This window comes from Copadichromis virginalis, linkage group LG12 (genome assembly GCF_057382275.1).
Source record: "Copadichromis virginalis isolate Kocher_CV1m ecotype Utaka linkage group LG12, C_Virginalis_male_GT1.1, whole genome shotgun sequence".
NCBI classification, from domain to species: domain Eukaryota; kingdom Metazoa; phylum Chordata; class Actinopteri; order Cichliformes; family Cichlidae; genus Copadichromis; species Copadichromis virginalis.
The window spans coordinates 6,932,467-7,004,555 of NC_140629.1; the positions used below are offsets into that span (position 1 = coordinate 6,932,467).

The following is a 72,089-nucleotide window of genomic DNA, read 5'->3' on the forward strand; positions in this document are numbered from 1 at the left end:
CCTATTATATGCCACAGCCTAAAGGCAGCTGGGTTGCAGAGGCTTGAGTGACCACTGACTATATGCTTGCAGGGTGGTGGGTCTCCAAGGACAACTTCTAACCCTGTTAAAGGCAACATGTGGAGTGCAACTTGGCTGTGTGGCATAGCTGGCTCTGGCCTTGGGACTGTGTGTTTTTATACAATTCATAAGTGGGACACTGGACTGTTTTATCTTTTATCTCTTGATATATTTTTCGTCGTCAAATTATCTTTTAGAATTTTATTGACTGACATCTTTTTGCCCATGACTGAGACGGTTGGTCAGACCTAGAGTCTTTCTTTGGGTGTGTTACAGCAGCTTCTGCTCTAAAAGAAACAAATAAATAGAAAAGAAAACGTGTAACATGCTCATCAGCTTAGCAGTGTCTACATATTTAATTCAGCTTCTCAATCCTGTAGTTTTAGCTGTTGTCTACAGGGTTTTGCTTATTGGTTGTTATTATAGGTGTGCTCTCAGCAATGTGTCATTCTAGAATGATAAGTTTCAAGCTGGTCAAGTGCCTCTATGCACTTCATTAGTTTAGTTATTCTCTGTATTGTCTTCATCTCACATGTCATTACACTGAGTTTCAGCAAACCTTAAGCTTGATGCAGACTACTGCTTAACAATTATCCACCTCACATCATAACCGATTAAGGTGCCTCTTCATATTAATATTATGTCATTGTTAATATTATCCTCTTTGTCTTATATAACAGCAATAGCATATTATAATATTTTATTAGTGTGTACCACTATACTACTACTGAGCCAATTTGTTAGTTAGGATCATCTTATTCAGCAAACAGATAATTTAGAATTCATCCAATCTGCGGTCACATTTGTTCTCTCTGTTGCATGGCGGACCAGGCAGGTCTATTATAATGTATTATTTATATTTTATTTTGTATCCATCAAGGGCTTCAGATGACCTGCAGAATCATCCTTTTCCCAAGGTGGAGACAGTTACCTTTTCACACACTGTCCTTGGCTGAACAATGACACAGCCTTAATATACCTTATTTATTTTATTAAAATATTTTCGTGTGAATTATTTGCTTTATATTCATTTTATACATGCTGGGCATGGTCATCATGCCAACTGTGTTTCATTGTTAATATCACTTTACAGGTTGTTATCCTTGCTATTATTAATTTCAAATACTCTAAAGATAATTTCTACTGTAATTTTCCCTTTGTTCATCTTTATTTCGTACTTTTTATATTTATATCTACTCAGTGGGGTCTGTTTTCAACCCTTTTAAACTACTTCAAACTACTGTGATCTCTAGTTTTCACTTAATAAGGGATTATTAAGTTCTTCCTGATATGGGTGGTGCTGCAGATGCGGCTGCAGGAGTGAGTGATGGTTTACTAAAAGGATTGTGGGAACTGCACAGTGTCTCGTCTTCTGGTTTTACTAAACTGGCAGTTGAGTTCTGTTCTTCTGACTGTTTATATTTTGTTTTCTTAAATCTCTCAGTTTACAGACACTGTTTTTGTCCGGCGTCTGGACTTTTCTTTTCTCACCACTGCTCGTCAGCAGGAGTGAGTTTTAATTTCACTTGCTTGATTACCCATCTTATTTATGTATTTACTTATTTTTGTTTAAGTAATATATACACAATACAGCTGCTATCACCTTCGCTGGTATTAGAGACGAGAGTGGTTGCTCACACGCCCTTCTACTTTCGGACTATTTCCAAAAGCGGTGTGAACTTTACGAGACGGAACTCGACCGTTCTCTCAACTCACCAGCACGTCAGTGAATAGCAGTAAAAGAAAAACACAGTAGGAGCAGCTCAGTCTCTTATTGGACCGTGAAAATTCAGCTTGCTCCGTTAGTTACAACAATACACACGCATACATTCACATTCACACTTATTCGCGCGATCGGAACCCTTATAATAAAGGGGAGCTGCCAGTCTTTCTGTAGACGAGCTACTTATTCCCTTGACCCAGCTGGGGGAGCTACCCAGAGCTCCAAACCTAACCCACAAGAGTGGGGAGCTTCCAGTCGACGAGCTCCAAGCTACCAGCCGACGAGCTACTTTAAACCCACAGAAGTGGGGAGCTTCCAGTCGCGACGAGCTACTTTCGCTATTTTAAATTCCCTGAATTTAAAATACGATTTTACGCAAGATTGTGTCAGTGTGTCTGTATCTACCTGGTCAGTGTCGCCGGGTCTGGTCCACCTCGATCGGGCCCCACCACCGTGGGTCGCTTTCTAAGAACGTTGGCCAAGACTCGAATTTAACGCCCTTGGTCTTTGACCACACACCTAGTGTGTGGGCTGTCGACAGACGAACAACGTGGACTGGTCACGGAGATGGGACACGATGGAGGCGCTCCGGCTCCGAAGGACCAAGAAATGTTGGGGGAAAACTCTGTAAAAGACCCAGGAGAAATAAAGACACAATGAGACAAAGTTACTTTCTTTATCAAACGTGTACACGGGTGAGCTGCTAAGAACAACTCACACCATGCACAGTGGCTTGGTAATTTTTATAGGCACAGAGCACAGAGACAGTGAGAACAGGATAACAAATAATAAACAGATAAAATAAAACAACTCCATATATGGTGCTAGTCTCGTCAGCAGAGAGCTAGGGAAGATAAAACAATCTAAAACAATATGTCCCAGAAACAAGATGTGTTTGCTGGGAAAGTCTAAAAAGATAATTCTAAACTAATCTAACCATAGGCAGAGGGCAGACAAAAGGCATCTTTGTACATTTAAAAGAAGGTAAAGAAACATAGAATCATTTTTCCTGTAACAGTATCAGACGCCACCTCTCTGGGGACACCTCAGGCCCTCCAAGGTTTGGAGGCCTATCTCCACCTACCACCACTTCCCCTGCCGGTGGCGGACTCCCTCAGGTGTCGGTGCGTTGGTGGTTCCTTGTGTCTGGGGGTGGGCGTCCAGGTACACACCGGCTCACTCCTTGGCGGCCGCTTATCGGGGCCTGGAGCCTGGGGCTCGCTCGGGCCCCTTCGGGGGTGGGGTGCCCCCGGCCTCTCGGCCTGGGGCTCGGTCACTCAGGCACAGCTGGCGGCCGGCGGAGCTCACAGGCGCGTCACTGCAACTCCCCCTGACTTCTGCTCCGCGGCTGCTGAATGAGCCCTCATCTGGGACTCTCCTCAGCTCTTACTGGAACAGTGGCGCGGCTGCCCCTCTGTTGGTCTTCCATGGTTTCTTGTGTTCTGGGGGCCTCTGGATGTCTGGAGTTTTGATCTCCTCCATACCTGCTTCACACCCTGGAGGACGGGGCTGTGGCCCCCCCACACTCCCTAGCAGATCGTTACATGGAGAAACCTTTGGAATGCAAGCGCGCTGATCCACACAGGTATGCACACAGGTGTTCACTGCTCGTAGATCCAAATTACACCTTTCTTGGCTGCTACTTCGAAGCACATCTGTCCTGCGTGCTGCACAACAACATTGAATATTTAGTATTTACTGCTGTTTACACTTAGCTAGATTAATGCGATGGTGTTGTGTTTAGTATGTTGCTTTGTTGTTGTTGTTTTTTTGTCTTTTTTTGCTTGTTTTCTATTCTTCTCTCAACAGGTGATCCAGGAGATTTTTTTTTTCTCCCCCCCTTTCTCACTGTCCCTCTCCCCTTCTGTTTTTCCTTTCCTTCCTCTTTCTTTCTCCCTTTCCTATCTCTCACTCATGTCTGTCCCGTCTGTAACATCTGAAAATAAAATATAATAAATAATAAAAACAAAGATCGACCAAATGGACCAATACGGCAATGCCACGATGATCCATTTGGCAAAGTAAATCCATTGGGTATCCTTGTTGGTCTTCAGACAACAATTCTGATGGCTAAAGAACCAAATGGGACAGGCGGAAAAAAAAAAAAGCACCAAATCTGCCCCTTACTCTGTAAAGCACTTGTTGACTCATATGAAAAGTGTTACATGAGTAAATATTGCTTGATTAAGGAAATCGATGCAATTAATGTAACTGTTGCATCTACTTGATTAGGCAATAAACACTTTATTTAATAAAAAGGTTCCCAGAATTATGAAAGAAAAAAAATTCTTTCATTGATTTCATGATTAGGCCTACTGTGATAAAACATAATATTAATAAATTATTGCATGTTTCATTTCATGTAGGGACCGCAGTCCTCCATGAATGCACCTGAACTACTGTACATTAAGATGGTAAGTCTTTCTCTGTGTGCATGTAGTGTGCACATATTGTGAAATATTCATCATGGCATGTTGCTGCAATCGCAACAGGACTATACCAGCCTACCCACAGGCAGTAGCGGTTGCCCGGGGCGGCATCGTGGTGGGGGGCGGCATCACGGGCATCGGCAAAATAAAAAATAAAAATAAAAAATTGCTCGTACTCATGCTGCCTCGACATCAGCCAGCGCATATTGGGAATGGCATTGTCACCGATCGGTTTTCTATCGCCCATTTGCTGGGAGTAAGGGCGCCCTCCGTTTGCGAGGTGCGCCTGCTGCTTGCGGCACAGGGAGGAGAGGGCGGGGCGGCGGGGGGATTCTCTGGCTGGCTGGAGCAGCATCTAATAACCAGCTCGCAAAATAAAACAAAATAAAGACAAACTAACAAACACGAAAACACCAGACATTATGATACAGATTTATAATTTGCGCCGATGTTTTTTCGAAATTCTATACGTGAAAAGTGAGCGCGAGAGCCCTCGGTGCGTCTGCTTGCTGCTGAAGTCAAAGTAAAACTTTATTGTCATCTCCGCTACAGTCCAGAATATAGAGAGACGAGACGGCGAGGCTCCAGTTACAGCAGTGCAAGTAAACAAACAATATATATATATATAAGAAGAGTAAGAAAATAAATATACACTTTAGGACTCGGGGTAAAGGGATCAATAACAATTGAAAATTTATAATTTACAGTTTGATTATTTAAAGTCTCACACACAACCCGTCGAAAGGGGAGGAGAGCCCTGCTGCTTCCAAATAGAGCGCATTTCATTCATAATGATGTAAATCCAAATCCATTATGTATTCATGATTTGAATCCTGGGTTGTGTGAAATCTCAGAAATGCACCCTAGACAAAGTGAATCTGTGAACTAAGGTAAGTTTATTAGGTTATGTTGTGGCGATCCTCGAATTGGGGGATTTGTATTCATACTGGAGTGCAAAATTAAAACCAATGTAAGATGGACAATTAAAGTTCAAAGCCATCAGGTCCTCAGTTTAGAAAAAATAGAAAAGAAGAGGAGGAGAAACGAGCAAAAGATGCAGGTAAGCAGATGTGTGTTTGGACAATGGCAGGTCATCCTGAAACAATCAGAATCAGAATACTTTATTAATCCCTAAGGAAATAATGTGGGTTACAGTTGCTCCAAAAAGAAATGGTAAAAATAGTAACAGTAACAGACTGAACTCCAAACAATACATTATGTTACAGATTTTAATGTTAATTAGTCATTGTCAATTGTTGATTCTTCCTGTTCTCATTGTATGACAAATTATGATGGCTGTTTGGTAGCTGTTTGCATTCTATGCATACTCTCTCTCTTCATATGTGTGTGTGTGTGTGTGTGTGTGGGGGGGGGGGGGGGGGGGAGTGTTCGCCCGGGGCACCAAACAGGCTAGGACCGCCTTATTTTTATCATACATTTATTGCTACAGGGATAGATACTCATATTAAAGTGACCAAAGTTTTAAATAATCGGGTCAGCATATGTAAAAGTAATCCATGTGAGCTTAAAGCTCAGGCTTCAAACTGTTCTGAACACTCAGTGCTAAGCTTACATCTTTATGATGTCACACGAAGGGTATCTCCCAGAAAAGCCATACACCTTGAAGAGACCATTTTAAAAGCATTTTGAGATCCTTTTTCTTTTTAAATACAGACACAGGACTGCAGCATTAGGTGAACCTGGAGTTATATTAATAACAGCAGACTGTATATAGCCAACATTTATACAAGCGTATGACTAACATATGTGATGTCCAGTTCATTAGCCGTCCAACCCTGGCATGTGCCATTCAAAGGACTGAAGGCTGATTATAAAGGTCTGCTTATAGTGATTAAGGTGTTCGGTTAAACTGAATGCAGTAACACTAATTAGACTGCATATTAGGCAAATGCACATCTGCTGTGGGCTGAAGGAGCATACTCACCTCTGAGGTTATCAGATGAAGCCTGCTCACATCTCCATGGATATAAGCAAATGTATTTGGTGACAGACACATTCTTTAAGGTTTAGAGGGATCTTGTGATCTCCTCTTTCACGAACACTAAACTGTGTATATGTATATCCTATTGTTGACCTTTGAGTTTGAAAAGGACGCAACATGGAGGCTGCGTAACAAGAATAATGGAATAAAGGACAATGGAGGAAGAAATGAGAGTGTAAATGCACAATTGTGTACTGATTGTTTCCTGAACTCATCCACAGGCACATTACACGTGCACGTGGCTAAGCTTAAAACTATGAAGCCTGCATGAGCCATGCTGTGATTCACCTGCACCCTCACTGCGACTACAGTATCTGTTTGCTTGAAAGTTGCTCCCAAATGGATCTATTTTAGTACCCATCTGAATAAAAGAAAGAGCAAACGAATACATCAATTGTAATGTGACGGTCTTTAATGGAAGTAAAACCGCAGGATGAATTATGATCTGCCAGACAATCTTAGCAGACAGATTATGAATGAAAAAGCAAAGTGCTGTGGTTCTAAAAATTCACTAAAGCTTGATTTTAGTGATGTTGCTGCTGAATGTTGGGAATTCTGATTTTTTTTTAAAAAAAGATTCTTTTTTGCTGAGTTTCGGCTTGACGGGCATTTTCAGAAACATGACTTTTTAACCTTTTTGGTAGCAAAATGAAATATTTAAACATGCAAATAAAGTTAATACAAATAAAAAAGAAAAATAAATTAAAAACATTTTCCCACCAGTGCTGGATTTCAACTTTTTGTCTTTTCTCCTTTATTTTCTGACCTCTATTGTTTGGTAAGAGTCCCTGGGGATGGGTGCAGTGAGAATATTTAATGTTGGTACTTTTCCTACAGCATCAGAATAACCTAATGGTAATCATTAGCCCTCTGCTAGCACTACAAATACAAACACAGTATGAATAAAAATACAGAATGAATAAGATTTGGTTTTCAGCATGTCCAGCAGAACAGAACAGTTCACTTATATAAACGCTGTGTTTAAATATTGGTAAATTCAGTACAACAACCGGCATTTCATTTTTGGTTTCATAACACAGGAGTTACAGTTTAATCTCCCACGTGTTCAGCAATTTTCCAAATAAAGGCAATGGAAATGTTTTTGTGACGGAGGCACTTTGTGACACGTGCTGCCTAAACAAGTTTTTCCAACATTTCTTTTTTCAATCAGTGTATAAACTTATACACACGAGCTGGAAGGCAGCCTGGGATATTCAATATTAAAGACAAAGATGGAGTGTATACAAAACAAGCCCATCAGCTTGTAACAGTCACATTTCACAGGAGGTGCAATTCTTGTAACGCGCTGTCTGAACTTCATTTAAAGACTCCCCCCTTCTCAATATCAGCTACAAAGATTACAAACACAAATCTTAAAACACATTCTTACACACCTTTACACTGGGGGTGGAAAAAAAACATTAAAAATATATATATATATAACTATTCATGACATCACAGCAGCCTTTGGGATTTACTGCTGTCCTTCATTTTTGACCCTGCAGGCCACTGCGGTGATCAGTGCTGCTCCCTTTCCACTTCCATCCTCCGACTTCAGGAACGTCACCTCACACTGTGGCGCCAAATCCCGCAGTGTTTCTTGCATAATGGCAGAGAAACTTAATAAGCAAAGGAAAGAGAGAGAGAGAGGAGAAATAAGTGTCAAAAAGCTGCAAGAAACTCTCTTCCTCTACTATGCAAATAAGAGTATTTTTGCAGCTGATGACTACGTTGTCTTAAATGTAATACACCCAGATGGTCTTTTCTTTCAAGTCCTCAAAGGACTAAAAAGATACATTTCTGCAGCTCTTTGTACAAATCATGAATAGTTTATCCAAAAATCTACAATTCAGAAAAAAATATAATAAATTTGTGAATATAAAAGTGTGCAGTGTAGCTCTGTATCCCAACCACTCAGGGCTTAATAGTGCAGGCTTGTCTGATTCTTACGAACTGAATAAAATGCTGTTTTAGGAGATAACTGCTTCTTACTGAGGATGCGTTTTATAAAGCGTGCCATCCACTCCCACGGTGATGGAGAGTTGATTCAAGTTGCGATTCTGCCGTATCTTGTCGACAACAGCGGCTAAACCAGCGCCAGAGAGCTGAGCGGCACGGCGGGCGACCACGCTGCACACCTCCTTCACCAGCACGCTGTCATCGCACGTGGAGCCGGTGAGGCCCAGGTGCTGCAGGATAGAGCGAACCTGACGCATGGCGAGGCGGTCGCTGCGGGTCGGAGAGAAGAAAGTGTTATGCACGCGCAAAGAGAGTCCACTTATTAGACACACAATCATACAGAGCATTTATAATCAGAAAGAAACGCGGAACTTTAAAGCAGACAAAGTCTTACACGTGCAAATTTAAACCCTATAAAGACTCAGAGAGATTCATGGTTGGATTTTAGAAAGATTGCAGACTCCACATGTTGGTGGATGCAGCAAACATGGACCTGCAACATTGTGACCTACAGAGAAGCACTATTTTTTTGTTTCATCCATTTTTCTATTTCCACATCCTTTCCTCTAAATGAGATTTGCCACATGATGTTTTCTATCTCGCTTCATAAAAAGCCTTATGGATGATGAGCCGCTGCGAGCTCTCACTCCTCTGCAGAGGACATCTGCAGCTATGGGAAAGTGACAGATGGAGCCCTTTCTGACCAAAGACCTTCTTCCTTCTCAGTCCGTTGCAACGTGCAGCTAAAAGGATCTTAATCACTTCACAATTATTTCAGTTTGTGAACTTTAGTTGATAAGTATCAACATATTTTAATGTTCTCATTCTAAATGACTTTGTGTAGAATCATTAGAATAAATGTCATTTTACCCATTTAAAATATTGTAATTCCACATCAAATGTGCTGAAAGTAAAGAGCACAATTTATGAACACAAAGTAACAGCCTTTCTCTGAAACATCTCTGATCTCACCCATTTCTTTGTACTTTTGCATTGATCTGCTTCTATCAATCTCTTTAAAATCACCCAGCGCGATTGATGTTTCTTTAGATTAATCTGTAATAACACATCTTGGCTCTTTCATGTGCACTGTAGCAGGGGAGGTAAATCCAGGATGATTCAATCAGAATGCTAAACTAAGCTTTCGATAAGACAGAGCCCTCAGGCCCTTAACTGATGCTACTAGCATACAGAACATTTAGAAATCCTGCCATCATCACACAGGTTGCAAAGCCTACTCTCATTCCCAGAGTTTCAAATACGGTCAAAGGTCTGCTTGTCATTGGTCTGTCACGTCCTCCTTATCACATGCAAACGACACCTTGGTATTATTTGTTCACACTGGATGAGCTGAACTTCTTAGCATGCAGTGTTAATGATGCATACAGTAGATGGACTGGTTCTTAGTAGAGCAGGGCGATATGACCAAAAGTATTTATCACGATATACATTTGAAAATTTGCGATAACGATATAACTGACGATATAATTGACACTAGACAAAACACTTTACAACTCCACAACTTTATTAGTGCAAAAAACCCCATCAATGTATTTTCACTTAAACAAGCAGCTGTTTTTTATGTGCATTAAAGTTATATAAAAATTTAACAGTGCAAATTTCTTGCTGACAGTTTAACCAAAAGGCATTTCCAGTGGAAACTGGCCGACATATATTCAGCATAACCATGTATAATATCCACAAAACTTAAAAAGAGGTTATACACACACAATACGGTAACATTATGTTGAAGCACAGTACGTATCACTCCGTGAGGCTCCTGCCTACGATAGTCGTAATGATCCGACAATCCATCAAGCGGTGCGGCTTCGTAGCTTAGCAAAGTCACACTAAAACATTTGACAGATTTTCGAGCGCCGTGTACATAAAATCGTTTCGAGGTCAGTAAACACAACTAGAATTCATACATAAGGCACACGGGATTATAAGGCGCACTGTCGATTTTCAGAAAAATCGAAGGATTGATTTTATGTGTGCCGTATTTTCCACAAACACGGTAATAACGACGGCCCGCTAGCATGCGCTACCGAAAATAGTGCTTTGTTGTGTATCTGACAGACGAAAGCTAAACCAGTTCCACACCACTGAAGTTGCAGCATTTTTACAAACCAATTCTGGTTCATCGTTTCATTCAACGGTCCGCTTTTGCCTTCTCATTCTCTGCTATGCTTTTTCCGCCATGTGCGTATGAAAACAAAGGCACTGCGCATGCGCGTTTTACCCATATTCTATCGCGAGATTTCATTTTCTTATCGTTGCCCAACATTACCGTGAACGGTATGATATGGCCCAGCCCTAGTTCTTAGGCAGCACTTTTCTGCTCTACTACTCAAGTAGAGTTCTTTGAGTGATACTTGAGCACTCAGCTTTATCCAACATGTTTCATTCACTTTTTCTTTCTTCTAAGTAGAACATCCAAACTCTGATGAATGCACTGGGAGCAACTCCGGGCTCTGGAGCGACTAGGGATCGAACCCCCAAGCCTCTCCGTCCTAAGCCTGATCCTTCCTGATCCTGAGCCACAGCTGCCGCATTCAGGAATATTAAACCCAAGCTAGGATTTTCTTTGAAAACACAAAGCTCCCTAACAAAAAACAAACTGCAGTTTACCAACTGACAAACGTTCGACCCACTGCCTCCCCTCAAACCTCCAAATATCGGCTTAACTGTTTTTGCTCTGTTTCTTTTCTGTCTTACCTTCTGCACTCGGCTTGACCAGGACACTGGCAGTGCATCTCTATGATACCAGCAGGATCTTACACAATGGCAGCATTTAACACCCTGGGATAACAAGTGGCTTTACTATAGTCTGAGCAGCACATGTATTGGAGAAGCATCGCAGCAGAACAGACTGTGGTGTAAAGTCGAGCTTCCTTTTTGGGCTGCTAACTATCATTGAAAAGGAAAAATGGTTAACTCTGTTAACTTTGTATTATATTTCACTAACATACTTAAATAAATATAAAAATATAAAAGGATAACTGGAAAGTATAAAGGATGGCAACATATTCAGACACTGTGATTTTATGTTATCACATCTAAATAGTCTGTGTTGGTTTCAAAGAACAAAAATGAGTCAGTGATACAAAAAGTATTGACATGCTGCTCATCATTTTATACATAATCATTACACACCTCAGGCTTTAGTATAACAAATGCCAAACATGTGACCAAGATGGTGTGAGCTCAACAGACATGTTGAGACTAGAGCAGTTTGTAATACTCACCTTTCAATCTGCGACAGGAACTTTGTCTCAAAGATGCCTCGCGTCTTCAGTCGTTCTGACACTTTGCCCCTGAACAGCAGGCCCTTAGCGGTAAAATCCAGTAACACGTTCCGCACGATCTCCCCCAGGTACATCCCACTGATCATCTTTTCATACCTTCGAGAGAACACACAAACTTCAAACTTTCCAGATCCATGCACACAGACAACACAGTAGCCACAGTATTTACATTATCACCATTTACAATTTCAGTCCCAAATGTTACTAAAAAGCAATTTAGTGAGCAAGCACCAATTTACTTTGAGAAAGAGGAGACAGAAACATTAATTAAGAGAAGTCAGATAAGTTATTTGTTCCATTAACAAAAACAAATGTCATTACTAAAGCAGATTTTAATGGAATAGTTACCAGAATGTGTAACAGGGACTGAAATGAATTCTGTCTAATGTTATATGCTCGGCATGTACAGGACACACACTGCATGAACTCCCTGACGTGACACTGAGACTTCTTTTTACAGATATTCCAAAAGGCTTCTTTAAAAGAAGAAAAAATAACTTAATAAAGCACTTCTTCTTTTGAAATAATCAATGTATAGTATGCCTGTATAGGTATAGCTCTGCTGTCTTACTCACAGCTACATCTTAATGTTCTCTCATGAATAAGTCAAGAGGAAACCAATGATGTTGCCCGACTTGTCTTTAAAACAACAATGTGTCTTTCATTTCATTTCATCTCCCGGTCAAAGGTGTGACCTCCCTCTTCGGTGGCTTGGTATTTTGTATTTTCTCAGAACAAAGACCACAAAGTGCTTTAAGCCAACAAATTAAATGTTTTGTCTGGATGTGTTCAGATAAACAGAATAAACAAGAGAAAAATGTGATGTGGTGGCAGGCCTGAGCTCCTGTGGACTTGAATACAGAATATATAGATTTCAGGAAAAAAGGCTGAACTTGGATGGTTCTGGGACAGCTTTGAACCCTTTATCTCATTCTCACAGGCAGATGCTCTCAAAGTCAATCAGATTGGATTGACAACTCTCCACAGAGGTCTGGGCTTTTCCTGGAACACTCAAATACAGTCAAGACTCATTTTCAAACATATTCAGACTCACTTGCTCTGGGCTTTTTGAATCTGCCTGTATATATTCTAATTCCACTACAAGCTAAACTAAAGTGCAGCTTTTGCTTTATTGTTGAAATAAAGAAACAACCAATCAACACCATGACTGCTCAGATCTCCAAAGAACTGCAGTAAAGTGATCATAATCACACAAACTCATTTTCACAGATAGTACTGAAACTGAAAAGCAAAGGGAAAACTTTGCTTTTCAGTTTTTTCCATCTTAAGATACATGCAAGTGTGTATGTGTGACTAGTTACTCTGGTAAAATGTCCACCTATCATCTTATATCTATATTAATTAAATAATATATAATGTTATATTGCTTAAATAGTTGCATGCTGATGAGTTTGCATGTGTAGCACATGCACAACATAGAAAACAAAAATACTTTTGCAGTTTTGTGTTGTTTTGTATGCTCTGGGTATTCAGTTCATTTGTATTGTTTTTTGTTATTGTTAGTTTGTTCTTGATGGAGTCTGCTGTTTTTGTTTTGGTAATTAGAAACTGTTAAAAACATGTTGCTAACAAACTGTATTTAACCACCAAGTTAAACTATCCAACGATTGCACATTTACAGAGATGCTCATCAAATGACCCCAGATTACTTTAGCTCTTCTTCTGTTTGATGTGTTTTTAACATTTGATCTGATGAAGCTGATGAATTTATTTTTCCTTAATCTAATTCTATTTATAAGAACAAAATGAAACCTGAACCCCAAGTGGAAATCACTCTGCATCGTTTTAGTTTAAGAGTGTCTCTGTAACAGATGTTCCTGCAGACACAATTCTGCTGTTTTGTAGTCCATCCAGTAGTTTGATAAACAATCATACAAGAACTGTGCTTTTAAAAAAAGATAAAACACGTATCTTATCCAGACAGCTGTATAAACAGCTCTTTGGGTGAATAAAATAGCTGGCAGCTATGCTGAGTCTCTATCATTCAGCCAAAGGTACTGAGTGATCGACTGTGTGCAAAGAGCCAAGAGACAAATGTGATCAGACTTAATTCTCAGCATTTAGACTTATAATCCACGGCCCCCTCACATCTGCAGGGAGAGCAGGACAGGCTACATTCTTCAGTAGTCTTTCTACAGCATCGAACTGCATTTTTCAGTTCTTTTAATGTTCTTAGATATATTTGATCACATAGAAATATTTTACATTTTATCATTGGAATAGGTGACACTCATAGGGATCATTCTGTGGGGGAAAACAAGAGTTATAAGATTGGTGAAATGCCCCTTTTGGATTGGTAAGATGCTGCCAGCACCACCACTTTAATGTGAACACACAGGGTAGCCCCCTGGGTTAACTTAGCGAGTTGATAACCTGCTTTATGCAATCACTTATCCTGATCACTGATGCTAGGATAAGTGAATCCAGATAACAGGAAGGTAATTTGGGTGCACTGAAGGTCATAGTACAGGGCGCTGAGGTCTAAGCCTACAAATATAATAACAGTCACCAACAGAGTTGTTTAAAGAATATACATTTGTTATTCAGATTAACTCTTGCTTTTGACTTGTTGGATTTTAAATGATGTGTACTTTCAAAAGGGCCTGATGTGAAGTTTAAGAATTTGGTGAATAATGGCCTGTTTGTTATGAAGTGCAGAATGCTGCAGCGGCAATGTTTTTTTGTAGGCCAACTTGAAAGTTAGCATCACTCTGGCTCACTAGACAAAAAGCCACTGCCAGTTTGTTGGTAAACATTTGGACTATACAGAAATTAAGCTTTGTGAGAATTAAAGATTCATAAATTGTTCAGCAAGATAATCATCACAAACCAACATCAACCATAACACCTAACCATAAACCTTATCTTAGGCATTAAAGAAAAAAAAAATACTGACGTCGATGCAGAGAAACTCATGTCTGGGTATCAGGACAGAGTGTTGCAGTGTCACATTACAGAGGGAAAGAAACGTGAAATTTTAAGAAATAAAATAGTGCAAATTGAGTTTAAAGCACAACAGGGTTAAATTTATTCTCAACATGTTTGTCTGTAGTCTAAAAATGCTGAGTAAGACAAACTTGTTCCTCCTTTTGTAACAAATGTTTCCGATTATTCCTTCATAGTTTTTGTTTACAGAATTTGGATTGAGTATTTGACAATGGTAAGATTATCTGACTTGTGACCATAAATATCTTAAAGGTCTAGTTTATACGGAGCACTTCTGGAGCCTGATATTTCTAAAAGACTAATGTCAGTAATTTATAAAAAAATAAATAAATAAATCTGTGATTCCAGTTTTCGACACTGAAACTTTGTCATTGTGGGAAATGTCAGAACTGACTGCTGGAATTGCTTTACTGCCACAGAGAGCTCTTGATGTGTGACACTATGAGTTATCTATTCAAACAACTGTCACAGTGGTGACTTGCAGTGTAGTGCACTCTCCATGTGTCTTTTAATTGGCAGCATTATTATTTCATGATAGACTCCCTGACTCTTCTGTGTTTCTTGAGCCAGTGTGTCTTTCTCTCAGTCAGTCCTTGTCTTGTTTTTCCCTTATGTGTTCATAATGGTAACTACATGTGATGCTGTTTGTTGTGAATCTTGGCTCTGAGAATCCACGCTGTGGATTTTTCATTTATTACCGATCCAGTACCTCTGTTTCCCAGGGTAGTTAGAGCAGGCATCGACGAGGCGATCGAACTCTGTGCAAAACTCCTCTAGTTCCCCATTTTCACCAAATGCTCCCCACTCGACATTGACACACATGCGGCCATTGTCGCCCTCCACCAGTTCGATGTTATGCATTTCCTCCATGTAGCAGGCATTGGTCCCTGTGCCTGAAATTAATCAGACAAAATACGAGGACTTTCATAGAACAGCTTGACTACAAAGATGATGAATAAATAGAAATATACCAGACAATGTTTGCAAACAATAAATAAACTTTGCAAGACTTCAAAGAAGGAGGGAGGTGGCCAAACTTACCGACGATGAGTCCCACCTCACATTTGGGGTCCTCGTATCCGCAAGTCATCATGGTTCCCACTGTGTCATTAACTACTGCCACAAAGTTCAAATCAAATTCCTGGAAGCAAAGTAAACAAACGTATTCATATCTATGAACTGGAACTGAGCATCCATTCATCCATTCGCTTCCGCTTATCCTTTTCAGGGTCGCGGGGGGCGCTGGAGCCTATCCCAGCTGTCATAGGGCGAGAGGCAGGGTACACCCTGGACAGGTCGCCAGTCTGTCGCAGGGCCAACACACAGGGACAGACAACCATTCACACTCACATTCACACCTAGTGGCAATTTGGATTATCCAATTAACCTATCCCCACAAGCTGCATGTCTTTGGACGGTGGGAGGAAGCCGGAGTACCCGGAGGGAACCCACGCAAACACGGGGAGAACATGCAAACACAGAAAGACCTGATGGTGGAATTGAACTCAGGACCTTCTTGCTGTGCGGCAACAGTGCTAACCACCGTGCCACCGTGCCGCCTGAGCATAAGCATAAATATTAATATTATCCATAGCACTAGAAAGACATTATTCGCTTATCTACACTCTTCACTCAACTGCAGTTCTAATGGTTGCGGGTCTGAGAATCCTCATATTGCTTTAGTGCATCATCTAACGCTGTGAGCACCGGAAAACAGAAGATATAAATCATAGTTTGGTAAATTGTCAGATTATATAATAAGATTCTGTACTTTTATAACAAGCACTACTTACATTACTTTATCTTACATTTCAGCCACACACACACACACACACACACACACACACACGTAAATATATATAAATATCTACATATAGACACATGTATATATCTCTCTGTGTGTGTACATATACACTCAGCCATTTCAGAAAATAACTCAAACACAAATTCAAAGAATCACACAAGACCATTTTAATCTATTTTTTAAATCTCATGCAATTAAACTGATGTACTTGTTATTCAATCAGAAATGAAAGTCGTAACTAAAAGCATTGGAGAGAAAATTCAGACATTCACTGACAAGTGTAGGTGGATCTCTTAGAGTGCTGCTCTCCTGGGTCTTACATGTGACTGTATAACATCATGGTACAGTCTAGCCACTTTGGCTCTTTTTATTACATGAATCAAGGGTTAATATTCAAGGCCACAATTCTGTAATATTGTTGGGTCTTTGCTTTACATATAAAACACCTTGAGGCAACTTATGCTGTGCTTTGGCAGATGAAAAAAAAGTGAAGTGACTTTAAAATTGTATTTAAGACTGTGATTGATGTACTGACCCCTCTGCTGCGGACAGCTTCTTTAAGCAACGCGACAACATCTTTCCCCTCACAGCCGCTGGCTTTAAACCCCTTCGTCCACTTCAGGAGTATGCCCTAGACAAATTACAGAGTCACGATCAGAATCCTTTGTATTTAGCCACGTTTGTGCACACAAACATTTGACTTTGGTTCACGTTACTCTTTGCATGCAAAGAAAATAAACATTTTTTTGTAGTCAGGGTGTCATTAGAGCTGAAAATTTAAGCACACACAGAAAGAAAAAAAAACAACAACAACTCAGGTCTCAACTAGAAAAACAAAACACAAACAAAAACAAGAAGCAGTCAAGGAAGACAAACCTCCATTGTCTCCATTTGGAAATGTTAGCTCTTTATACAGTAAAGTTACAGCGGGATACAAATAATATCAGGCTGATCCTGCCACACTTTGTGTCCCCTGTCTAAATCACGGACAAACAGTATCTCACAGTTGTTTATGTTTTTGAACCTATTTTGCACAGAGAGGCATTTTTGAAAAATGTATTGATAACAATGTTGAATATTATTACACAGGAAAAAAACAACTAAAATAATCACACCGTGACGCCTCTGCCTTTCTAAATAGAGGGACAGTAACTGCATGTGTGTAAGCGTGTAAAACCTGAAGATAGAGACAAAATACTGTTAATCTGCCATTCTGCAATTCATCTCCTGTAAACAATAACGTGGCGCACAGCGTGACGTGAAAAAAGGCACATACCTTTGACGTTGCCTGACCAACTCTGTATTCCTCGTCCACACGTAAACGCAAAAAAGGAGTTTTAAAAAAAATCACAGTTTTCAGTGATTCGAAACGCCGTTTACGTGTGGATGAAACAGCTGCGTTTTCAAAAATACCCGTGTAGGTGTGGACGTAGCGTTAAAGAGTTAGTAGTTTATTTTCTTACAACCTGTAATTTATTGCAGATTACTTGCATTTGCTTAATTGTTCACTAAATGTTTGAGGTGTGAAATAAACAGCAATGGAGCAAAATATGGGTGTGTGTGGTTGGAGGATGTGTTTGCGCGTGTGCGTGCACGTGCGAGAAGGAGGCATGGGGCGCGAACATTTTTCTTGTAAAAAAAAAAAAGGGGGGCCTGGCAAAAAAAGTTTGGGAACCACTGGCTTAACACATGTGGCAGGTTGTTGTCATCAATTGTCGCTCCTTGTTTTCAAGTTCAACAACCGAGCCCACTTATACAATCACATTCACAGATCACCAAAATATCTTTCTTTATGCAACTCTGTCTGCATGACACCCTATTCCAGGTATTTTGTTTGGGGCGATGATTCAGAGTTCAAATTTATTCTGCAGGGCTTCTTATTTTCATCATCATCCAAACAACACTCCCTATAGTTCACTGATTGTTCAAACTTCAAGCTGCTGGGAACATTTGATTGTTATTATTTGTTGGGTTTTTTTTTTTTCTGACAATGCAAAAGGCTATGATTGCTATATCCAAGGTACAGCGGCTTGCAAAAGTATTCGGCCCCCTTGAACTTTCCCACATTTTGTCACATTACAGCCACAAACATGAATCAATTTTATTGGAATTCCACGTGAAAGACCAACACAAAGTGGTGTACACGTGAGAAGTGGAACGAAAATCATACATGATTCCAAACATTTTTACAAATAAATAACTGAAAAGTGGGGTGTGTGTAATTATTCTGCCTCCTGAGTCTTTGTAGAACCACCTTTTGCTGCAGTTCCAGCTGCCAGTCTTTTAGGGTCTGTCTCTACCAGCTTTGCACATCTACAGACTGAAATCCTTGCCCATTCTTCTTTGCAAAACAGCTCCAGCTCAGTCAGATTAGATGGACAGCGTTTGTGAACAGCAGTTTTCAGATCTTGCCACAGATTCTCGATTGGATTTAGATCTGGACTTTGATTGGGCCATTCTAACACATGGATATGTTTTGTTTTAAACCGTTCCATTGTTGTCCTGGCTTTATGTTTAGGGTCGTTGTCCTGCTGGAAGGTGAACCTCCGCCCCAGTCTCAAGTCTTTTGCAGACTCCAAGAGGTTTTCTTCCAAGATTGCCCTGTATTTGGCTCCATCCATCTTCCCATCAACTCTGACCAGCTTCCCTGTCCCCGCTGAAGAGAAGCACCCCCAGAGCATGATGCTGCCACCACCATATTTGACAGTGGGGATGGTGTGTTCAGAGTGATGTGCAGTCTTAGTTTTCCCGCCACACATAGCGTTTTGCCAAAAAGTTCCATTTTGGTCTCATCTGACCAGAGCACCTTCTTCCACATGTTTGCTGTGTCCCCCACATGGCTTGTGGCAAACTGCAAACAGGACTTGTGGTTTTTTGTTAACAATGGCTTTCTTCTTGCCACTCTTCCATAAAGGCCAACTTTGTGCAGTGCACGACTAATAGTTGTCCTATGGACAGATTCCCCCACCTGAGCTGTAGATCTCTGCAGCTCATCCAGAGTCACCATGGGCCTCTTGGCTGCATTTCTGATCAGCGCTCTCCTTGTTCGGCCTGTGAGTTTAGGTGGACGGCCTTGTCTTGGTAGGTTTACAGTTGTGCCATACTCCTTCCATTTCTGAATGATCGCTTGAACAGTGCTCCGTGGGATGTTCAAGGCTTGGGAAATCTTTTTGTAGCCTAAGCCTGCTTTAAATTTCTCAATAACTTTATCCCTGACCTGTCTGGTGTGTTCTTTGGACTTCATGGTGTTGTTGCTCCCAATATTCTCTTAGACAACCTCTGAGGCCGTCACAGAGCAGCTGTATTTGTACTGACATTAGATTACACACAGGTGCACTCTATTTAGTCATTAGCGCTCATCAGGCAACGTCTATGGGCAACTGGCTGCACTCAGACCAAAGGGGGCTCAATAATTACGCACACCCCACTTTGCAGTTATTTATTTGTAAAAAATGTTTGGAATCATGTATGATTTTCGTTCCACTTCTCACGTGTACACCACTTTGTGTCGGTCTTTCACGTGGAATTCCAATAAAATCGATTCATGTTTGTGGCTGTAATGTGACAAAATGTGGGAAAGTTCAAGGGGGCCGAATACTTTTGCAAGCCACTGTAGCTTGTGTACTCCCCACCAGAGTGTCCCAGCAAGTTTAGAAAACAGAGTATAGTTTAGACCAGTTTCTCTACCTGACACACTCCTGTGCTCACATACAGCGTGAAGAAGAAAGTTTTAAGTATAAGAAGATATAAATGAAATAACCTGATCCGTAGCAGGTCTGGCAATTAGATAAATACAACCTCCGAGCAACCACAAAACATGACATCCTGCACCGCATCATTATTTATTTAACAAAAACAAAACCAACTAAGCTAAACCAGAGTACAGTGCAAGTAGCAACCAGGTGCTGTTAATCAAATGCACTTGATGAACTGATCCATCAGCAAGTGTGAGCACCTCTATAAAAGCAGAAGTTTGGGCACTTTGCTGATCTGGGGCATTTGGGCGTCCTATCTACAAAAAGGACTACATCTCAGTCTCATCAAGCCTAAATTATCAAAGTTTTATGACAGAGTAATTAGAAAAAAAAAACAGAATTAAATGTAAGGCCATTTGTCTGACAGCTAAAACTTGACAAAAACTGGTTCATGCAACAAAACGGTTAGTTATGTCTATAACTTCTGTTCCCTGAAGGAGAGGAACGAGGTACAACACATAAGTATGGGATATCACGCCCTCGCGTGTCCTGGCTGAAGAAACCTTTATTCACGCCTTTACGGCAGATGACGTGTGATGACACGCGCAAGGCCCCGCCCGCACATATAGCCGCTGCCATCACCGTCATCCCTCAGTTCGATAGCCGCTCTTCACCGAGCCAACTGCTCAGTGGGGCCACCCTGTGTTGTACCTCGTTCCTCTCCTTCAGGGAACAGAAGTTATAGACATAACTAACCGTTCCCTTTCAGTCGATTCACTCGGTACAACACATAAGTATGGGACCTATATACACGCCCCGCAGAGCAGCCACCGAACCGGAACGGGACCACCACATCCTTAGTGAGTGGTAGACCCAGCAGAAAGGACAGCATGAGCCACCGAAGGGGCTGTAACGTCCAACCGATAAAACCGCACAAAAGTGTGCGGCGACGCCCAATTAGCCGCTGCACAAATATCAGCCACAGGCACCCCTCTAAAAAGAGCCCATGAGGTCGCCATCCCCCTGGTGGAATGAGCTCCCACCCCGTGGGGCAACGCAAAACCTCCGGTGCTGTATGCCAGCGAGATAGCTTCTACAATCCAGTGGGACAGCCTCTGTCTGGACAGAGCTCTACCTCTATTCGGATTAGCGAAGCAGACAAACAACTGGTCACACAAACGCACATCCCGAGTGCGCTCAATGTAGGTGCGTAGCGCACGCACTGGACAAAGAGAATGCACCCTCCTCTGCTCCTCAGATTCAAAAGGAGGGGAGCAAAAGCTCAGCAACTCAAACTCCATTGAACTATAAGATGCAGGCATGACCTTGGGAAGATAGGCGGCATTCGGACGCAATACGACCTTGCGGCCATCAGGAGAAAACTGTGTGCAGGCAGGATGCACAGACAGCGCATGAAGGTCCCCCACTCGCTTCGCCGAGACCAAAGCGAGAAGTAATGCGGTCTTATACGAAAGAAGTTTCATATCTACCGACTCAACGGGTTCAAACGGAGGGCCACAAAGGGCCTCCAGCACCAAAGACAAGTCCCAAGCCGGGACACTGGACTTAAGCACGGGCCTCAGCCGGCGAACCCCTTTCAGAAAACGCACGGCGAGGGGATGCGCACCTGGTGTCACCCCGTCAAAACCGATATGACAAGCAGATATAGCCGCTAAATAAACCTTGATCGTCGAAAACGAAAGGCCTTTATCCAACAGCTCCTGCAGGAATGTCAAAACATCCACAATAGAGCACTGAAATGGGAGAGTGTGGCGGTCCTGGCACCATCGCTCGAAGGCTCGCCATTTGTAAGCGTACAAGCCTCTAGTAGACGAGGCCCTGGCGCTCTGAATCGTCGCTACCACACTAGGTGGCAGACCCTTAGCAACCAAGTTTAACCTCTCAGCAGGTAAGCATGAAGGTGCCACAGATCCGGGCGCGGATGAAACACTTCCCCCCCCGCCTGAGAGAGGAGATCCCTGCGGAGAGGAAGCTGCCAAGGACTTGCTGCAAGCAGGCTGATTATTTCTGCATACCACGACTTCGCGGGCCACCAAGGGGCCACCAGGATCAGAGAGAGGGAATGCCGACGCACCCTCTCCAGAATTGGAGATATCATTTCCACTGGGGGAAATGCATACAGGAGCACGTCTGGCCATTGGTGCGCTAGCGCGTCCAAGCCCAAGGGTGCATCGTGGTCGATTATGGAGAAGTACAGGGGGCAGTGAGCATTCACCCTGGAAGCAAAAAGATCTATTTGCGCCTCGCCAAATAGATCCCAAATCTGAGCCACTATTGAAGGGTGTAACCTCCATTCTCTCACCAGAGGACCCCCCCTGGAGAGAAGGTCCGGCCCCAGGTTCAGGTGGCCCGGGACATGGGTGGCTCTTAGAGTCAGAAAATGAACACTGCACCATAACAGCAGAGAGCGAGACAGCTGCAACAGGGGAAGAGAGCGTGTTCCTCCCTGCCTGTTTATATAAGACACCACTGTTGAATTGTCCGTCCTGACTAAGACATGCTGGCCCTGCAGGACTGGACGGAAACGCTTTAGAGCTAAGAACACTGCTAACAGCTCTAAGTGGTTGATGTGCAGCTGGCGCTGAGCCGCGGACCAGATCCCTCTCACTGACGCACCCTCGCACAGCGCTCCCCACCCACTTAGGGAAGCATCTGTGGACACCACCTTGCGAAACAACACCCTCCCAATCCGAGAGCCCTGGTGCAGTAGCCCGGGCTCCCTCCAAGGACGGAGAGCTAGCATGCAAGACGCAGTTACCGGCAGCCTCCTCCGGAGGTGACGCGAAGCACACAAACGGTGAGAGAGAGTCCAGCGTTGAAACGCTCTCATTTTCAACAGCCCAAGCGGCACTACGGCGATCATAGATGCCATCATGCCCAACAAGCGCAATATCGTCTGGAAACGCAGTCTGCGTCCCAGCTGAAATTGAGCGAGGCAGCGATGAAACGCGGCCACTCTGTGCTCTGACAACCGTGCGCGGCTGGAAAGAGAGCATATTTCCAGACCGAGAAAAGCGATCTGTTGACCTGGGATTAGCGAGCTCTTCTGAAAGTTCACAGAGAACCCCAGTGTCTGAATGTGTGACAGAACCCGCGACAGCTGCGTCTCCGCCTGTTCTCTGGAGCAAGCCACGAGAGCCCAGTCGTCCAGGTAGGCCAAGATGCGGATGCCCCTCTTCCTGAGGGGCGCTAGCGCTGCCTCGGCACATTTCGTAAAGGTGCGGGGAGCGAGCGACAGCCCGAACGGCAGCACTAGGTATTCGTAGGCTACGCCCTCGAATGCAAACCTCAGAAACTGCCTGTGTTTCGGGTGTATAGCGACATGAAAATAAGCATCTGTTAGATCGATTGTCGCAAACCAATCTCCCGGGCCGACTGCACTCAGGAGCTGTCTGAGTGTTAGCATCTTGAACCTGTACGTTCGCAGGTACGTGTTCAAGACTCGCAGGTCGAGGATGGGACGAAGCCCTCCCCCTTTCTTCGGAATGACAAAATAACGGCTGTACCAACCTTTGTCCGTCTCCGAAGCGGGGACCACCCGTATTGCTCTCTTCTGTAATAGCGCCTGTATTTCCTCTCTGAGTACCAAGGCTGCCTCGGGGTTGACAATCGTGTTCACGACTCTTTGGAAACGAGGCGGCTTGACCCGGAACTGCAACCGGTAACCCATGGCAACGGTTTGCAGCACCCATGGAGAGGGGGCGCAAGCGCGCCACTGAGGGAAGTGAGCAGCCAGCCGGCTGGCCTGCAGCACTGACGGCGGGGCGCCGTCGCCCCCCAGTGTGTCTGCAGGGGACTGCATCCCCTGCCTGACCTGGCTCATTTCGCCTGCAGGTTGAGCATTTGAGATTGTTTGAGAGTAAACAACACTCTTTATTGATTGCAACATGGGAACATGTACATTTATACATTTTGTTGGGTGCACCTTTTCCGGGGCATAACAATGAAAAACAGCGGGAACACTCGATGTGGTCGCTTGAACATTCAACACATCTGAACCGTGTGCAGGGGTTATGTGCTTGGGAGACCGCGATAGGGAAGTGCAGCGCCTTCTGGGGCTGACAACCTGAACAGAACTTAAGCGGCACCTCTTGTGCGGCAACAGAGGGGTAAGAGCAGCGTCTCCCTGCTGCCGGATCCCTTCCCCACTCGCAATCACAGCTAGGAGGGCTGAGGCTTCTTCCTCCTGGGCGTCGGGTCCCGTCGGGGGCCCGGGGGAGGGCCTTTGCCCCAGGCCGACTGGCGTGGAGCTCGGGCCGGAGTACGTGCTCTCGCCGGCGGCCCTCCCACTCCAGCAGTGGGCGCCGGTCTCTTGCCAGCTGTCAGAGGAGCGGCGGGCCTGTGAGAGCTAGCAGTGGGCTTGGGCTGGGGCTGGCGTCTGGGGATGATGTCGCGCAGAGCTTCCGTCTGCTTCTTCCTCAGATCGAATCTAGCCTGAATGGCTTCAAGTGAATGTCCGAATAACCCAGCCGCAGACACTGGTGCGTCCAGATACACAGCTCTGTCTCTATCAGGGACGTCGGAGAGGGTCAGCCACAGGTGCCTCTGCGCCACCACTGTCGAAGCCATCCCTCTGCCCAGGGAGAGCGCTGCACAGCGAGACGCACGGAGGATGTAATCCGTGGTGACTCTAACCTCGTTAAGAAGAGGTGACAGCGGGCTGTCCTCCGGAACCAGCGATCCAAGCTCCGCCAGGCACATTGCTTGGTACGTCTGGAGCATGGTGACGGAGCTCATGGCTCGAGCGGTGCCGGCCTGAGCCCGATAAATCTTCTCCAGCTGCGAGGCCGAGAATCTGCAGTGCTTGGACGGCAGAGTTGCGGGGCCACCGACACCATGGTTATGGGACGGGGCCAGATAAGCAGCCAGAGACGGCTCCATAGGGGGTGGGTTAGCTAAACCAGCTCCCTCGGCGCCGTCCAATTCCATGTACTGTCCATAGCCGGGCACAGTGACGCGGGTAGACAGAGGTTTGTCCCATGACGCTGTTAGCTCGCAGAGAAAGTCTGGGAACATGGGGAGGCAGTTTTTGGCCGTTGCGGGCTCCGGTGGAAGGAAAAAACCCGCAAACCGCGACGGCTTCCGAGCTGGTGGAGGAGAGGGCCAGTCCACCTGCAGCTTCTCAGCGGCACGGCGAAACAGGGAGAAAAGAGAGGTGTCATCGTGGCCGACCGGCGCAGCAGCGGCGGCATATTGGGTCGACAATGAGCTCTCCTGCTCATCCTCCGACAAACCATGGATGTCCAGGCCGATGTCCAGCACGTCATCGTCTTCCTGGGGAGCGCTGGCGGGCTTCAACCCAGGCTGAAGCCCGTCAGCGCTCCTGCATGGTTCCGGTCCGTCATCGGCTAACCCGTCAACGTATTCCATGTGGTCAGCCCAGCTAATCGCGGGGACATCGACCTGAAAATTTTCGTCTTCGGACTCGGACGAAGCCGGGGCTCCAGACTCGGAAAGAAGAGGGTCATGCCGTGCGACAGCCGAGCGTCCCAGCACTCTTTCCACAAACGTCACCCGTCTTTCCAGGGTCGAGCGTCGGAGCTGGCGACAAAACGCACAAGCTTCGGGCTCCGTCAACGCTCTCCTAGCGTGGACGATCCCCAGGCAGACAGGGCAGGCATCGTGCTGGTCGCTGTCGTGCAAAGAGAAACCACATCCCTGAGGACAGGGGCGAACAGAAGATTTCTGCTTTGCTCGCTTCGGTTTGGAGTCCATTCCCAAAACGCAAAGCGAAACGCTGCACAAGAAAAACTTGAAAATAGCGCTCCGCGGGCAGCCTACGCACCAGCTGGGCGGTGGAGGCTAACACCAACAGGGGCAGTTAAGCTAGGTTCAAGTTGGCAGACAACGGAGCTAACTAGCAGTAGCTAGCTAGCCCAACTCAGCAGAGGTGTTCTCAGCGAGGTGAAGAGCGTAAGAACTGAGGGATGACGGTGATGGCAGCGGCTATATGTGCGGGCGGGGCCTTGCGCGTGTCATCACACGTCATCTGCCGTAAAGGCGTGAATAAAGGTTTCTTCAGCCAGGACACGCGAGGGCGTGATATCCCATACTTATGTGTTGTACCGAGTGAATCGACTGAAAGGGAACGCTGGTTTTAAGACAGCCAGCAAATCTACAACTGAATGGCTGTAAAAGAAAATAATTAAGGTGTTGCAATGGCCCAGTCAAAGCCCAGATGCTGCAGTGGGACCTCACGAGAACTACAAATGAAGCAACTACCTGCAAAGCTCAATGAACTGAAGCAATGCTGTAAAGAGGGGTGGGCAAAACAATGATGATGTGGAAATTGATACAAGTGATTCAGAAAATGATTACATCAAGTTACAAACTACTGAATCATGAAGTTTACTTCAGTCTAAACTGAAACTGACGTAGACCAAGGGTGGGTCTTTGCTGGGGTAAAAAGTATAAACGTTTTTGGTGAAAGGCACCAAGAGAAAGATGTAACCAGTCTGAACTCATATAGTTTATAGGTCATTTTACACAAACACAGAAAATTACCTCATCAAGTTTGGTTTGATCGCAGGGGAAGGAGAACGTAAAACCCAAAGGTAAAGATGCTCCTTTCATGCCCATGTATTCCAAAAAGTCAGCTATGCAGTCCACAATATGGTTGAACAGCTAGAAAAAAAACCAAACAAAAAAACAAAATTAAAAGGAATATTATAAGGTATAAGTACAAATAAGTACAAAGCATCACTTTTGCAAACATCCACAGTACTGTGCTTTGACATGGCAAGTTTTTAACCAACATTTGGCCTTAATTTAGCTCTTAATCACAAGTAGCTTCCTGTTAGTCAGTTTCAGTTGAAGCACTACCTCTTCCCCTGTGCCTTGCATGATTTCCTGTGGGATACTGTAGATCTTCTGTTGCATATCCACACTGCGTTTTGTTCCACTTCTCACTCGCACCAGAAGCACTCGAAAGCTGGAGCCTCCAAGGTCCAAAGCCAAGAAATCGCCATGTTCTGTCCAGGTATAAAAGACATTAACTCATTATATTTAAAAAAAAAAGAAAAGAAAAAAGAAACCTTGTGTCAAAAGCAAGCCAGAGCTTGGGGGAGGTGGGGTTAAACCTACCTGATCCGTCGGGAGTGGATCGGACATAAGTGGGAAGCATCTTGATGCTGGCCTGCTTGTGGGTTTGCTTTGACAGACCTCGGGTCATCTCCTCGCTGAATCGCCTCTTTACCTCCAGCAGCTGTTCGCGACTCAAGCGCAGCGTGTCGAGGATGTGCTGCCGGTCAGCATTTTGGTTGGCAAGTCGGAAGGCCACCGCAGTCACCATAGCTGCACCCTTCCCACTACCATCCTGTGACTGCAAAAAACGCACATCGCAGTCGGGTACAAGTCGACGAACCATTTTGTTGAGCCTCCTGGAAAACCTAGAAAAGACACACATTTGGTTAAGTCCCCATGGTTTCTGTCTTCTGTTGTTCCTTTTTCGCTTGTACACATGATACCCAAACAACTTGCTCTGTTGTGTTTTGATCTTTTTTTTTTTTTTTTTTTTTTACATTGAAGCTGCTCTACACCAGACAATAATCAGGAACATCATCTATGGGCATTTCCTTCTTCAGAGATTAACATTGTGTAGCCACTTCTTATACCTGAGTATATCATGCTTATGATTTTTGCCAAGGAACACACACACACACACACAGAATCATTTTTTTCATACACACTGTGCACTTTAACTGATGAACCTGGTGACATTTCCACTAGATATATTTGATCAGCAAACCTTTTAAATTTAAAATGAACATCTTTTGACCCTGTGTCGCACAAATACAATCAGCTGTGCCCATTAACGTCTTGAACACACCCTCCTTGTCAGTTAACCCCCCCCCCCCCCCCCCCACACACACACACACACACACACACACACACACACACACACACACAATGACAAGCTGTATATTTTATAGATTATCATTTTCAGTTACACTAAAAGCAGCGCATAATCAAGCCAGCTAGGAAACCTGGAAAAGGTAAGTGGCAGGCAATTCAGCTTGCAGCAATTTTCCTTTAAGAAAAAAGGGGGGCAGAAAGATAAGGACTCAGTTTAAGAGCACAATTTCTTATAGATGGATTTTTCTCTGCTATAAGTGAACTTGATGATGCTCCTTTATCATGTATACATCCTTCCAGCATTCAGTCTTTAAACTGTTTGTCTGACTTATTTATATAATCACACAGAGCAAATACAGTGGGGCAAAAGTATTTAGTCAGCCACCGATTGTGCAAGTTCCCCCACTTAAAATGATGACAGAGGTCAGTAATTTGCACCAGAGGTACACTTCAACTGTGAGAGACAGAATGTGAAAAAAAAATCCATGAATCCACATGGTAGGATTTGTAAAGAATTTATTCATAAATCAGGGTGGAAAATAAGTATTTGGTCAATAACAAAAATACAACTCAATACTTTGTAACATAACCTTTGTTGGCAATAACAGAGGTCAAACGTTTACTATAGGTCTTTACCAGGTTTGCACACACAGTAGCTGGTATTTTGGCCCATTCCTCCATGCAGATCTTCTCGAGAGCAGTGATTTTTTGGGGCTGTCGCCGAGCAACACGGACTTTCAACTCCCGCCACAGATTTTCTATGGGGTTGAGGTCTGGAGACTGGCTAGGCCACTCCAGGACTTTCAAATGCTTCTTACGGAGCCACTCCTTTGTTGCCCGGGCGGTGTGTTTTGGATCATTGTCATGTTGGAAGACCCAGCCTCGTTTCATCTTCAAAGTTCTCACTGATGGAAGGAGGTTTTGGCTCAAAATCTCACGATACATGGCCCCATTCATTCTGTCCTTAACACGGATCAGTCGTCCTGTCCCCTTGGCAGAAAAACAGCCCCATAGCATGATGTTTCCACCCCCATGCTTCACAGTAGGTATGGTGTTCTTGGGATGCAACTCAGTATTCTTCTTCCTCCAAACACGACGAGTTGAGTTTATACCAAAAAGTTCTACTTTGGTTTCATCTGACCACATGACATTCTCCCAATCCTCTGCTGTATCATCCATGTGCTCTCTGGCAAACTTCAGACGGGCCTGGACATGCACTGGCTTCAGCAGCGGAACACGTCTGGCACTGCGGGATTTGATTCCCTGCCGTTGTAGTGTGTTACTGATGGTGACCTTTGTTACTTTGGTCCCAGCTCTCTGCAGGTCATTCACCAGGTCCCCCCGTGTGGTTCTGGGATCTTTGCTCACCGTTCTCATGATCATTTTGACCCCACGGGATGAGATCTTGCGTGGAGCCCCAGATCGAGGGAGATCAGTGGTCTTGTATGTCTTCCATTTTCTGATGATTGCTCCCACAGTTGATTTTTTCACACCAAGCTGCTTGCCTATTGTAGATTCACTCTTCCCAGTCTGGTGCAGGTCTACAATACTTTTCCTGGTGTCCTTCGAAAGCTCTTTGGTCTTGGCCATGGCGGAGTTTGGAGTCTGACTGTTTGAGGCTGTGGACAGGTGTCTTTTATACAGATGATGAGTTCAAACAGGTGCCATTCATACAGGTAACGAGTGGGGGACAGAAAAGCTTCTTACAGAAGACGTTACAGGTCTGTGAGAGCCAGAGATTTTCCTTGTTTGAGGTGACCAAATACTTATTTTCCACCCTAATTTACGAATAAATTCTTTACAAATCCTACCATGTGGATTCATGGATTTTTTTTTCACATTCTGTCTCTCACAGTTGAAGTGTACCTCTGGTGCAAATTACTGACCTCTGTCATCATTTTAAGTGGGGGAACTTGCACAATTGGTGGCTGACTAAATACTTTTTTGCCCCACTGTATGTGGCTGTTCACTGAGATCACCTCCCTGAGACTTGCCTTTATGCTCTTATATTCTTTGTCTCAGGGACATGCAGGCACACAGAATGAATAGTAAAAATGTGATTTGAAGTGACAAACACAGCCACAGTCACTCCACAGCTACAGTAAAAGGTGCCAGTGACACAGATCAAAGTCATGAATGTGTTGGCGAGACCAACATAACAGAAGTGATTCACTTACTCTGGATGATTCTTGTAAACAGAGCCATCCACTCCAATAGTGACACGCAACTTCTCAGCAGCTTTGTTATCCCGGATCTGTCGCAGCACTGATGCTAGAGAGGAAGCGCACAGGTGTGCGGCCCGTGTGGATACAATCTGACACACCCTCCGAGTTGCTATGCAGTCCTCAACCGACGGGTCCAGCCCCAGGCCACGAAGTATCTTCTCAGCACTAGCAATACCTTCCTCATCTCTGCAGGAAGGAAAGTGAAGAAATTAATGTGAAGAATAGAAGAAGAGCTTGAGGACAGAATTCTTACCCTCCCCCATAAAAACGTCGTTTTATTTTAAGTACGTGCCAAGTGTTTTTTAAAAGGGCAAGACATTTTTAACACAGCTGTTCCAAACAGCCTAGATTATTATAGATGCTCACATTATTTTACTTTGCATACGGAAACATAATGATTTCACAAAAAAACAAAAACTAACAGCTTCAAAATTATTAGCCTCCATGCTAATAGCTAGTTGCATATACAACTACATATTTCCTTTGCAAATCTTTTAAGCTCCTCCACATTTTATGTTTTTCTGGCATGGATCTTAGTCTTTAGTTCATCCCACAGATTTTCAATTTTGATTCAGCTCAGGGCTTTATGTAGGCCAGTCAGGAAGAGTCACTTTGTTTGTCTGGAGGTAGTTCTCCAACAGGAGAGATGTGTGTTTTGGGTTGTGGTGTTTGGAGACAAAGGGAGGATCTCAGCTTTGGTGCTCGCTGCTACAGGTTTGTTTTTTCCAAAATCTGCAGATATCCTTCTTCATGATTCCTTCCACCTTGATGAGATTCTCAGTTCCAGACAAACGAAACAATCACAAGCATAACACTCCCACCATCGTGTTTCAGTGTGGGGAAGGTGTTCTTTGGGTTGTACGCCTCTTCCTTCTCTATCCTCAACCTTCACAGCACATTTTTAATTACTAGCATATAATCTCTGCCCACTGCTTTTGAACATTCAAACTCAGAATTTAACTTATTAATGAAGACCTATTAATAGATTATTTACCAGAAAGCAATAAAGGAATAATAAACTTTCAGGAAATGGACTGTGTGTTCTGTGAGATGGTCTGGGTTTCTCTTCCCTGCATGCTGTACTTCTACTTTGCTGTTGGGGAAGATTTCTGTTCAAGAATCTTTGAAAGACCCACTAAACATGTATTTGGTGTTAAACATCACGTGTTCACCTCTTTAGCTATAAATAACTAATATTTTGACTCAATCCACCCAAAAAATAAACATAAAAATAAAAAAATCTAGCAAAACAGGAGCGATGGCAATTATATGCAAATAGAGCCATGTGAGGACGTTTACACAAGACTTTATGCAGTTCACCCCATTATTTAGTGATGTCTGAAACAACTTTCAGCCACAATAACTTGAAGCAGGGTTCCACAGTTAAACAAATTATAATCTCAAGTTTGGCTTCCTACAATTAAATGAATATGAGTGATCATGCATTAAAATGTATATAAAGTAATGCCCTGTTGATTTCATTTTGTTGAAAGTTTTGGTGAATAAGAAGGACTACTTTGATACAAATATGTGAACAGATGTGAAAGGAGTGTGAATTATAATATTATTGTTCACTAAATACTCGTGATTGTCATTTTGGCCCTAACTTGAATTAATTGTGTTGTGTGTGACTTTATCACTCTCTCTTGTCATTGTGTCATTTTGGCTCTTCTTTAAAATGTTGCTTCAGTTCATTGCAGTGTGGGAGCACTCATTTATGCAACACTTTCTTAGCGTCTTGATGCATTCTCAATCATCCAGGAAAGTAAATCTCCAAAAGTTGATTCTGTTCATCTGGACGTAGCGTTTTGTGGGAGAAACGTTTCGTCACTCATCCAAGTGACTTCTTCAGTCTCAGCTGACTGCAGGTTTGCCCAATCTTATAAACAGTACATTTTGCAGTACAGTAAATTTGAATACATTTGCATAATGACATTATGCAAATGTACTGTCAGATTTACAGAATTTCAGTCAGGCTGAGGTCTGGGCCATTACAACACCTTGATTCTTTGCCTTTTTCACCATTCTGTTAGAGATTTCTTGCTGTGATTGGGCTCCTGTTGCATGAATGAGTTTCATCCGAATGGTGAATGGACTGGTTATTATCTACTGCTTATATAATGCATACATTCACACTCCGATGCATCGGAGAGCAATTTGGAGTTTGTGAGGCAGAAGGCAGGATGCAGTCAGGGATCGAACCATCAACCTTCCAATTAGTACATGACCTGCTCTACCTCCTGACTACAGCCAGCCCACCCAACCTATGCAACTTTAAAAACGTCAGCAGTGTTGCCATGTTATTTTTAGACTGACGTCCAATGGAGCTATAATTGTTCAGCCTTTTTTTTGTGCTGTCATGAACTTTAACATTTAACAGACTAATTCAGGTCTGCAGAGTGTCAGATGTAGCTCTTGGTTGTTCGGCAGTTTCGATGAGCATCTTAATTCCTGGCATAGCTCGTTGCTACTAACATAATGTTCAACAGGTTTGCACTTAATCCGCCATCTGAGAGATATCACAGAATGCAGTGTCAAGGTGCAGATGTGCACACACACACACACAAAGAAAAACTAACTTGTCATTCTCGATTGCATAGATGTGGCTGGTACTGAAGTGTCCGGTGGTGAGGAGCTCTGACGTAGTCTTGCCCTGAAACAGCAGCTGTGATCTGGCCATCTTTACCAAGATGAGACGTACCAGTTCCCCCATGTACATCCCACTAATCATCTTCTCAAACCTGCATGCAACATGAAAAAAAGAGAAGCAAAACAATGTGATATACATATATTTATAAAATATGATGAGCTCTATTTATGTACATCTACACACAGTGTTGGGGAGTAACGGAACACATGTACCGCCGTTACGTATTTAACATACAAAATATGAGTAACTGTATTCTGTTACAGTTACCGTTTAAAAAGGTGGTATTTAGAATACAGTTACTTTGCTGAAATTAAGGGATTACATGGCGGTATTTTCCTGTTTCATATGTTCGGCTATGCTCTCTCTATTTTTGGTTTCCACGCCCCAAACAAAACACGCATTAAGAGGCTCTAATGCCTGTGTCTCAATCTCGCGGCCCATGTCACCCCTACTTGCGGCCCGCATAATGACGTAAAGAAATATTTTAAAAAATGATTCACAAAAATGATTTAATATGCAGGCAGAGTGTTACAGGCATAGCCCTAAAGAATGTAGCCTCATGGGCAGTGTAGTCTGTGCTGCACGGAGAATGCACTGCCATACCCGTTATGTGTCTGTGAGCGTGAGGAGGGAGAAAAAGGTGAGTGGAAAAGTACAAGTTGTCACCGAGCAGAAACGGGAGCTGGAAGCATGTAAATATAATAATAACCACTGCAGCCAAAAAGAGAGCCTGACGAGCCCAGTTGTAAGTAAGCTATTAAGATTCGACTGTACACTGTGTTCGTGTTTTCCTCAGAAACAAAAAGTTCCGTTGGAGCAGTCTTTCAACGCCTCTCTCTGTCTCTCGCTAGCAAACTTGAACCACACAATAAAGTAAAGCTAGTTTTCAGCTACGAGCCCGACACGGAACCCGACGTAATAGCCAGAGGTCCCTTTACTACAGTTTGGAGCCGCGGACCTGTTTTCTATACGAGATCACTGCAAAAGGTGCAGCCTTACCTAATGTCCACCTTACTGTTACTCATTTTATATTAAGATTTAAACATCTAGTTGGTATTGGTATTAGGGCTGAACGATTATGGAAAATAATCTAATTGCGATTTTTTGCCCCAATATTGCGATTGCGATGCGATATGCGATTATTTTTTAAGGTCTTTGTCTTCTGTATTATTAAACAAAGACAAGCAATACATCATATAGTATGGCCAATACTATATTACATTAATTTTAAACTGTTCTTTCCTGGAAGACAGACCTCTGTTATGATGACATGAGGTGATGCATGAATTGATGACTGACATTTTTATTTAACTTCTTCAATCACAACAGTATATTTGAACATACACAATAGTTTATTTTTAGCTTACAAACATCTGAGCATAAAGTGCTGACAAGGAACCCTGGTGTAAACATTAAATGATTAAAATGAAAGTCAGTACAATGTGCAGATTGCAGAAATATACATAAAAAAAATCAGTGGCTTTACCACACTCAGTTTTTCGACATCTGTGAACTACTAGACAGTCATTCAATTGAAAAATAATATTAAATAAATAAAACTAATAAATAAAAAATACACACATCTTACTGATCTCTGCAGTCAGTAACATTACACATAAAGTGCAAACATAATAGCAATTGTATAAACACACACACACAAACACGCCTTTAAAATTTAAAGGCGTGAAATTGGACGGTCTAGTTCTGATTAGCGTCACCGCTGTCTCGGTGGAGTTTAATAAACTCGGCCGTCTGCTTCTTGCTATCTAAAATATAACCAGACACTGGTGTAAATTCTCGACTGTCTCATACTTCTGTTTAATAAGTTTTCTGTTTGACGTTTAGTCAGCTGTGTGAAAACCAAGGAGGAACCCACCCGGGGGATTAATAAAGTTTTATTTTATCTAATCTAATAACTTTAATCTCAGCCAAACCGATTTACTCACGAACAAACAAAACACTGAAAAAAGCCCAACAATAACATTTTTAGGTTGTCTAAGTGACTTATATATTACGTTTAACCCGAGCAGCGAAACTCCGCGGTGATCTGAAAATGATGTGCCGGGAGTTGTGCCGTTCTCGGCCGCATCAGTAACCCTCGAGCTCCCGGCTAGCTGTCGAGCTGGTGGGTAGCAGACGCCTCTGAAAACGTCGAAGCACTTTTGCAAATATGGGATATCTTGATAAACCGAGCAGATATTTGATGTTTACACAACTACTTTCTCGCCTGAAAATATGTTAAAAGTTTATTTTGTGACCCAGAAAGATTAGTATGAGTAATTTTAAAACTTAGTAGCGGCCGCCATTGCTGGAAACTGGAGTTTGGCTGGGCCGCGCTATGAATTCTGGGATATGGTAGTAATTTGGACAGCCTTCGGCGCGTCGCTGTGACGTAATCGGTCTACAAATGCGGCCTCAGGAGGATGCAGCCCATGAATTGTATAATATAATCGCAGTATAATCGCAGCCTTTGCGGTTAGAAAATTGCACTTGATCATGTCGCGATATTATCGCAAATGCGATATATCGTTCAGCCCTAATTGGTATGGCGAGTAACCTTCAGTAATAGTAATAAATCACACAGCAATCACACAGGTCTCTCTTGGAAATGAGATTTTTAATCTCAATGAGATTTTTTTTTACCTGGATAAATAAAGGATTAATAAAGCAATAGTACATTCATGTAGTTGTAAAAAAGCATGATAATATATTAAGTAATCCAAAGTATTCAGAATACATTACTCTCATTGAGTAAGCAGCACATAACAAAGCTGTTCCCAAATTAAATGCTGAGGTAAACTGCCTTTCCAGCAGAGTATTATTTTTATGTTTTTAGACAAACAAATAACAATGTTTGACAAGTGTGAGACAATCAGAACTACAAAGATTTTAATAAATAAACTGTCAAAAGTTTGATTTTTGTTTTAGAATTACATGGTAATAATGATCCACCAATTAGGCATTAAAGTCATTCGTTGAAGTATATAAACTGTTTAATCTCTCTGTGACGCACTGCATGCTTTATTGTTACTGGAAATTAAGGTCACGCAAACTTAAATCCGTCACCTAACTCTATTAAACCCTGTCTGGGCCCAGACCTCTTATTGAGGTTTCTCATGTGATATCAAGAGCTGTCCACTATACTGGATGTGATACAACCACTGGTTGCTAGGGAAAAATGTGCTTTTCTGACAGGTTGCCAATGGTTCCTGCAGGTTGATGGCTGTCGCTGGGTGAAATCAGTTGCAAAGAAGGTGCTGCACCAAAAACCTCCCTGCAGGTCACCTTTAGTTTTTCATGTTTGTCTGCAAATACTCCAACAACTAGCCAAGCAGCAGTAAAACTTAAAGAAACATAAACCAGAAATAGTTAGCTGTGCCTTTTGAAATTTGCCGGCTGCAGTGCTGAAGGGCTCCATTTCCAGTTTGCATCGCATTTTTCATTTTCACTGATACTCTGAAAGCAGCTGGCCAGTATTAGCAGAGCCGAATATTCATTTTTCCCTCACGACCGGTGGTTGCCAGATGGTCATGGACCAATCTCTAGGCCTGTGTGACTGAAGCCTTATTCACTTGAACCTACATGATTGTCACATGTCCACATGTCTGCAAAACCGCAAATGTTCCAGGACATACTGACTTTTTTGACAGAACTCTGAATTAGTATATGAAAAAGGTTATTTACATAATATCAGCAACAACATCAACAAAGGTGAAGCAGTCAGACAAAGTATTTCAATATGCCCACATGAATGGAAATCAGAGAGAGTCGCTTCTAATTCAAACCCGCCTGCCTGTGAAGCCACCAGCGTGGGATGTTTTATCTAATACCAAGTCGTGTGAGAACAAACACACTCACAGCTGCTTGCCAGGGTTGAATGAGCCTGCGTCCAGCTCCCGGTCAATGTCAGTGCGTAGGTCCTCCAGGGCCCCGTCGTCCCCAAAAGCACCCCACTCAGTATTTACACACATCCGCCCCTCGTCACCATCCAGAACACCAATGTTCCTCATCTGCTCCATGTAGCAAGCGTTGGTCCCCGTTCCTTGAGAAAAGAGATTTCACTGCAACAACTCTGTCAGTAACTATATAACGACTAACTGAGAGGTCGGCTGGGCTTAGTGGGCACATTTAAGATTACACTTACAAGATGAGTGTGAAAGCACCTGTGCTCACTTCTCTCCTCTAGTTTGTATATATTTTTACAATACAAGTTACAAATATAATACTATAACAATAATATCACACTTTGCAGCAGAAACTGCATCTGAATGAAATCCATTAAAGGAAAAATTAAATAGAGATGAATAAGAAACTTCAGCAGGGAAATTTCTTTTTTTGAGTGCAACAGTGAGGTGCCACATGTTCTGGCCTTCAGCATTAAAAGATTTTTTTTTTCATGAACATCGATATTTTTACCCAAGAAGAAAACAGATGGAGCAGTTCATCCATTAGGATGCAGTTTAATGGGTGTTACATCACTGTTGTGTGGTAGAAGTCTCACTGAGCCTCATAATCCATTTATAGTCACTGTTACATTAGACTTACCTACAATGAGGCCAACTTCACAGTGACGGTCATCAAAGCCACAGGTCATCATGGTTCCCACTGTGTCATTGACCACAGACACAATGTCAATGTCAAAGTCCTGCAATGAGAATCTGTTTATTAAAACAAGCTTTCATTTGAATTCACTACTTCTTGCATCACAGTATTTTGGATTTACTTCAGCACTTCATTTTGTTTAATTTACTACACTGAAATCAATCTTTAAGTTTTTATGAGGACATTATGCAGGTGTTTTATCTAAACGTGTTTTCTTGCTGAGGTTTGCTGAGGACATTTGTTTAGTTATTGTGGATGACCTTCCATACTTATAGCTGGAAGTATCATTGATATCTTTAATAGGCACAATGCAGCAGCTCATGCTGTCATTACCCCAGGTCACCTGCACAAGACGCATGTAGTGTTAGCCTGCACAAAAAGATCTTTTCTTCCAAGTTATTAGAGCCTGAGCATTCACATTGCGAAGGCTCTATTGTATCTGCTCCATTTATTTAATATCAGTCCTCCCTTAGAGTACACGATTTGCATACGAGCTCCAACCAGGATGCTCTTTGGCACTGTGTGTTCACGTAGAAACCAAAGCAAACTCTCACATTGTACCATTTGTACTTTTTTACCATTTGCTGCTCCAAAAGAGCCAGTGTGAATTACTTGTAAGTTTGTTGTCAACAGACACTAAATATCTTGTTTGAGGTGAGCCAAGCCTCGCGTATACTCAGAATTCACCATAAACTCTAGTTTTGGCACTGGGTTCAGTCCTTACTCCTTTTCCCCATGTATGCATGCTCATGAAGATGATTCATAAAGCCCCTGGATACATGAAAATTATCAACTTGCATGGACATGTTTGCATTGTGGCAGATGTATAGCAGAACAAGTCAGGCTGGTGGTTTGCATTTGTCTACTCATGTTGTTCTGAGTCTTTCCACTACTTCAGCCAGCTTACTGAAGAAATTAGAAAGGCTTTGAGAAGTGATGGTTGATCTGCTCATCTGCTCTGTTATATGCTCTTCATCATCCAACCAATGACAAGGAGTCAGTGGTTGAATGATTTTGACCACTGCCAAGATGGGCATGCTTCTTCTTGACTTGTGGGATTTAACGATTAGAACGATTTGGTCATGAAACAGTGGAGTAAAACGAGCACGCTTGCCTTGTGGTGTCAGGCGTGTTTTGAGATCATGTTGCAAAGTTTCCTCACACTATAATCAGACAGGATGAGAGAAACAACACCTCTACACTGAGTTTCTCATGTGTGCCCAAGTCTATCTTTTCCTGCAGGTTGAGGAATAAGCACTGATGAACCACATTATTAGGTACACCTGTTCAAACTCCTGTTAATGCAAATATTCAGTGTGCCAACGATGCTAATGTATTAGCTGCTTAACCATAGCATAGTTGTGCCAGGCTGACTGGTCAGAGGTTACAGTTTACACAGCAAAGCTTAAAATCTGATATATTGTCTAATGGTTTGGGTTTTTTCCCGGGACATGAAACATAAAAAGATTTTTCTACTATGTGTTACGTGTAATTATTTAGCAGTCCTCACTTAATTAGTGAATTAATTAGTCATCTACAGCAGTGTTTCCCAACCACTGTGCTGCGGCAAATAGGATTGCCGTGAGAAATGATCAGGTGTGCTGTGGAAGATTATCTGGTTCCACCTGATTAGTACACCGAGCGGCTGGTGTGAGTCACGGGCAGAACAACTACAATGTCTTCCACTAGAGGGCAGTACAACGACCTGCTCTAATTAATCGGTTGCCAACTGCCAGTAAAACAGAAGAAGAAGAAGAAGACAAAGAAGAAATTGCATAAAGTCACACTGTGAGTGAGACAACGCAGCGTGTAATAGCAATAAATAAATATTTGAAAAGAAAAAGTAGTCATTCTGACCTGGTCCTGGAGAAAATTCAGACCCAGATGAAGGCCCTAGCATGAGTAGTGGTCAGATGAAAGCAAAAAAGGTATACTGGGGACAAAGCAAGCCAATTCCACTATCCCTGGTGCGCAGGGAAAAATGATCAATATGCTTTTTGTGACATTTTTGTTTGGTGGTGTGCCATGTGATTTTTCTAATGTGAAATATGTGCTGTGGCTCCAAAAGGTTGAGAAACACTGATCTACAGCAGTGGTCCCCATGCATTTTAGCACCACGGACCAGTTTATGTCCGATAATATTTTCACGGACCGGACTTTAAGGCGTTGCGGATAAATACAACAACAAAAAAACAAAAAAAACAAAACAAACCGGTACCGGTACCGAAAAACAAAGATTTCTTCATAACACACGGGCAAAGACCCAGGGAAACAGAGTTAACGATAAATATGATTTAAAAAAATTAATAAATAACGTTAAAAACCCTGAAAACCATACATTTCACACCCGAGCCTCAACTCTTGCAGCCCGGTAATAAACGACTCACGGACCAGTGGTTGGGGACCACTGATCTACAGTATATCTGTTTCAACTTTCTGTTGTATTCCTGCTGTTTCAAAAATGATACAAACAGGAACGCTGCACAGTGCCCTCTGGTGGACAAAGTATGAAAAACCAACATTCATAACATGGTTGAAGGGTGTTTCTCCCATCTTGTCCTTACAACCTTTCATAAAGAGTTGTAAATGAGTTTAAAGAAGGGTGGAGTTTTCTGCTCTACACACTGTGGGCCTCTTGTTACTTGCTAGTTAAACTTCCTTTAAACACCACAGTAGCTGAGGTATTGTTGCTGATCCCTGATCCATCCCTGTATGAACACAGTATGCCCACCTTCTGATGGCTGCTTCCCACACATTAACATGTCATGTTTCAAAGCTCAGATCATCCTAAATTCGTTTTCTTGAATATGACACTGATTTCACTGTACCCAAATGGCCTCCACAGTCGCAGATCTCAATCGAATAGAGTAACTATGGGAATGCAGGAGAACAGAACTTTGCATTTCAGATATGTAGCCGGGAAATCTGGAGAAACTGTGATGATATCACGGGAGTGCAGACCAAAATGTTTCCTGACGATTGCTGAATCTATGCCATCAAGAATTAAGTTCTGAAAGCAAAAGGACGTCCAAACTAGTACTACTAAGGTGTGCCTAACACAGTGGCAAGCCAGTGAATGTAACTGCAGCTACACTTAATTAGCACTGTTTCAATACCTTTCCAAATGTTCAAGTGTTTATAAATTTGGATAATTACCCCTCTTTTCTTGATGGATTTTCTCAGAAGGCTGACCACGTCCTGTCCTTCCACCCCACTTGACCTGAAGCCTTTAGTCCAAGACATCAAAACAGCCTGCAGATGGAAAAAAACAACAACAGGACAAGTCAATTAAAAAATAATTTCATGATATATTGCTCAGAGTTGTTACACACCTCATCAACTCACAGAATGCTTGAGTGAATCAACCAAGTGACTTACAAATCACCTAAAATCTGAAACATACTTCACCGCTGGCTGTAAGAGTCCCCGACTCAGGTGGCAAAGCACACTGTGTTAATAATAACTGAACCTGACAACGACCAAATGCTAACTCTTCCCTGTAAAATATGGACATTTAAAACAGCAAAGTAAATAAACAGCCGGTGGTAATTACTCTATAAATCAAAGATAAACATTTATCTTTTTATAAAGTTCCACAACACAGCCTGGTCTGGGACATGAAAGCTGCTCATTCTAACCAGCATTCATTCAGAGAAAAATTAATGAGTATTATCAATAAGAAATTTCAAGCTGGAAGGATTATATTCAGCCCAGAGAGAGTCCACCATGAAGACTTTTAAAATATGTTCACAGTCCAAGCTGATGATGGATCAGTTTGATTTGTGTTGAGGTCATGTGTGAACATGACAGTGAACATGTTACCTCAGGTGACACATTCAGTGCAGGGCTGTGTGCATCACAGGCAAAAGGAGACTGTGACCTTTCTATTGATGGCATGATTTCAGATTTTGAACTCAGCACAACACTGTGAAACTTCGTGTTTCCCATTTATTTTTTTATCTGTTAGTCATCAAGTACAAACTACAGACGAATACGAAACAGGAAAGGTCACTCAGCAACTGGCAGCTAGTAATAGAAAAAAAGCCAGAGTAATTATCTGCTAACTAATAATTTCTCTTTTAAAATGTATGAACTTTGTAAATCTTGTAAAAAAATAAATAAAATGAAATGAAAAACAGAAGACTGAATGCCTCCTCTGTCTGCTGTAACCAGTTTTACTGCATATTTTTAAAACAGCCACAAAAACTTGTGACCATCTTCACTGTAAAAACAGGTTTGTACATTAAATCTAAAATAATATAACAGACAGCATTAAAGTACCAAGTCTCAGCTGTAATATATGCAAAACTGTGTCTGAAAGTACTGGAACAGTTTGGTCACTAAAACCTTAGGAAGCTGCGTGTCGTTTCAACATATGTTTATGGACAAAGGTGCTCACCTGTGGGTTCAAGCTGAGTGAGTGTTGGATATTAGGCTGTGGTGGAGTTATCTGTCAATTTGAGAAGTGTAAAAAAAAAAAAAGTAAAAATGTGAAGAACAAATTTTCTAAAAAAAAATGTAAAAAAAATATAAATAAATAAAAACAAAAATAAAAACCAAGAAAAAAAAAGAAAAATCTACAAGAAACATCAGTTTGTGTCATCTGTTGCACAAGGGTGCACAGACAAAGTAGAAAATAGCAAAAAGCTGAGGAAGTCTTCTCCATGGTGGACAAAAAACCCCCCCAAAAAAACCAAAAACCTTTTGAGTACACGGGGGGAAAAAAGCTCCTGAAGATGTACACTTAGGGCCAATTTACAAAAACATCCACCCTCCATAAACCGAATTTCTACTGATGAATTAAAATGAGCTTCCTTTAAAAAGATGGAAAGAGAAAAAACTGAATTGAAGGGGAAAAAAGTCTCATAACCCAAACCATTATTTTAAGTATAGAAGTGGTTTTGGAAAAGCATAGGAGGTTGGCTGTATGTCAAATTAGAACTGTGATATTGTCATTTATTGAATATTTCACTGCTGATGGAAGCAACAGGTAAAATGCACAATGACACAAAAGCATCATGCGTGCTAAGAATCAGCTAGATTCTTTAAATATTATACAATTAAGCATTAAAAACATGTGGCCAGAGCAAACAAAGGGCTTTTTAGCATGATTGCTTTAAATTGCAGCACTTGCTGCTCAATTTAGAAACAAGGATGGAAACTCCAATATCAGTAAATGTTGAAGATGTTTGCAACTTATTGAGTGAAGTCAGCTGTCATAATAATGGCAAATGTGTTGTGTTAAAACTGTTACATATATCACACAGCTGTTCCCTTACTTACACAAACTGAGACTTGGCACTTTAATGTAGTAAAATAAAGAAATAAATCAACAAGAACACAAAGAGCAAGTGTCCAGATACTCACAGACTGGACCGCATCACTTTTTGCACAGGAAAAGAAGAGTTAGAAAGAATGCCAACGTAATAACCCAAGAAAAACAGCAGTGTGATGAAGCCCTCACTGACTGCTGCAAGTAAAAGCTGACAGCAGAGGACCATTAGAGAAACTTCACGCTATTTTCAATACCCTGAAAGAACAAAAAATAAAGGCCCAGTTCATGCAACAGCAGAGCAATGCTGCTCTCCGCATCCCCTTCTTCGTCCAGACAAGAAAGGTTATCAGATGACCAATAAATGCAATCCATTAATCCATTAATATATCTGCTACCATACTTTAGATATAAAGTATGGTAGCAGTTTGAACTTCTGAAGAGGTCAAAAACAAAAATCTGACTCATTCAGAAACAACTAAAATGCCAAACTTGAAATGGTAACAGTAATTGTGTTATTTTATCATTAATTTATTTTAAACAATTTCAACTCTTTATATATCTAAACACAGGAAAAAAAAGAGTTCTACTTAAACAGAAATACAAGAAAGAAATTAACTGAATTGAATCTTTATTGAAATCCATCCAAATCTGTGATTTGAGGGCAGAACTTTTAAATCACTCACCTCATCCAACTTAGTCTGCTGGCAGGGAAACGAGAAGGTGAAGCCCAGAGGAAGCTTTTTGTCCTTCATGCCCATCTTGTCCAGATAGTTAGCCAGACAAGCAGCTATGTGGTCAAAAAACTACAAGAGAAGAAAGGTCAATTTTCTTATTAACTGCAAGATAAAAAATTGCATCTTTAATTTTCCATACATGTGTGCATTGTTCATCCAACTAGCAATGCTGCTGGTGTAACGAACCATGTGATACATTATTACGAGTCCTGAAGCCGTTTAAATCCTACTAACATCACTATACATCACTTCATCACATCTTTGCTATGGCAATTGTAAACAACATCTCAACTCAGGCATGCAATAAAGAAAGCTTTCAAAGGACTTTACAGTTCAACACCTTGAATTAAGTAGCTTGTAGAAGCACAAGTAGGAGCAATAAGCTGAAGTAATAGTTTCCTGTGTGACTTTATCAACATTTTTGTGGAGGAATTTCGTCCCACTCTACTTTACATTGGCATTCCTTTATGCACAGCTCAAGACTACAGTTTGGTCCATTTCAAAACCTTGACTCTTTTTCAGGCATTTTGTTGGAAATTTCCAGCTGTTTGTGGGATCATTGTCCTGCTGCAAGTTTCAGCCGAGCTTTAGCTGTCAGACAGATGGCCTCACTTTTGACTCTTGAATACTTTGGTATACGGAGGAGTTCATGGCTAACTCAATGACTGGAAAGTGCCCAGGTCCTGTTGCTGCAAAACAAGCCCACATCAAGCCCAATGCTTGACGGTGGTATAATGGTGTTATTGCTGATGTGTCTGGTTTTTGCCAAACGTGGCACTGTGTATTATGGCAGAACTTCTCCTTTTTTGTTTTCATCGGACCAAAGGACATTGCTACGCATTTACAAATACCTGCATGGAAAAGTTCTTAATCTGCACAAAAAATGGCTTAACACGCAAAACCACTGTGAGATTTTGACAAGTGAGCAACATCCAATTTTGCTCTTGCAACCATGTTAAACTCATTCTAATACAACAGCTTTGTGTTTGTTGCCTGCAGTCTGCATCATTTTAAAGACTTTTGTTCAAATTTCCTAAAGAAAAACACATCCATTCATTTGTTTGTACACATAGTTAGAGGCACTTTTATAATGTAATCATAAAGTACAAACAAATCCAGGTACAAGTATATTTATAAACACCAGGTTTATTTATGATTTATCTACAGTTTTGTGCGAACACACATGAGTAAATATGTTTTATTGCTCCATGTTTGTTTTAAACAGAAGAGCTTTTCTACTGATAATCTTTCCAAAGAAGTCATACTTGTTCAGTCTTTTTCTAACTGTACTGACACAAACTTTAACATTTAACATGCTAAATGAGCCCTGCAGAGTCTGGCATGTAGCTCTTAATAAACAGTGGCATGAATCTGCTAGGAAACCCACTCCTGGGAAGATTGTGGCCCTGTGTTAACACACACCTGGTTCCTCCACAGCAGAAAATTCTCAAAACTTCTGCTTTTATGGAGAAACAATTAAATAAGCACATTTGATTGGTTTGCAGTAATGCTCTCCTTTAATGCTCAGTAGTATGATGTTAAATGCAAAGCAAAATTACACAACATTAAAATAAAACGCGAGGATTTTTTTGTCACTCTAAAACAAACAAAGGATAATTATACATGCCTAACTGTTATTGCAATATTATTAAAATTTATAAACCAAGCATTTGATCTCTTTCATGCACTGAGTTCAGTTCAACAGTCTTAAAAGAGCGACACTGAGGTTGTTAATTAGTGTGTTGTTTTGGTTTTCATGTTGAGCTACATCAGTGGTTCCCAAACTTTTTTGCTAGGCACCCCTTTGTTTTACAAGAAAAAATGGCTTTGGCTTAGAATGAAGTTGGTTTGGAAACATATTCAGCTATGCTTGATCTCCTGCTTTGCGTTTGTGTAGGCGCCCCGTGCTAGCAGTGTCCAAGCGTTGTTTTTGTTTTTTTCTGCTGTGGCAAATGGGTGCAAGCCTTTGACCACAAACTTACTGCTCGGTGACATTCGTCTATCCTGGCCTGAAAGGAGACGCTACCGGTAGACTGCAGTGAGAACTGCCAGCATCTGAGCCAGCCACACTCTGTCTGTCTCTCTCATCATGGTCACCTAAATGCACAGTAATGGCAGGTTTTGTAATAAGGCAGATCGCGCTAACATAATATGCACTGTTAGTTGATTATTTACCTGCCGCATTAACGGGAGAGGACGTGCAAACGTTACCGCTGCTGTTGGGTTGAGATTCACGAGTCGAGCGGAATTAAAAACACGACATTCATTTAAGGTCATCGCGTGTTTTGTGAGCAAATGCTTTTGCATATTCGTAGTGTTTCCTCCCTTAAATGAAATATCTACTTTGCAAGTATTGCAAGTTGCCCTGTTGTCAGCCGTTCTCGTAAAGTATAATCAAACTTTTGAGCGTTAGGCGCCGCGTTTCCTGCCAGGTAAATGACGCTCCGCAACGTGGTGACGTCATCCGGGGCGACTGGAATCGATAAGGGAATCATTTGCAAAAATGGCAAACAATTCCAAGGAATTGAAACAGTGGGAACCAGTTCTCAACAAGAACCAGTTTTCAATACCCATCCCTAGTGGTGATATACAGTGGGGCAAAAAAGTATTTAGTCATTTTAAGTGGGGGAACTTGCAAAAGTATTCGGCCCCCTTGAACATTCCCACATTTTGTCACATTACAGCCACAAACATGAATTAATCTTATTGGAATTCCACGTGAAAGACCAACACAAAGTGGTGTACACGTGAGAAGTGGAACGAAAATCATACATTATTCCAAACATTTTTTACAAATAAATAACTGCAAAGTGGGGTGTGCATAATTATTCAGCCCCCTGAGTCAATACTTTGTAGAACCACCTTTTGCTGCAATTACAGCTGCCAGTCTTTTATGTCTCTACCAGCTTTGCACATCTAGAGACTGAAATTCTTGCCCATTCTTCTTTGCAAACAGCTCCAGCTCAGTCAGATTAGATGGACAGCGTTTGTGATCAGCAGTTTTCAGATCTTGCCACAGATTCTCGATTGGATTTAGATCTGGACTTTGACTGGGCCATTCTAACACATGGATATGTTTTGTTTTAAACCGTTCCATTGTTGCCCTGGCTTTATGTTTAGTGTCGTTGTAAAAAATGTTTGGAATCATGTATGATTTTCGTTCCACTTCTCACGTGTGCACTACTTTGTGTTGGTCTGTCACGTGGAATTCCAATAAGATTAATTCATGTTTGTGGCTGTAATGTGACAAAATGTGGGAAAGTTCAAGGGGGCCGAATACTTTTGCAAGCCACTGTAACTGATCATCAGCAAGTGTGAGCCTGTCTATAAAAGCAGAGGTTTTCAGTAGCTTGCTGTCCATTAGTTTGGGAAGGGTTGGAAGGGCATTTCCAAACAATGTGAACTCCTTTTTCTTTCTACAGTGAAAAAGATTATTCACATGGGAAAAACATTCAAGGCAGCTGCCACGCTTCCCAGGGAACATCATAGTAAATTTAATGCTCAGACAAAACACAAAACATTTTAGAATCTACAGACCTCAGGTGAGCATGTTCAATGTTAAAGGTCATGACAGCACTATTCGAAAAAGACTGAACAAATATGGCTTGCTTGGAAAGGTTGCCAGGAGAAACATCTCTCTGAAAAGAACATGTGAGCAAACATTAATTTGGCAGAGTTGCAAAGTCAAGGCCATTGCATCAACCATGAACTCCTCTGTATCCAAAAGTTTTCTAAAGTCAACTATAAGGTCATCTGTTAACTACTAGAGCTTGGTCACGGTTGGGTTCTGCAACAGAACAGTGATCCCAAACACAGTAGCATGTCTACAAGAGAACAGCTGAAAGAGAAAAGAATCAAGGTGTCCCAGTCAAAGTCCAGTCCTCAACCTTAAGAGAGCGGTTAAGAAATGAACGCCTGCAAAGAGTGGGCCTAAATTCCTCCACAATAATTTGAGAGACTGAAAAGTATTATTTTAAGTTATTAATTGGTGGTCCTATAAGTTACTGAATGATGCAGAGTGTGTAGTTTTGCACATGCTGCTTCTGCATTTTGGCTTTGAGCATAAATAATGACACAGTATAAAATCTCATGTGTAATTGTTCATCTGAGGTTGTATTTACCTCATTCTAGCACACTGTAGGGATCAGAGTTTATTTCATTAGAACTAAAAGACAGTCTTTTCTTTTTGCCTGTATAGATGTACTTCAAATAAACTAATGATAATTTAATTGTCATTTTTGGGTTGATGAGGCCAATTTCTCCTGTCAATGTGCGTGCTTCGTTCTTCGTACATGGCTCGTAAACCTCAGCGATAGCAAAGCACACGGTAAAAGAAAAAACATAAATTAGCCTTCCATAATGTGGAACGCGTCTTACCTCAGACCCGCTGCCTCTCATGATGTGTTCAGGAATGTCGTAAATCTGACTTTCCATCTCCACTTTTTGCTCGCCATTACCCATGACTTTGACCAGAAGCACTCGGAAGTTTGATCCACCAAGGTCGAGGGCCAGGAATTGTCCTTGTTCTTTTCAACAAAAGAATAAACCCAGAGTTACATACAGCACAACACTAATATATATATATATATATATATACATATACATATACATATATATACATACATATTCTATACACACACACATATACATATATATACATACATATTCTATACACACACACACACACACACAGGTGGCTGCCAGTGTTACTCCTCACTCCTCACCCTTGTAGTAGATACTCTCATGGTAAAGAGGATATATAGGATAAATTTGAACATGTTATGTGTGAATGAATTATCTAAATACTTTTTGGTTTGAGATGAGAACATCTTGCCTCAAGACAAAATCCACTTTTTTCAAGGAACACATTTTCACTGGACACGTCATTTACACCAACTCTTTACAGTCTCATATGAACAGTAGAGCAGGGCGATATGACCAAAAGTATTTATCACGATATACATTTGAAAATTTGCGATAACGATATAACTGACGATATTAGGGCTGAACGATTATGGAAAATAAATCTAATTGCGATTTTTTGCCCCAATATTGCGATTGCGATGCGATATGCGATTATTTTTTAAGGTCTTTGTCTTCTGTATTATTAAACAAAGACAAGCAATACATCATATAGTATGGCCAATACTATATTACATTAATTTTAAACTGTTCTTTCCTGGAAGACAGACCTCTGTTATGATGACATGAGGTGATGCATGAATTGATGACTGACATTTTTATTTAACTTCTTCAATCACAACAGTATATTTGAACATACACAATAGTTTATTTTTAGCTTACAAACATCTGAGCATAAAGTGCTGACAAGGAACCCTGGTGTAAACATTAAAATGAAAGTCAGTACAATGTGCAGATTGCAGAAATATACATAAAAAAAATCAGTGGCTTTACCACACTCAGTTTTTCGACATCTGTGAACTACTACAGTCATTCAATTAAAAAATAATATTAAATAAATAAAACTAATAAATAAAAAATACACACATCTTACTGATCTCTGCAGTCAGTAACATTACACATAAAGTGCAAACATAATAGCAATTGTATAAACACACACACAAACACGCCTTTAAAGTTTAAAGGCGTGAAATTGGACGGTCTAGCCTTCTGATTAGCTAATCAGAACTAGCCTTCTGAATCAGAAGGCTAGTTCTGATTAGCGTCACCGCTGTCTCGGTGGAGTTTAATAAACTCGGCCGTCTGCTTCTTGCTATCTAAAATATAACCAGACACTGGTGTAAATTCTCGACTGTCTCATATTTCTGTTTAATAAGTTTTCTGTTTGACGTTTAGTCAGCTGTGTGAAAACCAAGGAGGAACCCACCCGGGGGATTAATAAAGTTTTATTTTATCTAATCTAATAACTTTAATCTCAGCCAAACCGATTTACTCACGAACAAACAAAACACTGAAAAAAGCCCAACAATAACATTTTTAGGTTGTCTAAGTGACTTATATATTACGTTTAACCCGAGCAGCGAAACTCCGCGGTGATCTGAAAATGATGTGCCGGGAGTTGTGCCGTTCTCGGCCGCATCAGTAACCCTCGAGCTCCCGGCTAGCTGTCGAGCTGGTGGGTAGCAGACGCCTCTGAAAACGTCGAAGCACTTTTGCAAATATGGGATATCTTGATAAACCGAGCAGATATTTGATGTTTACACAACTACTTTCTCGCCTGAAAATATGTTAAAAGTTTATTTTGTGACCCAGAAAGATTAGTATGAGTAATTTTAAAACTTAGTAGCGGCCACCATTGCTGGAAACTGGAGTTTGGCTGGGATATGGTAGTAATTTGGACAGCCTTCGGCGCGTCGCTGTGACGTAATCAGTCTACAAATGCGGCCTCAGGAGGATGCAGCCCATGAATTTGGACATGTCCAGAGTATAATCGCAGCCTTTGCGGTTAGAAAATTGCACTTGATCATGTCGCGATATTATCGCAAATGCGATATATCGTTCAGCCCTAGACGATATAATTGACACTAGACAAAATACTTTACAACTCCACAACTTTATTAGTGCAAAAAACCCCATCAATGTATTTTCACTTAAACAAGCAGCTGTTTTTTTATGTGCATTAAAGTTATATAAAAATTTAACAGTGCAAATGCAAATTCCTTGCTGACAGTTTAACCAAAAGGCATTTCCAGTGGAAACTGGCCGACATATCCTCAGCATAACCATGTATAATATCCACAAAACTTAAAAAGAGGTTATACACAAAATACGGTAATATTATGTTGAAGCACAGTACGCATCACTCCGCGAGGCTCCTGCCTACGATAGCCGTAATGCTCCAACAACCCATCAAGCGTTGCGGCTTCATAGCTTAGCAAAGTCGCACTAAAACATTTGACAGATTTTCGAGCGCCGTGTACATAAAATAGTTTCGAGGTCAGTAAACACAACCAGAATTCATACATAAGGCACACGGGATTATAAGGGGCTCTGTCGATTTTCAGAAAAATCAAAGGATTGATTTTAAGTGCGCCGTATTTTCCAAAAAACACGGTAATAACGACGGCCCGCTAGCATGCGCTACCGAAAATAGTGCTTTGTTGTGTATTTGACGGACGAAAGCTAAACCAGTTCCACACCACTGAAGTTGCAGCATTTTCACAAACCAATTCTGGTTCATCCGTTTCATTCAACGATCCACTTTTGCCTTCTCATTCTGTGTCGCTGCCATGTGCGTATGTAAACAAAGGCACTGCGCATGCGCGTTTTACCCATATTCTATCCCGATATTTCATTTTCCTCTCGTTGCCCAAAATTACACCGGTATTACCGTGAATGGTATGATATAGCCCAGCCTTAATGAACATTATCCTGTACGTGAAACGGGTATTACCTGTTCCGTCAGGAGTGGAGCGCACAAATGTGGGCAGCATCTTGACAGCAGCGGTGGGGTTGGTGTCTCTACACAGGCCTTTGTCCATCTCTCGACGAAATCGTAGTGACACGTCCATCAAAGTCTTATCTGACAGCTGGAGGTTGTGAAGGTATTTGTCCACCTAGATAAATAAATAAGTAATTAATTAACAAAGTTAGTATTTCCTAAGTACTAGATTAGTCTGCATCAGAAAATATAACATGCATTACAGTCTTCCTTGGCAGGGTTCAAAAGGATAATTGCTTAATAGCATGTAGCTTCCTTTCAAGTGTTGAAAAAAAAAAAAAAAAAACCCCCAAAAAAAACCACACAAACTCAAATAGAAACACAGAGTAAACAGCATCATCATGTTAAAGTTAAAAATAAATGCCAAATGACTTCTTCTAGTTTCCCCAACTGGTAACTGAAGACGTTGACATTGTGTAGCTTGATATTTAAAACTCCCAACACAAGGTGTGCTCCAGCTGCTTCAATACGTGACTGTTAGACTCTTTGTTCTTCACTTCTATACATTTTGTATAGAAGATGTTACTTTTTGCACCAAACTTGTGTCCATACTGTGGTATCCTACACCTGAGGGCATGGAAGTGAGCCAGACCAGTGAAAGGCCCCTTCTGTCAGTGTGTAGTTTAACTTTACACTCACTTAATCCATGAGATGGGAAAATATAAGAAAAAGAAGTGTAATTTCAACATGTCTCAGTTTCTCTACGTGATTAAGTACTGCTGCTGCATTAAATGAAAGAAATCTGTCACCAGAACTAATACTGGGCTTAAAGTGGAAGAAATTTGCCCACACTGTCCTGTAGTTATAATGCAGAATGTTTTTGTTAATTCACATAAAATGTCCTGTTGTATTCATTTATTTTACTGTGGACATATTAAAAAAAAAAAAGACTTCTAAAAGAACTGGAACTTTCCTGTCATTTAACAGTTTCTACTATTATTTTATTACTTCCGTGTAGCATGAATGTCCACGGGGGAGGTCTTTATGGGTGGGACAAACAGTGAAAATTATGAGAACAGCTAAAAGTCCAAAATCCTTCAAATTTTCCAAAACCATCTAGTGGGCCGCACTGGAGTCTTTACCAGGCCAATTCTGCCCCCCAGGTCTTATGTTTGACACCCCGCCTAAGACGTCCCAACAAAGAAAGAAATTAAAATTATTCTGAAAATCCTTACAAGATTTTGTAGGCAAACTTAACAGTCTGGAGCAAGGCTAAAGCAAGAAGGTAACAAAAAATTTCACGTATTGTTCAAGATTTGAGAGAAAAAACAGCTATAACAGAAATTAATGAAAATAAGCCCATTTCAACAACTCAACTCTGGTACTAGGTCACTGTGGTCCTCGGGTTGGACCGTGTATCTAGGGAACACAATGGATTGAATGTTGTAGTCCTTGTACATCAGTACTATGAAAGTGGAAATTACACTTTCTGAAAGGAAGAGACTAAGATTCGGCAGGAAAATAGGCTGATACCACACACAGACACACACACACACACACACACAGTGATATTACATAAGTACATAGTACATAAAAATACACCTGCAGATTCTTCACATGGCTTATATAACGCGTCTCTGTTCCAGTGAGTTAAAAGAGCAAATTTCTCAATGAATATGGCATTTTCTCTTATTAATAAAGTATAATGCATGTACTGCATGTAACCCAGATCTCTCCAATACCTAATTTAAAAAAAAAAAAAAGGACACTTTTGTTAAAAATAGATTTTCTTTTTTCAGTGCGAGGGTCTTTCTCAGTATTATCCATCTCCTCTCGGACTCTTCAGGCCCACAGGTATTAGTTTTGCTGGAGCGTGGAAACAGCTTTTGATAGAGTAAAATGGAGATATTTATTCTATACTTTGAAGGGATTTGACAAGGGGCGAAACATTATCCAAAGCTCCAGTCTCTATTCCAACCTGTTCAGCGTTGGTAGAGGCAGAGGTACCCTCTTTGACCGCTTATTTGCAATTGCTATTGAGAGTATTTCATTAGCCTTTCACTAACCTTAACTCTCTTTATTGACCTCAAGAGAGGATCAATAGCAGGTGTAATTCAGAGCTTTCCCATGTCTGGGGTGTTGCCTCAGGAAGGGCAGCTGGTGCAAAAATCTGCCAGATCAAATACGTGGAGCTGCCTGCTGTGGCGACCCCTTGTGAATGAGGGAGCTGTATGAACTGTTGACACTGACTGGATTAGGACCCAGGAGGAGCGCTATCATCTTGATAGATGCAAGAATCTTTATCTTATCAACCATTTTCTCTGTCAACTTTAATTTTCTCTCCAACTGCTACACCACAGGAAGACTACACTATAAGAATAATAAAATCGACGCTTCTTTAAACTCCTCAATACGCGCAAATTATCTTGAAAATTGTCTTTACTTACTTTGAAAGTGAAAAAAGGCATATGTGTTAGGTTAACCAGTGATTCTAAACTGGCAGTAGGGATGAATGTGAGCGTGAATGGCTGTTTATGGCGCCCTGCAGCAGCAACTTGCTCATTGGGAGTCCTGCTATCCTACTACCTCCCCTTTGACAGCTGGGATGGGCTACAGCAGCATTTAACCTCTTGTAGACAGCGCTTCCTATCCTTCTCAAGAGGAGAGCTACACATCTCATACGAGTCACGAGCTATCAGGACTCATTATCTGCTCCTAGAACAGTTCTGAACCATGATCGTGACTGTCCCGTCCTCCACAATATAACTGTATGTGTTCTTCACAGGCGCCTTGTACCGTTTTCTTTTGTGGAAAGTGACAGACTATGCTAAGCTTATGCTTCAGAAGAAAAAACAAACACTGTACAGTATGTTACCAAAGCCTGAAATTACACACACACACACACACACACACACACACACACACACACACACACACACACACACACACACACACACACACACACACACACACGTACAAGCTGGACACTATAGGGGGCTACTACAAAGCTTTATTGTAAGTTTCTTGCTATAATTTCTAAAAGCAGGTTTTTACTTTGTTATTAGGGGATTATTAAGTCTAAAGGGATGGGAATTTATACTTCATTCATTCATTTAAAATTTAATTTAGAAAGAGAAGAGGTCTGATTCTTTAAATGTTCCCCTCAGCAGGAGTATCTGACAGACCAATTCACGTTTTGTAATTATAAGCTGAGTGTGAGTAAACAGCCTCACAGCAAGAGAAGCTGTTAAAGGTTTCGTAGATGAATGGTAGCGTCAATGAACAAGCAAAATCATCAATTCATACAATTCCCCGTTTCTAAACGTCAGTAAGACAAAGGAGCTGATAGTGGACTTCAGCACTAAGCAGGAGAGGAACTACCAGACCCCCGTCATCAACGAGTGCCCAGTGGAGAGAGTGGACAGCTTCAAATACCTCGGAGTTCACATCACGCAGGACCTGTCATGGTCCTGTCACATCAACACCGTGGTGAAAAAGGCCCGTCAGCGTCTCTACCACCTCAGACGCTTGAGAGACTTCCAACTGCCCTCCAAGGTGCTCAGGAACTTTTACTCGTGCACCATAGAGAGCATCCTGGCGGGAAACATCTTAACCTGGTTCGGGAACAGCACCATGCAGGACAGACGAGCTCTACAGAGGGTTGTGCGGTCAGCTGAGCGCACCATCCGCTCCGAGCTCCCTGACCTGCACTCAATCTACAGCAGGCGGTGCTGGACCAAGGCCAGGAAGATCGTGAAGGACCTCAGCCATCCCAACAACGGACTGTTCTCTCTGTTGAGGTCAGGAAAGCGATTCCGCTCCCTGAAGACCAACACAGAGAGACTGAGGAGGAGCTTCTTCCCGCAGGCGATACGGTCTCTCAATCACACCACCACACAGTACTGACCCACACATATGGTTCTTACACACACACTGGACTTTCTGGACATTGTTTTTGCACACATTGTTTTTTTGCACAACACTGGTCACTATATTCTTCATTTCCGGTTAATACTTGTACAGCTGCTGTTATTGTGTATATATTTATTTATATTTAGATTTCTTCATACATTCTTATATAGTTCTATATTGTGTATTTTGTTGTACAGTTATTTTATTTTCAACTTTAATTTATATATTTTATCTTATTCTTCCCAGTTAAATTTACCCTTCATTCTAATTTGTGTTGTACAGTTATTTCATTTTGAACCTTAATTTATATTTTATTCCTTCTTAGTTAAATTTACCCTTTTTAATTTTTCATATTTATTTCCTATCTTATTCATAGCCTTTTCCTTTTTTGTTTTCTTTAGGTCACGAGCAGTTGTCCAAGCATTTCACTACATATCGTACTGTGTATGACTGTGTACGTGACAAATAAAATTTGAATTTGAATTTGAATTTGAATTTAAATGACAGCAATGACTGGAGTGCAACAATAGGAGAAAAAAGCAAAACAACAGAACAAAAGGCCAAATGAGTTCCATTCAGCCATTAATCAAAAAGAATCAGCTCAAAAGGTCCAAGGGTAATACTGCTGTAATTTCGTTTTGGCTATTTTGACAAATTGCATAAGATTACCACCAGAAACACTGAATAAGAAGTCAAACCGTAGGTAATGAAATGAAAAAGCAATGAAAAGATTGTTCAAAATGGAATACAAAAGGAATTACACTGTCTGAAATGGCAGTAAATTCAAGTTTTATTACGCTATTATTTAATAGTAATTATCAGGCATGTGCATTTTCACCCATACAGTTTAACTTGCTTACATAAGCTGATCACTAAGCACCCATCTTTCGCATACAGTCTCGTAGGCAATGTACAGATTATATCTATTAGTATGCAAGGGCTAGCCTAGAAAGAAGGCTCTATCATGTAAATGTTACAGTCCTGTGACTTGCAGGCTTTTAATTTGAAGCAGTCACAGGAAGTGTTTGTACTAGGGTTGCTAATCATCCCTGTGTTTTCACGAATGATGACGTGTGTTTTAACTGTGAGCCTCTGGGCATCGTGAAAAGGACAAGTTGTGCAGAAGACTGTAGCTATCTGCCTGATCTCAGTCAAGACAGATTTTCCCATCTCTACCGCGTTAACAGCATAACACAGTCCCTTCACCAAAGCATGTCACTAACTTATCAAACAGAACGTGTTCGAATTAAGGGGCTGGCCTTGAAGCCTGTGTCAATAATGATAAAAACAAAAATTCCTGCAATGAATTTTCTTTTACAAATTTAAATATTTTTGAAAATATTATGTATAATGACAATATAATAATACTGTAAACTTGTATTGTATGGTGTCATGTCATTAAGTAACCTGTCCCAAGCCTGAATAAATAGAAGGGTTGCATCAGGAAGGGTCGCAGCATAAAAACTGCACCAAATCAAACTTCTGCACACATCCGCTGTGACAATCCCTTGGGAAAGCTGTAAATACCACGTCATTAAGTAACCTTCCTATTGTGGATGATTTTATTTTCCCATTAATCCATTTTCTTACACTTATCCAAATCAGGTTTGCAGGGGGCTGGAGCCAAGCCGAGGTATCTGAAGAGAACCCACACACACATGCAGAATCCAAGCAACAAGGCTCCAGTCAGATGGGGGACTCAGACCCAGGGTGTTCTTGCTGTGGTGCAACAGTGCTAATCGCTTTTCCACTGTGTCACCCTGGGTTTGTTTTATTGTTATTAAGTGTTTTCTTTTGTTTTGGGCACACTGCAAATTTCTTAAATAAAATCTGGAGCTTTCTGCAGCAATGATGGCTTTTTCCTGTTATAAATGAACCATCAAGAACATAAAATTCAAGTCGTAGCAGTTAAAACCCAGGTTTATTGATGATATGGGACGGTGCTATAAGTATATCCCCACTGAGCTTAATGGGACACAAATGACAGGAACTACTAAAGTTTTTAACATTACTGTGCTTTTACTTCCCTGAACAAGTTTTCCACACTTTACCGTTTCTTCCAAGAAAAGGGCGTTAACGATTTCCCCATACAGAGAGTAAGAAAGGGACACACACACACACACACACACACACACACACACACACACACTGCATTGACGAAACCTGATATGACATTACCTTCTCTATAGAGTGCGTAATAAGCTTTATTGAATCCTGTTACCCAATGCATTGCTCATACTTCCTCTAGTGTGAGCAATGAAGTGGGGTTAATTAAGTTAACGGCAGATTTTTTGGCCAAAGAGGAAGAAGTAATAACACGCAAACAATACATGCTAACAGCCTAGCGACCTGTTTGACCCCGGTTTCACGTCCTCCCTGAGACGTATCAAGTTCAAATGTCACGTCACCATACTGGAGATAGCTACCAAAACATAACTAGCGGAGTGTTGAACGCCAGTACTCACTTTATCTGCTTGGTCATCGTGGAGTTCCGTGCTGTAATTAGCCAGAGGGTTCGAGGTTGACATCTTTAGTCAGGGATGTGTGGCGAATTTACGTCCTTCCCGTCCTCCTACTCTACAGACTTACAGAGAAATTAAATACAAACACAGCTCCCTTAAATAACAAACACACAACAGTGCTAACTTGTCTTAAATTCGTAAGTTAAACTCGTCTTTAAAAACAGAGTTGTGCAAAAAAAAAAAAGTCTAGTGAAACTTCCAGCTTCCTGGACCTGGTAGTGTGGTGACGTCAGAGAGAAAGAAGGGCGCCGATTGGCTGCAGAGATGTCGCGGTGATATCACTTTTCTCCAAAAAAATTACAGAACAACAGTGCTGAGGTACTACAAAATTTGGTATCGAAGTGATACAAAGTGAATACAGGGCCAGTATTAAAGATACCAATATCAATACTGATACTGTTACTTTTAAGACAGCCGATATTGGGTAGGGCAGTGTGTTATGATGAATCATCATCAGTTTCCAAATTCATAACAGAATTTAATGACCGCTAAATCACTACGATTTTTTACTTTCCACAATACTTAACACAACAAAGGACACCATTCAGCCTTTCATGTGTTTTGAAACTTGAATTTAAACGTTGTTTAAATGTGCTATAGGCTATAGATATAATACATGTGACAGTCAACACAAAAAGGTTTTTTCAAAAAGGACATTTTTTATGGTGCATGTTTGAGGAGGAGGATTTTTTTCATTTGCATAAAATAATGCAATAAACACAATTCAGTGAGCTACACACTGTCCAACTCCAGGCCTCAAGGGCCAGTGTAATGCAGGTTTTAGGTGTGTCCTTGATCCAACACAACTTCTTTAAATGGCTAAATTACCTCTTCAATATGTCTTGAAGTTCTCCTGAGGCCTGGTAATGAACTAATCATTTGATTTAGGTGAGCTGACCCAGGGTGATATCTAAAACCTGCAGGACACTGGGCCTTGAGGCCTGGAGTTGGACACCCCTGACTTAGAGGATAGAGACAACATATCAATCCTAGTATTAATCTGTTACCAAAACCAGCGTTTTAATCGATGCTATCAATATTTGGATTCATCCGCCTATTTCTACAGTACAGAGATGTTTCAGATATGAACCAAACAATAGGAACGCAATTTCTCAGCCGTTTGTTGATACTTTGCAGATTGTGATTTTTATACAAGGTACAATAGTGTATAAAATTCACTTCAGGCAGGTTCCAAATTTTATCCAATACCTCAATAATAAACAACTCAAACAAGGAAATAAACAAAAGGAAATAAACAAAAGGAAGGAAATAAAAAAAAAAGAAACAAATGAAACAAAACAAAAAAAACACACATTTTCAAAGATGCTTGGAACATCCTGGCACTTATAATCCAAATTTCTCTCATTAAACGACTTGTAAACAGTATTGGTGTATGTATGCCCACACTTGATAGCATCGAAGGCCCCCTCTTCTGAGTGATCCTTGCATCACGTGAACATCTATTTATAGAATGATTTCGAAAGTTATGTTTGGTCACGGCGGTATGTGACCAGAGGGATTTGATTGAAGGGCATAGATCAAATGGAAAGACGTGTGGGCAGGTACTGTTATAAGCAGAAATAATATGTTGCTTTTCACATTCTTTTGTTCTGAAACTGCTCAGACAAAAACTCAGTAAGTCTGGTTCCTATATTTAAACAATGTTACCACTAGCAACAATAACAAAATATATGATAAGATCAAAACTTCCAAGAGTATATCTGAAGGGAAGAAGTTCCTGTGGTCTCCATTAAAATGATGGAACAATATCTTACACAGAACTATCACCATGCAAATCTAACTCACATTAACCCAGTTCAAAACTTCATAACACATCTTTTTTTCACTTACTCAGTGCAGATCAGCACCAAAAACTATTTCACATATAAATCTTCTTCGCACATGACCACACATGCACAGACAGACACACACATCCACATATGTGCAATACCACTAAGTGTAATTTTTCTAACAAAACATAGTATGTACATTTTATTTTACATAGTATGTTATTCTTTTTATCTTATTCTATTCCACTGTTTTCCTTAATTTTTAGTGCTTGTAACTTCGCACTGTCCACCCAACAAATTTCCCACGTGTGGGGCTAATAAATGCTTAAAAATTCAGACCTTCCTTACACAAGTGGCACTCATTCAATCCTACACAAAGAAAGCAACAAATGTAAGTGCAGTAAAAGCAGTAAGTAACCACCACATGCCCTATATAGTTTATAAAAAGCAATGTACACAGATGTTTCAGTACAACACAGGGCAACCTGATTATGCTGAAGTAGGGTTGTGCTCTTTATCCTGCATGCCTCATTATCATTCAATGAAGAAGAACATCTGGAAGTACTGTCCTTTGTTTTGCTCTTGTCTTCCTCCTCCTCTTCCTCCTCTGCACCTTAGATTGTTCGCAAACAACCATCCGTCTTCCATCACCACATTAGCAACACTTGTTGAGTTTTTGCCTACAAGTGAATTGTTGTGAAAATACATTTGAGAGTGTTTGAAGCAGTTTTGCATCAGGAGCATATATACTGTTTTAGTGTTTACTTACATAACTTGGTCAGCTTTCGGAGCTTTGTTGCTAAAGAACTAACTCTGGCTCTCTATACCATGCGCTCAGTGTCCTAAGACAACTTTATGAATCTCATTATTCTGGGAAAAACTTTTCTCGATTTCATCTCATTAAAACAGATTTTGTATCATGAAACACTTTTGATGCACCGCAGATGGCAAAAGTAAACATTACCACAGCACAGATGTTATATCTTAGACCCAACAACTCAGAGTAGTTAATGAATCTCACAGTAGTTACATTTTATTGACCTCCATCTCCGTGATATGTGAGTTTTATTGTTGAATCGAGGATTTTAGTGTCAGATGTTTGCTGCCTTTATAATGCCGTGTAGTATATTTTATCACGAATTTGCTGTGGTGTGACTTTTTGTTTAAAATTCACCTTTCTGCAAATTAACTGGTGTACGAAGGAATTCAATTTTCTGTGTGTTGCCAAATACAAGATAGTTTTTCCACAGAAACAGTTGTACCAGTGAAACAAGATGTTCAAGTCGTTCGGCAAACAACTCTGTTGTTTATTTCAAAAAATGATATTCCTAGAAGTGATTGATGGTTTCCAAACATTTCCTGAAACAATGGGTGTGTGCGGAGATCAGCTTAGGTAAAATGAAAATCTGTAATGCGCCAGGCGGCTACTGTTGTGTAAGGAGGCGTGTTGCGTCATGCGTCAAGTTATGTGAATACTCAGTAACCTCCCCTTTAAGGAACACCGTCGGTTTGTATGCGTTGGCTCTCGCTGCTCATTACGGGAATGGGAGGGATACGTACGAGACAGCAATTATCTCTCTGCCTGAGAGACTAGTGTGAACGTCTGATGTGTTCCAAAATTTACATTTTTAGTTTAAACTATGAAATTAAATTGCAAAGCGTTACATTGAAAGTAGAAAATACATCATACGTTTTCATTATGCAAACTGTTTTACAAATGGTGAGGCTAATGTGGATGGGAAATGTGGCACTGATTTGAGACTGCGTTAAGAGTGGTGACAATGAAGTCTCATTCACCCATTAACACACACACACACACACACACACACACACACACACACATTCATATAGTGATTTTATCTATACCCAAACACTTTTTAAATAACAGTCAACACACACAAATGTATGTGCCAGGAGCAACCCAGAGTTTATTATCTTGTCCAAGGTCACTTCAAGGGTCACTCTACCACCTGAACCACAGCCTCCACAGATAACTTTTACTTCAGAATAAGAAATATTTGTGTGATTGACTAAGACTGAATTTTTCCTGTTTTGTTGGTCTGAACACAAATGTCATCCACTTGAAATTTGTCACGTAGTGCTGTCTGGAGTTGGCATGGTAGAAACCTGAAGAGCCAAATGCCACATAAAGACATAACTCACAGCATGACCCCTGATCGATATCCCCACATGCCTCTACAAACAATTTGCAGATTGTTTTTTAAATTTTCTTCAAAATCCTAAACACATTCTCACAGACCAACATGATACACCTGTGATTCATAATAATAATAATGAATGGAGGCTTAAGCGTAACAATTACAACGATATTTCCTAAACGGGACAACTGGCAATTGGTCACGCTCGTTGCTATTGCTTTAATTTAACCAATATAAGTCAATTATGAATTCACAGGCAGCAAGAGTGATCAGAAAGTTGTTAAAAGCATTGAATGGAAATGGAGGCAGAGGAATAAGAGCCTGTAAGAAGAGCTGTAGGTGGAGGCAGAGGAGAACAGACATTTCAGATGGCGTGTGAGAAACCACAATTTTTTCTAAGTTTGCTGATTTTTTTTTATCCTTATTTTATGTTTTGTTGCACTGGAAAAATCCGAAAGGGGGAAATCTGCTTAATAAATCACAGTATATGTCAGATATGTCTGATGGACTGCTGTAGAGAGGACACAAAAATAGGACTCTTTGGTGAGTTTAGTCAATGAAAGGCATTTAGTCAAAAGTCTTAGAATAAACCAAGGCCAAAATGAAAAAAGAAAAAAAAACATAAAATAAAATCCCATAAAAGAGAAGGAGATATGCCGGGGACAAACAAACAATCTGACAAATGGATGAAGCACTGCAGGCTTTCTTCCTTTCTCTTGTTTGTGCCTCTTTTCGCAACCCAAAGCAGGGAGAGGACTCTTTAAACAACTTGTGCTTTTTATTCAGTTATTTGAGACCTTCAGATATTCTACCTTTTGCTTTTGTCTGTGTGATTAAATAAAAGTATATTTCATTTTCATGGCCTGAGGCAAAAGAGCTTTGACTTTTCATGGACATGTATTTGTTTCTTAGTTAGTTTATTGTTTGTATTTGACTTTCATGTACATTTATATCTAGAGGTCTTTATTTCAGTTCAAGCTGACATTAGTATTCTGGGTTCGGTTTACTTTGTGTAGTCGCCTATGTTATTTTCCAAACCTTTAGCCTCACATCTCTGTATGTCAGGTTTGTGAGTGTTAGTGTTTAGTTATTTCCTGTTTTATTTTGATAGCAAAGTTTGCCTGCTGCACAAAAAACCCTCTCAGTGATTGCTTTGGTTGTGAGGTGATTGCCACAGTTACCTGTAGTTTTTTATGTTTGTGTGAAAGTACTTGATTGTAGACAAACATGATCGATCCAAATATCGACAGCATCCATACAAACATTAGTACTGGTGTCAGATCGATACTAGCACAATAAGATTCATGCTTTGTCTCCATCCTCTAAGTTCAGTGTGTAGCTCACTGAATTGTATTATTGTATTATTTTTATGCAAGTGAAAAATGTACATAAAATATAAAAATTTACAAATATACATCAAACATGCACCATAAAAATGTCTGAACCTTAAAATGTGTTTTGAATTTGGAAATTGATGATGATTCATTTCGTGAATCATGGCACTCTGCCCCACCCTACATAAGCTGCCTTTATAGGTTAAAAGTATCAGTATCAGGATTAGTAGATCAGTATGAGCAAACATGCTTGAAAAGCTGATTTTGTTTTAACAGTTTTCAGAGAACAGGGTGGAAGGTTGTGAGAAGTGTCTCTTGCCAACCTTGAGAAGGAAGTGTGGTGAAACTTGAACTGTTGCTGGAGCACTTACAGTGAGTGGCTTTAATTTTGAAATATCCTCAGTCACATCTAAAACAGTATAGCTGCTTAAATATTGTTGGAGCTCATTTTATCATTGATAACAAGATTTTTTTTTGTCATCCACCACATCCTGGTGTAATTCTCATGACTCTGACACTCTGTCCAATATCATGTCCTATCCGAGTACTGATCTGCAGCACATTTATAAAACTCAAGCTCTGATTGGTAAGTGCATTTGTTCACTTGGCAAAATAGCATGGCTATGTAGAACCCAGTGTTTATAGCTAATAATGATGTCATATAATAAATGAATACAAAGCAGAGGACATGTATTGATGCACATTGGTTTACACTCAGGAGCTGTGTGTAGTTGTTGTGTTTACTGGCATTTTAAAGCCTCCACAGTGTTTGTGTTTTTAACTTCTATTTTAAGCATAATCAGTTTACATATAGTGAAGTGTGCGATGTAGATAAAATTGCAGTTGCTTTCCAGCAGCCATGCACTTGACGCAAGTAGAAGTCCAGTCCTGTATGGGAGTAGATGGGGTATCAAAAACTGACTCCCTGCAGTGCTGATATAATGCAAATCAGCTTTGCAAGAGTTCAATATTGAGTAAAAATGTTTACATCTGCTCTAATGTTAACATAATGGCAACTCCACTTAGTGTTTATAAATGCACACTGATAGAGCTGACTTTGGCTTATTATTATAATGATCTAAATGGTAATGTGTGAGTGCATTGTGTAATCATTTAATAATAATTTATTCTCAGTTTAATTTAAATTGAGAGCCCGAACCATGGAGTCTAAACAGCATAACTTTCCGTGTTAATAATAACAAGAGGCAGAAGACATGAAACCATCCAAATCAAGAGTTTGGTTCCATTCATGCACACTGCAGCTTTCCACAGTGGTGCAAAAACAAAGTTACTGAGTGGCGTCTGCCCCAAACCTGTACAGACGCTCTGTTCACCCAGTCCAGTTTGTTGTTCTGGTAGGATCAAAGATAATGGGGTTTTATACTAATAACCTCTTATGTCTCCTCTCTTTATCCCTTGTTGTTGTGTTTGTTTCATTGGCTAATTATTCGACTGTTCTAACATTTGTTTTGTACGTTAGTGCAGCTACAGCACTCAGATGTTCCCTTTGGGGTTCAACTTCTCCTAATCATGTCTTAATCTTCACTTAATCAAATGTTTCTGTGTGGTTATGGACCAATATGAGCAATTCAACACTGAATGTCATTATAATGAGTTTGAAGAGGATTTGTTTTCTCGGATAACAATGACTGTTCTGGAAACACACACGCACGCACGCACGCACGCACGCACGCACACACAGTTAAATCCTTGCTTTCGGTTTACTTTGTATATTTAATTGTTGCTGCTGTGATTTATTGATCATCCTAAAAGTGCAATTTCTCAAAGGGTAGCTGTCAGTTTTTCTCTGACTGGCAAAACACTGAAAAGCACAGGAAATATAACTGAAAAAACACCATTCCTCCATTTTCATACAGCTTACTCAGATTCTTTTCGTGCAGACTTGCAGAGACCTTCCTTCCCCCTAATGTTTGAAGTTTTTATTTTTAAGATTTGCATTTGATTTAATCTGTTTCTTAGCTCTCCTTCATACTGCAATTTGCCATCTACAGGATTACACCCAGGAAGTGCTAATTCACTCCAGGATCTTCTAGACCTGCTTTTATGGTCAGGTGAGGTGGAGTATTATAAAAATAATAATGACTTAAATTTGTATAAGGCCTTTCAAGAAACCCAAGAACACTTTACACATGAATAGCAACGGAAAAAAAGGCTGTACGTTAAGGGTTTTGTTGAAGACAGGTTGATTCTCTTGATACAATTAGACATGGTTGTTTACTGTTAAACACTCTAACCATTAAGGAAACTATCCATCCATCCATCCATCCATCCATCCATCTTCTTCCGATTATCCGGGGCTGGGACTTGGGGGGCAGCAGCCCAAGCAGAGAAGCCCAGTTCTCCCTCTCCCCAGTCACCTCCTCCAGCTTGTCCGGGGGAACATCAAGGAGTTCCCAGGCCAGCCGAGAGATGTAATCTCTCCAGCGTGTCCTGGGTCTGCCCTGGGGCCTCCTCCCAGTGGGACACTGGGTCCTTTCGATGTGAAGGAGCAGCGGCTCTAATCTGACCCCCTCCCAAATAGCCAAACTTCTCACCCTATCTCTAAGGGAGAGGCCAGCCACCCTTCAGAGGAAGCTAATTTCCGCCGCTTATATCCACAATCTCGTTCTTTCCGTCACTACCCACAGCTCGTGACCATAGGTGAGGGTAGAGACGTAGATCAACCGGTAAATTGAGAGCTTGAGACAGAATATATACAATTATACTTATGAAAATAGAGTTAACAGTCCAAAATCTATGCCCTACGTTAAATTTTACAAAGCCATTTAGTGGACCAGATTGGAGCCTTTCCTAGGCCAATTATGGCCCCCAGGCCTTATATTTGACACCTTTGCTGTAAACTTATTAAATATAAACAAAGAGGGGTGCTCTTTTCATATGGGATGTTATGCCTTGGTGGCCCATGAAGTAAAAGGCGGTTACTTCCTTTGTTTTAGACTCTCTTAGCAGTACAAGTCATGTGCTCACTCCTGCTGAATCAGCAATCCCTGATGCAGTTTTATTGGATATCTCACATCACTCTGCAAGAAAATAGGACAGTTTATACTCACGATCTGCCTATTTTCTCTTCTGATGGGAGATTAAAGGACATAGATATGTGCTTCTCTGAGTGAATGAAGACCAAAAAAGACTGCAGCAAATCAGGATTCATGCTTACACTTACCTGCTTTCACAGAGAAATTTGATGAAAAACATAGTTATGGATTGAACATGTGATGAATGACTTGTGGGGCGAGTGTCCCTTCCCCTGTTGAAATGGGCTGTTGGACTGGAGGACTCTGGTCTTTTCTTATAGTGAAAATAGCTTATTGTAATTATGCACTGTCGAGTGCAGCAGTTAAATACACTGAAGTATGGCAGGCCTCACAGCCTTTTGTTGAAAAGCTTAAACCAGCCCAGAGTCACAGGCCTTCCTATTTAACAAGCTAATTTCTGAGTGTTTCCAAGCCTAACATTAGCATAAAGACAAGCACATAATTGTTTGCCTTAAAAAGAAATCTAAAGCTTGAATATAATCAAGCTTTAGATTCCTCTAAAGGGACTTTTATCAAACCTGTTATTTACTCAGGCTGTAGTTTCCTTAGAGTTTTCATAGAAACTGATCAGGAGGGCTAGCTCTGTGGTCGGCATGAAGCTGGACACTCTGGTGACAGTGGCAGAGAAAAGGACATTAAAGAAACTGATGGACATTATGGACAATGCTGGGCATCCTCTGCACACGGCCATAAACAACCAGAAGAGTCTGTTCAGTGACAGGTTGCTTCTCCCCAAGACAAGAACTAACAGACTTAAAAACTCCTTTGTCCCACACGCCATCAAACTGTTTAACTCCTCTCTGGAGGGGAGAGGGAGGGGAAACAGGAGGACAAAGGAGGGGGGAACAACTAAGCTGTAGTGCCTCTGCACCTCACTGTACAATACCTTGTGCAATACTTTTTGTAAATAGTCAACAGTGCAATAGACTCAATACTTGAAATGTGCAATTCACTTGTATTTTTATTTTTTATTCCTATTTATTCTATTTATCCCCTTTGTATATTTTATTTATATTTGTCTCTGTATTTATATATGTGTGTGTGTGTGTGTGTGTGTGTGTGTGTGTGTGTGTGTGTGTATATATATATATATATAACAGTTCTGTAACTGTAACTTTGGTCGTTGCTGTGCTTTTTTTTGGAAGTCGAATTTCCCAGAGGAACCCACCCGAGGGATTAATAAAGTTCTATCTTATCTTATCTCTTATCTTATCTTAAAAAGGTTAACCGTTAATTGCAGTGCTTGGTTGTAATGACAAAGTTATCAACTGAAAGAAAAAATATGAATTCCCAGAAAGCTGATTGTGTTCACCCGAACGTTGCATTTTCAGTTATCTTAGAAAATAATAATGAATTCTTTTTAAAATAACCATTTTCATTCTACATTCTAGGGAATTGCGTACATTTACAATCTTTTCCCATAATGGCATGGAGACCATGGTGGTTGATGAGAAGCCTACAGGAAGTTAACGTTTTTAAATTGTACAAATGTTGTATTCATTTAGAGATAAATAGCTTTCTATTATATTGTATATTATGTTATACTTGTCACGGTCTGCGGAGACAGGCCGTGTGGTGGTGTGTGTGATGGACCCAGGTGCGTAAACAAGTGAGTAGACGGGAGTGAACTTAACAGAAAGCGAGCCTTTATTATGGCTGAAGACAAAGTGTACAAACACAACAGGGATAGCGTGACTAAACTAGACTATAACTAAACTGGGAAAACTAGTACTGTGACAAACTAAGAAGACTCAGAGACTATGGTGATAACTGCAAAGACCGACCGTGGGAACACAGACGACGGGACACAGACTGTATGAAACACAGAGACTAAACACACATGAGGGATGATCAGGGGAAGTGGCCACACATGGGATCACAGCTGACACACATGAACCTAAAGACAGGACAGGAGAAGTGAAACTAAATACACTGACATTGAATACAGACTTTCAAAGTAAAACAGGAAACATGGAGATTAGACATGACATGAACTAAACATAACCACGCAGACATGACTCATGACAGGTAGATGCACGAACCAGGGAGACTGAGTACAGGGGAAGATGACAGAAATGACAACATGAACTTGGCAACATAAGACACACAGACATGAAGGGCAAGGGAGACTTAACACAAGGGTAATATAATTACAAACGAGCTAGAATAACTTAATGAACCTAAACAAACAATAAACATCAAAATAGACTAAACACAAAACACTGGGTCGCACGACCCAGGACCATGACAATACTGTGTGATAGACATGTAACCTATCCAGTGTACATCACTGGCAGCTGGGATAGCCAGCACCATCCTGAATATCTCACAGGACTGTTTTCATGGTGTGAAACAGGGATCTCAGTATGATTTTCTGTCATTTATTAAAGATTTGCCAAAAAAAAGAGTTTAAACAGCTGAGAAGAATTCTGTGGCTATACTTGTGAAAGTTCCTCTTTATGTGAAGAAAGTAGAAGCTTTGAGAAAAGCTTAACTGGGATTTGACTGTTGGAGGTGAAAGAGCATCCGAAACTTTTGATTTACATGAACAATGGGAACCGGCAGAAAAATCTTCCCAGAAAAGCAGCTGTGGAGGTGGAGGAGTTAAAGCAGACAGGAGACATCTGACATTAAGCTGAGGGTTTGCTTGAGGCAGTGTAAAGTTGTCTGACTTGCCCTAAAGACAATAAAGATGCCGAGGTGTGAACATGAAAGCAATTTGTAAAATCTGAAAAGATATGTTTTGATGTGACACATTGTCAGAATGGAGCTTTAATTGAATATGTTTTTATTTTAAACGTCTCCCTGGTGTGAGAAAAGCAGGCCTCTATTAATTCTCCAGACTACTGTTTAAAAAGTCATTGTGTGGATTTCAGCAGTGAAATGTTTTTATATTTGAGGGAGGTTTCCAGATTATGCTAAAGAGATAACAACAGATCGCTTGTTGACATATTAACAAGCAACCTGTTGTGTGAATAATGCCGTCAGTAATGGGTCATGGTAGTGATCAGACACCAAAATAAAGCTATGGAAGTGTGAAGGAGGCACTTGTTTCTCAGACAGGGATGTTCTCTCTGGCTTAAAATGACTTGATCATCATGGATATGTTTGGCAAATATCTTTTTTTTTCTGTGTGATGTTTTGCTTATGTTGGAAAAAGGACTGAAGTCAACTGGATTTATGAAAAACTACATATGAAGAAATTACCAAGTTTGCAAGTATCTTTATGACTCTGTGTTATTGTACCTAAAGTATATTCAACCAGCCTATGAATATCTTGATAGCACTATTATGTTAAATTCATTGTAATTTCTGCTGCCCACTTGGTCACTCTTAAATAATAAACTTTTAATGTCAGTGAGACTTTCCCCTGGTAAATAAAGGATATATAAAAGTCCATTTACCCCAAACTGATAGCGGCTTCTATGTAACAGGAATGTTCTTTCCTGCTCAAAATTTCTTTTTTTTTCAGTGTGGAAAATACCGGAAGTCCTTTTTGGCACAACACCTGACTCTAATTAAAACCCTCCTGACGCAGGTGTGATCCTCCGCCACGCCAGAGGCCTCTCGCTGTTCTCTTTTACATGGCGCCACGATAAAGAATTAAATCGACCAGGTGGTAGCTTATTTTTATCAAACGGTACTCGTTAAAATGAAGGTACCGGAGGAGGAATCCATGAGTGACATTTTGAAGCGGCTGACGGGCGAGTCCGCGCTCCCTGTCTACTGCAACATCGAGAAGTTCAAACGAGGACGGGACAATTTATACTTCGTGGCCGAGGACTTCAGCCAAACTGTGAAAAAACGAGAGTTGGTCAACGCCAAGGAACGAATGAGAGTGAGTGTTTTAAAAAGTAACTCATAACCACAAATGAAGGACTGGTAGCAAACCCTTAGAAAGAGGGTCCTGGAGCCATTTTTCATCCACTGTGTTTTTTAATTTCAAGCCATTTTCACTGTGTTGAATAGAATATAGCCAAATTTGCCAAACTTTTTTTTTAAAAAACATTTTTAGAATTGCGGTCTGAGTTCATTAAATTAGCTTAAAATAAGCTACAAATATGCATCCACCTTTGGTCCTAGAGCCAAAAAACGGCCCATTGAAAACCATTATAAACGCTATTTTTCATTTCATTTTTCATAACTAAATGTAGTGCCATCGTCAAAGTGAGGGGGGCACTTTTGAGTCCAGGCCTTAAAATTTAATTTTTTTAGTTGTCCACCAGGTGGCGCCCTTCATATTTCAGCATTGAACGAACTCAAGCCAAAGATTCAGATTTTGAGCATGTCTTTCTGCTTTAAAAAGGGGGGGGGGAGTGGTGTTGTGTGTCACTATCAATGACCTTTATATTTTAAAAAAAAAAAAAAGTCTTTATGTCAAAAAAATAAAATAAATAAATAAAATAATAAAAAAAGACACACTTTTTTTTCAAAAGTATTTTGATGGCCAGACAGGCACACTCCAATGCAAACAAATTGAATATAAAAGCAAGAACTAAAAGCAAATTGGATTTTATTTTCCCCTTAAAAATCATTTTTTTAAATACAGCTGCGGTTGAATGACCTGGAAGTAGTCATTGATGGAAAGCTAAGATACCGCATTTCTAAATAGACGCGCATTGAGCAGAAAACGGAGATGCTTTCAGTTCACACTGTTAATGGATCACGTAGCGACACCAATTATCTGCAAATTGTGAGCGAAGAGGAGATCGATTGGAACAGCCATTGGAGGATTTCGACAAACTGGCGGACAATGACTAGGCTCCGGACGCTCCAGCTACAGGTCTGACTCGCCGTGTGCCAAAGTGCGCACAGAAACACTTTCGCTGTCCTGAGTACGAAAAGTGCTGACGTTGTCGTTTGAAAAAGTATTGTTACATTACCATTGAGTTTGGGAGTTACAACAAAAAATGATATTTTTGTGTGTGTGTGTGTGTGTGTGTGAGAAAACTTTATATGAATATTTCAGGGAGAAGTAGTTTTAAAAGTAATTTAAAGTGGGAAAAAATATAATATTATAGCACTTTTTATGGTGTGGTCGATTTTTGGCTCTAGGACCAAATAAGGATGTTTTTAAGGACCTTCCAAGGGTTAACTGCTCACTCAAGGAGGGAAGCTGTTAGCAACCTCACAGCTAACGATGCTAGCTGGAAAAATAGATGTTATTGTTCATTTTGGGAATAATTTGCTGCTAATTTCTCAAAATAGACTGACGACTTTATTGTCCAAGCAGAATTGCAAGTTTAATGTAAACATTTCGACTCTCAATAAAGTAATCCCCCCCCCCCCCCCCCCCCCTCCTTAATCTGTGCCACTCCGCCCTACAAGGAGTCCTCGGCTAATGTTTTACACAGAGCTGCACTACACCATTAAGGCACATTGTTTGGCGCTGAAGTTCGCTCGAAGGCCTGCATCTTGGGTTTTTTAGCAGCTGTGTATTAAGTGCTAAGCATGACCGCTTTATGAATGCATCCTGGCATTAAATGGTCTGAAATGGACTAATTTTCTTGGAAATGCAGTTCTCCTTCGTTGTTATATTAGAGATGTTGTTTTTGGATGTTTGAACAATATTATTAGAATAAATAATGATGATGATGATAATAATAGCGCTGATATTTGCATAAGTAGTCCTGCTGGGGTGCTGAAAGTTGCCTTTGTGTTTAATTAAAAACTACCTTTTTGTATTTCAAAATTGACAAGTCTGTATACAACTCAGTGCTGCTTACAATCAAATAAGTATGAATACTTTAGTTTAAACCGGGATTTGCTCCCACAGGGCTTAAATTTCTACAAGAGTATCAAATTGTGACAATCGCTCCTGCTTCAAATCCTACAGTTTTCAGTGTTTGCTAAAGCACTTCAGCCTCTCTTCGTTGCAGATCAGGAACTTGAATACCATGTTCTCTCGCTTGAAAAGGATGGTGCCACTGATGCGACCAGACCGAAAGCCCAGCAAAGTGGACACACTCAAAGCTGCCACAGAATACATTCGACTGCTGCTTGCAGTTTTGCAGGAAACTGAAAGTGTAAGTACTGCGCTCGGCAGGACTCTCTGAAATGACAAGTGTATTGTTTTCCAAGAGCAACACTACCACTTATTGTGAAATGTTGATCTGTGTTTTGTTTTCGTTTATTTTAGGATGATGGCAGTGGGACTGATTTCTTAAAGAATGCAATCGCCTACAGTCAGACTGAAGGCCTTGGTAGTGACTTTTGGCGAGTGGATGATGTAAGTGGTGTCTGTTTCTTCAGTAAAGGGACGCTGTTGTATCAACCTACTAATGGTGCTAATCCACATTCAGAATGTGCATACATCATTAAATGGAGCGTCACATACATACTAGTGCTTTGGCCTAAGTTCCTGCAGTTTAGTTTTGCATTTGCATGTCTGTTGGGTTGATTTCAGGTTAGTGCGTTAGCCATTAACGCCTATCCCCATTCTTTGCATTGAGAAACTCTTTGCTGAAAGTAAGCCTAACAGCTTCCAGATCATTTATTCTGGCCATATGGCAAGAAGGTCATCACTGCTTCAAGCACTGTCTATATGATCTGGTCAGAGAGCAAGGACAGCAAGCAGTGCTCTGCCCTTGAAGAAGAGACATCTGCCCAAGATGAAGAAACTTCCTCTCCAGAAGATGAGGGGAC

The 72,089-nt window shown here is 41.1% G+C and overlaps 2 protein-coding genes across 3 annotated transcripts in view; one reads left to right on the forward strand and one right to left on the reverse strand.

The window, feature by feature from the left end:
* Positions 1 to 6,608: 6,608 nt before the first annotated feature.
* Positions 6,609 to 57,339, reverse strand: hk2 (hexokinase 2). Its single transcript, XM_085474514.1, has 18 exons — positions 57,049 to 57,339; positions 50,684 to 50,846; positions 47,686 to 47,834; positions 43,258 to 43,377; positions 40,456 to 40,551; positions 37,243 to 37,342; positions 36,556 to 36,739; positions 32,627 to 32,788; positions 30,000 to 30,233; positions 27,052 to 27,356; positions 26,791 to 26,939; positions 26,473 to 26,592; positions 16,788 to 16,883; positions 15,490 to 15,589; positions 15,158 to 15,341; positions 11,422 to 11,577; positions 8,207 to 8,443; positions 6,609 to 7,833 (listed from the first exon to the last, which is right to left on the reverse strand). Exons 1-18 carry the CDS (start codon positions 57,109 to 57,111, stop codon positions 7,689 to 7,691), a joined length of 2,763 nt encoding a protein of 920 aa, XP_085330640.1. The 5' UTR covers positions 57,112 to 57,339; the 3' UTR covers positions 6,609 to 7,688.
* Positions 57,340 to 68,989: 11,650 nt separating this feature from the next.
* figla (folliculogenesis specific bHLH transcription factor) overlaps positions 68,990 to 72,089 on the forward strand; it is a 10,429-nt gene continuing 7,329 nt past the window's right edge. The window contains exons 1-3 of one of the 2 annotated variants that reach the window (XM_085474515.1): positions 68,990 to 69,282; positions 71,324 to 71,470; positions 71,584 to 71,673. In XM_085474515.1, coding sequence (XP_085330641.1) covers positions 69,097 to 69,282; positions 71,324 to 71,470; positions 71,584 to 71,673 — 423 coding nt within the window. In that variant the 5' untranslated portion in view covers positions 68,990 to 69,096. Of the gene's footprint in view, positions 69,283 to 69,995; positions 70,228 to 71,323; positions 71,471 to 71,583; positions 71,674 to 72,089 lie in introns of those variants that run through there. The other variant, XM_085474516.1, reaches the window with a different exon arrangement.

Excerpts from the sequence above, each read along its gene's own strand:
- hk2 (XM_085474514.1), bottom strand. The coding sequence starts at position 57,111 with ATGTCAACCTCGAACCCTCTGGCTAATTACAGCACGGAACTCCACGAT. Across the intron at positions 32,789-36,555 it reads TTCAACCCTGGCAAGCAGCT|GTTTGAGAAGATGATTAGTG; the intron begins GTGAGTGTGTTT and ends TGTTGCATGCAG. Across the intron at positions 27,357-29,999 it reads GTTTACAAGAATCATCCAGA|GTTTTCCAGGAGGCTCAACA; the intron begins GTAAGTGAATCA and ends TGTCTTTTCTAG.